The 72,089-nt window shown below is 37.1% G+C and overlaps 1 protein-coding gene across 1 annotated transcript; it reads right to left on the reverse strand.

The window, feature by feature from the left end:
- Nucleotides 1-34,301: 34,301 nt before the first annotated feature.
- On the reverse strand, nt 34,302-44,126 carry LOC112056568 (octopamine receptor beta-1R-like). The gene is made up of 4 exons (XM_052888939.1): nt 43,244-44,126; nt 38,106-38,303; nt 36,634-36,801; nt 34,302-34,900 (listed from the first exon to the last, which is right to left on the reverse strand). Exons 1-4 carry the CDS (start codon nt 44,035-44,037, stop codon nt 34,720-34,722), a joined length of 1,341 nt encoding a protein of 446 aa, XP_052744899.1. The 5' UTR covers nt 44,038-44,126; the 3' UTR covers nt 34,302-34,719.
- Nucleotides 44,127-72,089: the final 27,963 nt, after the last annotated feature.

Genomic DNA, 72,089 nt, shown 5'->3' on the forward strand with positions numbered 1-72,089 from the left:
TTTTCACTTGACGTAAAGTATTATACGGATAGATTTAGATAGATTCTAAACGATAATCGCTGCCGCTTGTGCCGTGGACCACAAACAAATCCTTATAATCGCGTTAGTGAAGCTATCCTTGGGGTGGACGGTCGTCAATTCAATTCCGTTAGGCTACAGATTTTGCCACCTCGGAATAATCCAGGGGATGTTCGATGCTTCATTGACGGTGAAGGTAAGTAGAACATAGGTATATAGGACTTTGTGTCACTTAGGCTGCCAGTCCACCGAAGTGGAGCGAGGCAACGGAGCCGAGAAACGGAGAAATATTAACCAATATACGATTGCACGAAATCTCCGCTCCTCGCAGGGAATTACGAGATAGTTTAAAAATTCATATAAAACCGGTAAGCGGAGCGGGGAGCCACGTACGGGGAAGCAGAGCGGTGAAGTTTCTTCGGGAAGTCACTTAGCTCCGCAGACTCACTCCGCTGCAGTGGACAGAAACAGTACGCAACTCCGCTCCGCATTAGTCCGTTTCTCCGCTACGCTCTCTCGCTCCACTCTGGTCGATAGGCAGCTTTAGTCCTGTCTTATTAATGACAACAACTTTTGTACCATATTATGGTGGTAACTATTATTAGGGTGGTAACTAGTCTGGCCGTGACTAGTTACCACCCTACCGGCAAAACGTACCGCCAAGTAATTTAGCGTTCCGGTACGGTGCATCATCACTTACCATCCAGGTGCGATTGTAATCAAGGGTTAACCTGTAAAGAATAAAAAAAAACATAGGTAGGTAGGACTTTATGTCACTTAGGCTGCCAGTCCACCGAAGCGGAGCGAGGCAGCGGAGCCGAGAAGAAATATTAACCAATAGGATTGCACAAAATCTCCGCTCCTGGACTGGGACTTGGTAGCTAGTTTAGAAATTCATATAAAACCGGTAAGCGGAGCGGATAATTACATGCGGGGAAGCGGATCGGTGAAGTTTCTTCGGGAAGTCACTTAGCTCTGCAGCCTCGCTCCGCTGCAGTGGTCAGAAACAGTACGCAACTCCGCTCCGCATTAGTCCGTTTCTGCTCTACGCTCTCTCGCTCCACTTTGGTGGATAGGCAGCTTTAGTCCTGTCTTATTAATGGCGACAACTTTTGTAGTATATTATTAAACGGTTGCTATGCTTCTTCTTCTTGGTCGCATTCTTCATTGCTGAAGGTAACTGCACTGCAGTCCCTTCGATGCGTTGTTTAAAATTTTTCTCCACACAGTCCGGTCTTCAGCTTTTCTAAAGGCTGTAGTTTCAGCGAAAAGGAGTTTCTCCATTCGACGCATATGTTTTTTTAATGCTTGTTACCCCATATAACTACGTCATTTTGCAAATTTTGAAATTTTTTTTTTGTTTGAAAGACACTTTCAGATTGGTCGCATTTAATTTTCATGAAAATCAGTTTAGTAATTTTGTGTTAAAATTACTTCCTTCAAAGTTATCAGAAGGTATACGATGTTATATTTCGCTTTTTAGTATATTTTTGTGATTTTGAAGTCGGTTAAATTTTACGTTAGACTATAGAATATGAAAAAATTTCTGTGTCTTATTTCTGTTTTGTCTGAACTTTAATGTATGTATAGAATGTAGTAAGGAATAGTCTGACATAACTTCTATGACTTTCCATGGATCCGTGGTCCATCTACGAGAATATCCCCTCGATAAAAATAAACATGATCGCTGCGTGTGAAAACAAAACTTGGCTTGACACGCTTCCGCGTGTCTTCATTACATTATACCTTGTAAGAGTGGAGAAAATTCCATTATATTTTCTCTGTTTGTTAACTTTTTATTATCCACGTCGGCCCGTGATATGTTAATATTGCAAACCTCGTTTTTCATAACTCCAACAAACGAGTGCCGCGGGAGCTATGAACGATGTACTCAGGGCTGTCAGGTCATCAGAAAAAACATTAATAAATAAAATAAACAAAAAATCTCAAATGTTTTACCAACTGCTGAAAGAGAGATGTTTTCCGAATATATTCGTACTAGCAAACGTCCTGCGGTTTCACCCGCGCAATTCCCATTCGGGGATAAAGCATAGACCATGATACTCGCAAATAACGTAGCTTTCTATTGGTAAAAGTTTTTTTTTTAACATCAGTTCATTAGAGCCAGATATTAAACCTTACAACCTCACAAACTTTACCTCTTTATAATATTAAGAATATAATATATACTAATTAGGTATGTTTGTTTATTAGGTTATCATTTGCCATACATAAATAAACCGATGGACGTTATAGTCCCTAGGTGCTGGAATGGCGACCTTGCACCTGAAAGTGCAGTGTTGGTCGACCCTCGACAGATGACGTCACGGAGGGCCACTGAATGCAGGCAGCTCAAAACCGTGTTGCTCTGAGGTGTCTTGAAGAGTCTTACTCGTATGTTCATCAGTGGACCATCGTCTGAGAATGATAATAACATAGTATAGAACACGCCCATAGTGCTACCTAGAACAAATTATTTTTCGAAAGGCCTCAATACTACATTATAAACTCATAGTAATGTAAATTTTTATATACTGACATAGCTCAGCGAGTCGCGAAGCTAAAGTGGCAATTGACAGGCCATATAGTTCGACGAACTGATGGACGTTGTCATTGAGTGTTTGAGTGCAACCCCACACTGGAAAGCGCAGTGTTGGTCGACCCCCACTAGGTGGACTGAAGACATCAAGCAGGTTGCAGGGAGCGTCTGGATGCTGGCGGCTCTAGACCGTTGTGTTTGCAAGTCCATGCAAGAGGCCTGTGTTCAGAGACCTAAGTCCAGCAGTGGATTTCCATCAGCTGTTAATAATGAAGTTGGATGATGATGAATGTATTAGGCAACCCTAGGAGCTATAGAGCACTGCGCGAACACTAAATATAGGTCAAATAGCCGTTGCATATTTTAATATTTTAAACATTCAATAGAATCAACAGATTCATATCATAATTTTGAGATTTTACCATTTTAGATAAACCTACTGAAAATTAATTATTCATAAACATTTTGAATTTACAATTATATTAATGCATATTCATATCACTACGAATGCCCCGTACTTTCAACCGCGTAGTTCTCGTTTCCGTGAGATACCGGGATAGCGTATATTACTGATAGTGATAGTGAGGTGAAGAATTTTGAAAATTACGATATTCGATACTTCAAACCAAATCTTTCCTCTATAATGATTTACCCTATTCCTAAGAGCAAGTTACAGTCGCTCACTGTCGTTATTCGTCATAAACCACGTCATCTCGCATCTTGCAAGAGTTTGCGAGTTGGCCTGGGTTGGTTGACCCCAGCTGACGGGCGAGCAAGTGTGTAATGTGTCGAGAATTGTATATTTCAATGTGTTCCCGTCTGCAGGCCACAGAAATCCTCTGCCAGCCACTATCACAACCACAATTTTATCATCCACTACCGCGGCAAAGGTAAGTTAGTTATCCAACAACAATTACATATTGTCTCAACACAACTAAGAAAATGGTCATCCGAAAACCAAAAAACACTAATTTTCCGACTTATCTCCACGCGTTCTTGCTACCGCGGTCAGCAAAGCAATAGACAACAGACCATTACAAAAACATGGCGGCGACACGGCAGGCGAGCTGACACAATGTTGCCCGCTCATATTTCAAAGTTCGCTGCGTCAACAGCAGTGGTGGTCTTCTCTTATAAGGAGAGCTAGCCCTGTAGTAGGCCATTGAAATATAGCCCAGGATCTGTGGAACATTTTTACAATTGATACGTTAATTTCTTTATCCAAAGGTTGTTTGGCAGATATTGCTATAAGCAATAAGACCGCCTTTCTTTGTTTTTCTATGTTTTCTTTGTTACTTTTGTTATTGTTTTTGTTTTGTGCAATGAAGTATAAATAAATAAATACTATCAAATTAATTTTCCGTGAGTAGCTTCATCTTGATGAGACGCTCAACTTTTTCATTTACGCAAATTCTTGATTCTGGTAGCTAACTGGGTTACCAGGTAATGAATATTTCTGAACGTCGGAACGAGATAATGTACCACGCAATTTGTAAGACATTGTGGCTGTTAAGTTGTATAACTATTAATTACGCAACAGTAAAGCATCTGGTTAGTATCAGTTTTTGTCACCTGCCAACCTGTAATGTGGTTATTAATTGTTATATAATGATTTATTTATTTTGCTATCATCCACGAAAAGTCGACGAACCCATGCGACAACGTCACCCAGGTCCGACAAAATACTCTCTATGTATTACGTACGTAAATATAACATCGTATGTGCTATCTTCTAATCACTTTGAAGGAAGTAATTTTATATAATCATCACGTGCAATTGCAATTGCACGTTGTAGAGTCAACATCTCCTGAGGATGCTCCGGTTTCGGGATGAAACGTACGTAGAGAGTATTTTGTCGGACCTGCGTGACGTTGTCGCATGGGTTCGTCGACTTTTCGCGGATGATAGCAAAATAAATAGATCATTATATAATCATGATGAACTTCCGCAAAGTAACGCCTGCTTCTATCCAATTAATTGTTACAAACCAGCTGCTTTTTTTCTGAACCGATTTTGAAAACTCTTTCACCAGTAGAAAGCCACGTTATTTGTGAGTAATAGGCTATATTTTATCCCCATATTCCAACGCAAACGGGAACTACGCTGGTAAAATCTGGCTGTGTTAGTTTGTTTACAAAATTTCCCTCAACGATATTTTTGGTAACCGATGCGAAAGGACGGAAGGCACGGTGTTATCGTCGGCCGTAGCGTCCGGGCTTTTTGCCAGTGTTTTCATTTTTCATGTTATCGTACGTAAAGGTTTTTTGCCTTTTCTTTTGCGAGCAAAATAAACTAGACGAACTGTTTTTGAAAATAGGGAAGATGTTTTAATGTTTTTAAAATGAATTTCCAATACTTTACAAGTACAACAACTTATTATTATTATACTTTTTTTTTTGTTGCACTATCAAATGCGGGATAGTGCAACAAAAAAAAAAATAATAAAGTGTAATAATAATTACATTAATTCCTTTATCCAAAGGTTGTCTGGTAGATATTGCTATAGGCAATAAGACCGCCTTTGCACATACATACTTTCTTTCTATGTTTTCTTTTGTTTTCTTTGTTATTGTTTTTGTTTTGTGCAATAAAGTATAAATAAATAAAATAAACTACAGTTCGTTTCATGTAGGATGGTGCGGGTGACAGTTCGTTTCACTCATGAAAGTTTGTCGCGATTCACGATTGCACGAATAGTACGTATTATGAACGTCATACAAGCGACTGTCACCGTACCCATGCTATCTGAAAAACACTAGCGATCGTTCGCATGTTATTATTTTTTTCACAAATCCCGCAGGAATCATGGATTTTGATGTGATAAGAAGTAGCCTATTGCTTAATAACTTTCTCTATCTTACAGTAAAAGTTCCATCCTAATCGATTCAGCTGTTCCAGAGATTAGCCCGGACAACCAAACAGACATTGTTTTTAAAAAGCATGTTTGGTGTATCTATACTGTAAATAATATACTCAGAGGCACAATTATCGGCCCTCTTTTAATATGACGCGAGTGTAATAAAGTGGACGGATGATTGTGCCTCTGAGTAAACAATTCATCTATAGGTAAACACTTTAGAAAACATAGCTTTTTGAAATCACAGACAGACAACTTCAATTTTTTATATGTATAAGTAGGTATTGATTTATTCATAAATGTCAAAGAAACAAGATCTTTTTATCCTGTACAAGTTAGCCCTTGACTTCAATCTCACCTGATGGTAAATGATGATGCAATCTAAGATGGAAGCAGGCTAACTTGTTAGGAGGAGGATGAAAAACCACACCCCTTTCAGTTTCTACATGGCATCGTACCGGAACGCTAAATAGCTTGGCGGTACGTCTTTGCCGGTAGGGTGGTAACTAGCCACGGCCGAAGCCTTCCACCAGCCAGACCTGGTCCAATTAAAAAAACCTCAATCAGCTCAGCCGGGGATCGAACTCAGGACCTCTTGTAAATCCACCGCGCATACCACTGCGCCATTGCGTGTGTTGCCTACCATACTTTACCTGCAACAGGAGCTTATATGCTAATGAAATGAACTGAATTTCGGCTTTACCAATCTTTACTAATATTATAAAGCTGAAGAGTTTGTTTGTTTGTTTGTTTGTTTCATTGAACGCGCTAATCTCAGGAACTACTGGTCCGATTTAAAAAAATCTTTCAGTGGTAGGTAGCCCATTTATCGAGGAAGGCTATAGGCTATATATTATCCCCGTATTCCTACGGGAACAGGAACCACGCGGGTGAAGCCGCGCGGCGTCAGCTAGTTTCTCATATAATAATTATTCCACATCACGAATTTTGTAACAATACGAATCCAGTCCCGAAAAGACATCACCTGTCTACAAAGCTAACATTTCATTTCTCAAAAGCGTAGAGTCACAGCGAAATTAATTTATCATTTGTCGGCAGCCGGGACACGTCGGGACGTCCCGCTTGTCCCGCCGGGACACGCACCTGGCCCGTATTTCTTTTCTCCGCGATATTGCAAGTTTAATCTGGTAAAAACAAACGCAAAAAATATTCTTTTTTTACGACTCGCTGGAGCAGTGTAATGTAGCTACAGCCTCAGACCAATTATTGTATAGGACCTGCCTCGCTAGACGTTACTTTTCTGTCAAAGTATATGATCAACGATCTAATGCGATTATAAAAACTGCCTCTATAGAATCGATGTTAAATAGTTGTAATCGTGTTCGTCGGTTAAAGAGCTCCGTGAAAATATCTTTATGTGTAATTGAATTGTGTAAAAAACGGGCAAAAACTTCTAGTTTAGTATAAGATATATACAAAATCTAAGCTCGTTTTCTTCAGAAAATGACAGACAATTTTGTTCGTGACTATGAGTTTGATACAGGTCCTTCTATAATTAGTCTGAGGCTACAGCCAACCAAAGTGCGTTGCAAGGGGATGATGACTAGGTTTGAATATATTGATTTTTATGAGACATTCAGGTAAATAAGGTCAATATTAACTAAATAATATGTAAACACTAAAGATTGACTAGATGTTTGTTAAATAAATAAGATTATAAAATTTTAAAATCTAATAAAACTCTTTTATTATAATCAAATAAAAACTCATACCTATTTAACTTCCTTACATTAAACATAATATTTTTCAATACACGAACTATAAACATACACGCACAAATAACAAAGATATTTGTAATTTTGTTTGATCGCCCATCAAATCTAACGATCAGCGAATCAACGACGTCATTAATTCGTGCCATTGTGTATAGAGCGTTTTTCAGGGATTCGTGGCAGTGCCGCAAATCTTACCCTTTAAATCCCCGTAGCTCCGAAAGTAATGATCGCAGATATCCTGTTACTTTTAGAAAATTGCTTTACTATTTATATACAATTTAAAAAACTTTCATCATCCCTATACTCGTTTTCGTACCTGCAATATGGTATATCTTACTGTTATTTGCTTGTTAAGTAATCATTATCATCACAAAAGCTGATAGATTTCAACAACAAGACAAAGACCTTTTGTAGGGAATTTAATCTGGTATAAACAAACAAAATATTCTCTTTTTACGACTCGCTGGAGCAGTGTAATGTAGCTACAGCCAACCAAAGCACGTTGAATTTTCGAGTGAGAACTTACTTGTTTTCTTACCTGCAACATTGCTATTATTTGCTTGTTATATAATCACTAGACGACGCAGCGTGGTTTCGCACGCGTGGTTCCCGTTCCCGTAGGAATATGGGGATAATATATTACCTATAGCCTTGCTAGATAAATGGGCTATCTAATACTGACAGAATTTTTGAAATCGGACTAGTAGTTCCTGAGATTAGCGCGTTCAAGCAAACAAACTCTTCAACTTTATAATATTAGTATAGATTATCATCACAACAGCTGATAGAGGTTCACAGTATAACAAAAGCCTTTTGTAAGGACTTTTTTGATTTGTAGGTATAGGTTTGAAGATGAAGCACTTTGCCTTGAAGATGCCTATTCACACTTGCCTTGAAGGTGCTCAAATTATATGTCTTCCAAATACCACGATCCTGGGCCTGTACCCATGTAGCACGTCGATTCTCTTTCTACAAACTCTATCGCTACGATAATTAAAATACGAATGGGAATGACATTTGTTATCGACAAGTCATGACATCAATAAGTTGATCGGATCTGTAATTTCTATACATTTTGTTAGTATTCAATTCCCATAGTTATTATGTTAATAATTATGTTGTTTATTTTACTACCCGCTAATGATTGTTCTTTTTTTCTTTTCTTTTTTTGTTTCTTATTTAATTTTGTTAATATTGTATATGTAATATTAACCAGTGCACAGTAAAACCAACTGTGGTTTGTGTTGCATAATGGTTAGGTTTAATTTTAATATGTATTTTGTAGAGTAATAAATAAATAAATAAAATAAATGAAATAAATCAAAACAAATGAAATAAATGAATATTATCGCCGCGTTAGCCCCTTTTAAATTTTCATGTTTTTAATAAATAGTGTAGGAAATAGTAGTCTGTGACGGATATGACGTCGCTCGATCTCGTGTTGGCTTAAGTGTGCTCGTGACGATCGAGTCGTCCACATCTCTTGTTGTGTAATTCTTTATGGGTTACTTGGGATAGGCGGGGAGAGTGACTTGAGTGGAAAAGGGGAGTGTTTGTATACAGTCAAAGGTACCTTTAACCCTACACACATCGTTCACAAGTACGTGACTACACTCAAGATCATTCTCTGCCATTCTAGGGTCTTATTGTGGTTACAGTTTTATTTGTTAATTAAGTTGTCCTGACAAGTGTTGTGAATCATAACCTTTGTACGACGTTAGTTTTCTAATATTTGTAATCACTTTTGAGAGCCTAATAAATAAATACCTACAGACCCTGAGCCGTTTGCATCTTACTCCCTGCGACTCGCTTGATATCAATAGCCTACCTGGTGGGAAGTTGACCAACACGCTTTCAGGTGCGGGGTAGCCATTCCAGCATCTTGGGATCCCAACGTCCATATTATCGAACTATGTGCTCTGCCCAATGCCACTTGAACTTCGAGACTCGTTGAGCTACGTCGGTCACTGTAGTTCTTCTGCACATTTCCTTATTTCTGATTAAATCACGCAAATACACTCTAACCGTAGCTCATTTCATTACCCGCTGTGTGACTCTGAGCCTTCTTATGAAACCCATAGATCTAATCATCGACCAAGTCCAAGTACAGCGACTCAGTCTCGCACCTATAGATCTTCATTGTCATGACACTGAATCGATTATCAAGTGAATTTAAATTCAATGATTTGAAACACGCGTACCTACGAGTATACAGAATACAGAAAACTCCAGAAGGTATATAGGCACATAGGAATTAAGCCATTGAAATTTCTCTTTTTGGGGTAATTTCACGAACAAGCTGTTTGTCACTCTGTATATAGCGTGTTGTATGACGTGCTATACAGCTACGATTTTTGGACATCATAGATTTAAGAGTTGGCACAAGCATCGATCGTAGATCGTTAGATGGACTTCAAAGTGTCGCGGAATTGTCATTGTTTTCGTACATTAAGTACGTCAACACTCGTAACACATTTCTCTTTATTCATGTTGTGGCTTGTGTTTTTACACTTCCAAAATGAACACGAAGGCATAAAAAAAACCGTAAATATTTTTTCAAGTCCACGTCCGCTCACAGCAAGCGCTTGTTACGTACTAAGTAAGATGTGCGTGCACGTCTTTGGGTATTGACATAAAATTTTGCGTTCTTTGGTATCGAGGGGCCCATCTAACGATTTATATCGATGGGTATAAGATATAATTCGTGCTTTATAATGCCGGCGCTGAACGTGGCTTCTGGTGTTTTTTGTATTCTTAGTTATTAACAAAATAAGTTACTTATGCTTGAAACAAATTGTTAAATCAAACAATTGCTTAAAAATACCCGATTTATTATACATAAAAGATTTACGGTTGAATGTAATTTTTGATTGGGCGTGGCTGACCCTTTCTCTCAATACTCCTGAATATTTCAGATCCGATACGATCTGAATAAAATATTTCCCTACCCACCAATTTTGTGAGGGCATTGTTATCCATTTTCATCTCCGTTACTTTTCGTGATATTTTTCTTTCGTGATTTCTTTTATAACTTTATGCTCTGTGTTAATTGTTTTAAGTTGACAATATTGTTAATGTCATAGTTTTTTTAGTTTGAAAACTATAGGTTTTTTCGTTATTAACCTATTTTAACGGCCCACAACTTGGTTTTTTTTCATTATTCTTTACAAGTTAGACCTTGACTACAATCACCTGATGGTAAGTGATGATCCAATCTAAGATGGAAGCGGGATAACTTGTTGGTATTAGGAGGAGGATGAAAATTCACACTTACCATCAGGTGAGATTGTAGTCAAGGGCTTACTTGTAAAGAATAAAAAAAGTCGAAATATTTAATGTACATACTCATACTAAATTACAGCTTTATAATATTAATAGTCTTTAAGCTATCGAGTCTACCTCCGATTCCGGAGGTTGTGGGTTCGAATCCGGTCCGGGGCATGCACCTCCAACTTTTCAGTTGTGTGCATTTAAGAAATGAAATATCACGTGTCTCAAACGGTGAAGGAAAACATCGTGAGGAAACCTGCATACCAGAGAATTTTCTTAATTATCTGCGTGTGTGAAGTCTGCCAATCCGCATTGGGCTATTTGCGTGCGTGCACCAGCGTGGTGGACTATTTGCCTAACCCCGCTCATTGTGAGAGGAGACTCGAGCTCAGCAGTGAGCCGAATATGAGTTGATGGTGATGATTGAGCTAAACCGCGGACAGAGAGACAGCCGCAGATAAATGGACGACGTGGTAAAAGTGCGTGAAAAACAAACATAAACACCTCAACAAGACTAAGCAAGTAACGATGAAATTATTTAGGTAAATACAAGTAGGCACTTAACCAGGCTATATTCAAGGTGAGCTGGCAACCTCGGCATAATGGCGGGAAATACACAAGAGCCCTTTCTGAGCATACAGCCTTAAGAGCGTTCCCAGTAATGGTCGCTACCATTACGCTCACAGTTCACCCCCTAATTGCTGTTATGGATCACTCTGTATACTTACACCTAACTAAGGCAAATTAAAAGGAATGTTATTATAGACTACTAGCGGACGCGACTTCGTCCGCGTGGAATTCAGTTTTTCACGCGGGAACCATGGATTTTTCCGGGATAAAAAGTAGCCTATGTGTTAATCCAGTGTAAACTCTATTTACATTCCAAATTTTAGCCAAATCGCTTCAGTAGCCGCAGCGTAAAAGAGGAATAAACATACTTACACACTTTCACACTTACACACTTACTTTATAATATTAGTGTGACAAGCCCATGGACAAAATTAACCTGTGAAATGAACCAACGTGAATAACGCTTAGAAGGCTGTTACTATATCAGAAAATAACTCTGAGCAGTGCTCTGAGCAGTGCTCAGAGTTATTTTACTACGGCATAGTGCTCAGTGAGCACTATGCCGTAATTTCTGAGCAGTACATTTTGATAATCATTCATTTAAACAAATATTAACTATAATTTTTGGGTGTCATTATTATTAAACATTATAGTCCGTGTTAAATAGTATTTTGAACACGATGCCGTACATTTTACAATGACCTTATACGGTAGAGATACTGTGGCGACCCTTGGCTTTCGACCCATGCGCTAAAAATATGTACTGCCTTTACGGGTAAAGTATCTGTATATGTGTACTAAACGAAATACACAAATACCGTACAGTAATAAATGACCTATAATGCTTCTGCAAGATTTTTCAACATTTATTTTTAATCATCTATACATTATAAGAAAGCCTTACATTTATGATTAGTCGTAATTCCTTATTTGTACCTGAGATATTACATTCACTCACCTGCACCGCTCAGAAATGACGTCATAGTGCTCAGAGGTTTTTTGATAAAGTAACAGTCTTCTAATTCGTCGTTATTCACGTTGGTACATTTCACAGGTTAATTTTTTCCAAGGGCTTGTAGTTTATTAGTGTAGTTGTTCTATTTTCGGCAGACGGTGTAATATTGATTTAGTAGTTACGTAGTCAGACACAAATATATAGCTATGTTTTATTCTTTACAAGTTAGCCCTTGACTACAATCACGAAGCGGAACGAAGCGGGCTATAAAAAACCACAAATTTAGCCCGCTTCCATCTTAGATTTCATCATCACTTACCATCAGATGAGATTGTACTCAAGGCATAGGTCAAGGGCTAACTTGTAGAGAAAAAAAGATTATGTTATGTTCTGTAGTTTTAGCATCCCCTGCGACGTTTATACCAAAGATTTTATTCTATAGATATGTCACTAGCATGCGAAGCTTACAAAGGTGGCTAATTGTCTTAGTTTCATTTAGGTTACCTATCTGCTTGCTTTTTATTTTTATTGCCATAAATACAAGACTTAGTAAATACAGGCACATATATGATACAGAAAAAAAAACTGACACTGCTTTGTGATACTTTATTCTCCATTTATATACGTACATACAAAACAAAGTGAAAATATTGCACGTTTATATAATAATACGTCTATCAAACTATTCTAACACTTTATTTACATCAATATTGTTATTTACCACACGATCTATTTACATTTATATAACCAAATTTTCCTTAATTTATATAACGAGAAACTATAACTAAAATTATAAAATTAACAAATATTTAATACTGAATTATAAAAATCATTCTACTATTGCTAATTTCAAAACGTACTCGTAAGTTAAATAAGTTTTTAGGGTAGGATTTGAGAAGAGGTAGGGTAGGGGTAGAGTAGGGTAGGGTAGGGACCATGGACGTACTTGAGACCTCTGATAAATAGCCGTTTATTTAATTAAATAATAATATTTAATACCTTTTCATAATTCTATTTCACTAAACATATAATTTTATGTACATTTACTTGACATTTATTTTTTATCAATAGACATTTATAATCTTCTCTAAATTAATACATTACTTAATATATTTTTAATCCTTTAAATTTATTTTGTACAATTCAAACAACATCATTTTTTATGGCACATCTTGATAAATAATTAATTTAAATTAATATTAAGCCACGTATTCACTTGTAACTTTGACTTTTAATTTACATTACAAATGAATACGTGGCTTTATATAAACATTTTCTTATTATTTCATAAAATGTTATATTACACATTCAGATATGCAAACGTTTGAATAATTAACATTTTCCTTACATCTAAATACATACAAATAAAATCTTAATTTCACTAAATAAGCGCATTCGCTTTTATTAACTATAATATTAGTCTAAGATCCGGAATTAGAAATATATACCCTCATCTGTTATTTATTACTGACTAGCTGACATCGCGCGGTTTCACCCGTGTTGATCCCGTAGAAATAAGGGGATAATATATAGCCTATAAGCCTTCCTCGATAAATGGGCTATCTAACACTGAAAGAATTTTTCTAATCGGACCAGTAGTTCCTGAGATTAGCGCGTTCAATCAAACAAACTCTTCAGCTTTATTATATTAGTATAGCTATGAAATAAATGATAGGTAATAAAATTCACAGTGACACATTGCATATGGTTGCCAATAGGTTGCCTAGTTAGATTGCGACCAGACACGCTCTTTATACAAAATCTAGGAAACCATGAACTAGATCAAAGGCAACTTAATACGTCTTAATTTGTGCCTAAAGTGTTTTTCAGATATCATGAGTACGGTGACAGTCGCCTGTATGACGTTCATAATACGTACTATTATAGTAAATCGCGGCAAACTTCCAAGAGTGAAACGAACTGTCACCCGCACCATCCTACATGAAACGAACTGTAGTAACCACACAAGGGTATATATTTCTTGTGCCGGATCTGATACCGTAACATTTACAATATGTACTTAACTAATTTTACTTAGCAACTCAATACATTTACAAATTATGCTTGTGTAGTGTCTAGGGTTGCCAAACGTACTATAATATATAATATTGTACTATATTTCGGGTCTTTGTACTGGTTTCGGGTCTATATACTGTTGAAAAAATAATATATAACATGTAAAAATACTATATTTTCAACAACAACAAATTATTGAGTTCCAAACTTTAAAGGAGCGAAAGAAAAAAAATAGCTTTTAATTATATATTAAATGTGAAAAGGCATTCTTATTTTAGACAAAAAAAAATTGAATTGAAAGAAATTGAAAAATGCAACACGAGTAAATCAACATATTTTTATAGATTTTTTTTACTTATTCAATAAAATACTTTATTTTATTTAAGTGTACTATATTTTTATAGCTAAATCTGAAGAGTACTATATTTTTGTAGAAAAATGTTGGCAGCCCTGATAGTTTTTGTGACGAAAGAATTGAAATCGTTCTAAACAATGTACACATGATATCGTATAGCACTAAGCCATGCTCAAATCAGATCGTTGATCTTATTTGTCCCCTCTGTCAAATAAGATCAATGATCTAAGGCGTTTTTAAAAACTTATTTTAAAATTATCAAAACCGAAAAAAAAACATTAATAAAAAAGGTTTGTGTTTGTTCCAATGTACTTCGAAAGAGGCTATTGTGTGATCTATTTATAGGTTGAAGCGGCTCGTTATTTATGAATAATAAATAAACACAATTCGTTTTGCAATTGATATCACAACGGCTTCTATTTTATTGATCGATCTATGGCGCTGGCACTGAAATAGCATTGTAAGCTTAGTGTTAATATTTGTTTTTTTTTTATTGTCTACAAGTTAGCCCTTGACTACAATCTCACCTAATGGTAAGTGATGATGCAATCTAAGATGGAAGCGGGCTAACTTGTTGGATGAAATCCACACTCCTTTCGGTTTTTACACGACATCGTACCGGAATGCTAAATCGCTTGGCGGTAATTCTTTGTCGGTAGGGTGGTAACTAGCCACGGCCGATGCCTACCACCAGCCAGACCTGAACTAATTAAGAAAACCTCAATCGGACCAGCCGGGGATCGACCCCAGGACCTCCGTCTTGTAAATCCACCGCGCACACCAGTGCGCCACGGAGGCCGTCAAAAATATAATAAAAGAAAAGATTACTATTACCTATTTTGTTTGTTTTTTGCAAATATTATTAGGATGAGATATTACTAGCATGAGAAGTGATAGCCTAGTAGATATGACCTCTGCCTTCGATTCGAATGGCGTATTCTCGAATCCGGCCCGGGCCATGCACCTCTAACTTTTCAGTTGTGTGCATTTTAAGAATTTAAATATCACGTGTCTCAAACGGCGAAGGAAAAACATCGTGAGGAAACATGCATACCAGAGAATTTTCTTTTGCGTGTGTGAAGTCTGCCAATCCGCATTGGGCCATCGTGGTGGACTAAGGCCTAACCCTTCTCATTCTGAGAGGAGCATTTAGCAGTGAGCCGAAAATGGGTTGATCACAACAACATATCTGCATCGTACGCGTCGGTTGCATCGCATCAAACGGATTTTTGATTAAAATCCGCACGATGCGGATCAGTGGACGCCTAGCATAAATGGTAAATTCTAATAGATCAGTAAGCCGCGCCTCTAAGGAATGGAATGCCCGCCATATTATCTGCGGTATCATGACATCCGAACATTGCCCGTATTATGAGGCATTCCGAGCATTCCGAGCGACGGGTCCTTAGGGATTTAATGAGGGCTTAGTTTATTACCCGCAAACTTTGTACATAACTAGATAATATCATTTAGAGAACTTTGGTTATTACTTTAGATATATCATATTACTGTAATTCTTTAACTGTGAGACGGGCTGCTTGAGTTAAAAAAAAACAAGTTACACTCCATTGATTATACATTTTTAATCAATATTTTGGAATGGTTAAGGAATAATTTCGTACGAATTGCGTTATATACCACCCTATCCTGTCATGCTATTTTTTGTATATTATAAACACGAAAGTTTGTATGGATGTTTGTTAATCTTTAACGTCGCAACTACTAAACCGATTTGGCTGAAATTTAAAATGAAAATAGATAATACCCTGGAATATAACACATGGGCTATTCTTGGTAGCGAAAAATGCATGGCTTCTCGAGATTTGCGAAATCTCTTTGGTATGAATGTTTGCTCTTTCACGCCGCGATTATAGAACCGAATTATAACCTGTATTAACACATATGCGCTCTTAATCTTAGTAAAATTCCTATATTACAAATTGTTTTTTTTTTCGCGGTTTACAGTAAACTAGCTGACGTTCCCGTAAGAGTGCGGGGATATCATATAGCCTATAACCTTCCTCGAAAAATAGGCTATCTTACGTTGAAAGAATTTTTCAAATAGAACCAGTAGATCCTGAGATTAGCGTGTTCAAACAAAGAAACAAACTCTTCAGCTCTATAATACTAGTATTGATTTTGCATAGTAGACACTCGTAGTAGAGATCGTCTAGGGAAGAGACGTATAGATACATAATGGTATATCTATAACACAGCATTGCTGTGTCGTCACAGCTAAAACCGATATCTTGAGAGTATGTAGAAATTATTATTACCCTAGCCTCTGAACAAACACAGCCACTATTTACACTTTTTATTTCGTAACTTTCCAAATTCAATGTTTTCCGTGGCCACAAAGATAAGGCAGCTATATAAATACACCATTAACTTGTTTTTTGACCCAAATCCCAGTAATAACGAGCTCGAGATAATAGGGCAATAACGACAAACACACATAAAATAATACACAAAATACTACAGAAAATTATTCAAAATACACACTTCACTACTTAGTAAGTGCCTGCTATGAGAACTAAGATAGCTTGTTTTATAATATACTAGCGGACGCCCGCGACTTCGTCCGCTTGGAATTCAGTTTTTTACAAATACCACGGGAACCATGGATTTTTCCGGTATGAAAGTAGCCTATGTGTTAATCCAGAGTAAAATCTATTTACATTCCAAATTTCAGCCAAATCGCTTCTTTAGCCGCAGCGTAAAAGAGGAACAAACATACTTACACAATTTCACACTTATAATAATAATGTGATGTGTTACGTGTGATATTGTGATAAGTGTGATGTGATTTGTTACGAGGGCCTACGAGTTCCATCTAACAAACTATAAATATACTAAACTATCTATATGTTATTATAAACATTATGTCTGTTATTTGCTGATAATAATTCTTCAATGTCATGATTACAGTTTTTCGTTTATAAGATACTAATTTGACTGAACCTAAAGATTCTATCTTTAGCTTTATTATTTAAACTCAGATTAAAGTAAACTATTTACATTTTATAATTAATTTAAATATTATAATGATATTAATTTCATAATGTTAGACTAAGCCGTAAAACTGTATAATTAAAAAGTAGTTGTAAGATACAGAAACGATTTTGAATTGTAAAACTGTTTGAGTCATAGTCGGTAATTATTTTGTCGTCTGGTAGTCAGTCGAGCGCGATCTTTGTTGGTGATAATACACTTTGTTGGAACGATACGAAGATTTTCATTGCTGAATACACATTCCTGACGTCACGCTGCCCGTCTCAGTAATAGATTATAATATTAGTGTGATATACTTATTTAATATATAAAACAAAATCAGAAATGGGTGAAGTAGGAGTAGAAAGTTTGTACGGAAAGTCCTTAATTTTTCTAGGTACATTTGTAAATGTAAAATGATAAGTGGACTATTTATTAAATATAAGTTATAAAACTTGCAAAATAGAATGTGAAATAGGGGTTGAAAGTTAACATCGATTTTTACGCGGAATGAAGTCGCGGGCGTTCGCTAGTTTAATATATAAATACACCCAGACATTGGGAAAATACCCATTCACACAAATATTTTCCAGTTGTGGGAATGGAACCTACGGCCATGGATCCAGAAAGAAAAGATTCTATACTGTTAAATATGTCACTGGCTCGTCGAAACTGGGGCAAACAATAGTAGCTAATTAACTTAATTTCATTTAACAACGAGAGTTTAACAACGAAAGAAACAAATAATACCCAAATATTGTTTACAATGTCTAGTTGTGTTCAGGAAGTGTAAAAACTATATATACATACATAAATATATAATGCAAGTAAACACAAAATTGTGCTCTCAGTGGAGTAGCTAAATTCGGATCACTTTCTGCGGTAATTTTGAAGGCGCGTAACATATCTACAGTAGAAAATCTATGGTCACTACCCACTGCGATACGCGGCCGTCAATATAGTACAATAATCAAATTAAAAACCAATAAAAAATCGTAAATTATTACCCATAATACCATCGATTAGTTCATAAATCGAGGTAAACCTATAACCTGCTACACTCTAGTTAATTGAAATATTAGTTGATTAGTCGATAAGCTACCTATTCATACCGCGGTATTCTGAACTACCTTTCTACGATCATTCAACGTTGAAAGACATTACAAGAAAAAAAAATTTTAATAAAAAAAATTCAACCGACTTCCAACTCAAAAAATAACTTTAACTAAAAAGCAATAAATAACATCCTACCTATGTGCTACCTTCTGATCAGTTTGAAGGCGGTGCCGGTGTAAATCCTTGACGAGTTCCATCGTCTGTGTTTCGGCTCCATCATTAGACCAACTTCAAACCTTCATAAAGTTGTAGTGGTTTAAAATACCTTAAGGAAACACTAACAAACGCACTAGCCGTCTCTACAACTTTCGAAAGTTCCCCTCAATTTCTCCAGGATGCCATCATCAGATCCTGACATGAAAAAAATGGGACTACCCTGGAAGTAAACCCTTCAAAACAAAAAAAGAATTTTCAAAATCGGTCCATAATTGACGGAATTATCGCTGGACATACATAAAAAAAAAACATACATACAGCCGAACGTAGAACCTCCTCCTTTTTGGAAGTCGGTTAATAAAATCATAATGGTAAATAGTGATACAATTTAATATTAGTTACATGTAATCTTAGCAAGACTTTAGCAATAACAAAAACAAGGAAGCAATATAGCAATAAAAACTTAACTGCGAAACATAAATCTGATTTAACCATAGATTTACGAGTCGGTACAGCTATCTATGGATTTAACTTTTTATTTAAAGCATTCATGTTAACCAGAGTAATCTTCTTCTTTTGTTTTAATTTTTTACAAGTTAGCCCTTGACTACAATCTCACCTGATGGTAAGTGATGATGCAGTCTAAGATGGAAGCGGGCTAACTTGTCCGCCACTTAGTGTCTTACCATACTCATAGTGATCGTAGTACTAGTATGATCGTTAAAAGAATACCTAAGCCCGCCAATCATCATTGGTGTAGCATGGTGAGTCTAATCTCTATAATGTGACGTGACGGGTAGCAGCGACAGTGATTGTACCAATATTGTGGTAGAGGAAACATCTCGAGCAGGTTCCAGGACGTGTGACCCTGAGAGTAGCTTTAAGGGATCCCTTGAAGAATGCATCAACACTCACCTTTCCTGCCCGATATGTTCTCCATGCCCACACTAAACAATAATAAATCAATAATTTCAACACAAAACATGCATGCACCAAATTACTAACGGGAATGGCAGCGTGACGGTGTCTACGCTGACTAACAAACAACTGAGCTCAAGTCATCAAATACCCTCTTATTTATACCAACACTGATACCTTTCCTCTATAATAACATAAATAATGAATATTAATACCACCTTTAATCAAATAACTTATAACAATATGATCTCGTATATAAGAAGAAAGGCCTCGCCCTGTAATGAATCATTTACGAGTAAATAGGATAATAAAATTATAAACTTTATTTGGGTTAAAGAATAATCCCAGCCTATTTTGGGGCCTTTTCAATATTTGAAAGCAGTGTTTATTAGGAGTTCATAACCTTTTATCGATTTACCATCAGGCCTTGAATGAAAGCAAAAGTAAGTACAAAAGAACGTAAACCTTGCTAAAAAGGCAACTTTTGTAATACAATTTTTCAGATAGAATTTTTTCTTTATCAAAACAGTAGGTGTTTTCGACGGCATCCTTGGCGCAGTGGTATGCGTGGTGGATTTACAAGACGGAGGTCTTGGTCCAGGTCTGGCTGATAGGAGGCCTCGGCCGTAGCTAGTTAGCACCCTAACGGCAAAAACGTAACCGCCAAGCGAGTTAACATTCCGGTACGTTGTCGTGTAGAAACTGAAAGGGGTGTGGATTTTCATCCTACTCATTATTATTAGTATACTACCCAGCATTGCGTAACTACGTGTGTCTACAAGGCAGTGGCGTAGCGTGACTTATCAAGATTAGGTGGGGACCTCCAAAGAGTTCTCCCAAAAAATAAATGCTCATGACAGTGACTTAACCCATTATGCTGATGTTTCCAACTTTTGGGTGCACGTTGAACCCGGGGAAAAATAGGTTTTTTTTTACTTTGTCGTTTCTGAAGTGAAAACTTTTTTTATGATTTTTTCCGGAAAGCACTAGGTTAAGTGAGATTGTGGATATTTACAAATTTTTTCTAACGTACTGAACGTTGCTGAACAGTGCGTGTTGCCAGTGATGACCTATGGTTCCGAGACTTGGTCGGTAACTATGGGCCTCATAAGAAGGCTCAGAGTCACACAGCGGGCGATGGATCGAGCTATGTTAGGAGTGTCTCTGCGTGATCGAATCAGAAATGAGGAGATCCGCAGAACAACCAAAGTCACCGACATAGCTCAACGAGTTGCGAAGCTGAAGTGGCAATGGGCGGGACACATAGTTCGAAGAGCCGATGGACGTTAGAGTCGCAAAATGCTGGAATGGTGACCCCGCACTAATAAGCGCAGTGTTAGCCGACCCCCCACCAGGTGGACTGACGACATTAAGCGAGTCGCAGGGATTCGCTGGATGCAGGTGGCTCAGTATCGTGATGTTTGGAAGTCCTTACAAAAGGCCTATGTCCTGCAGTGAACGTCCATCGGCTGATATGATGATGATGATGATGATGATAATGATGAAGGGGCCCTTGTATTTCGGGGCCCCTATATCATTGATACGGATGAACTGCTACAAGGTCATCACTGACTGATGCTTAATCTGTTGTGTATGTCGCCTTGCCCAGTTGTCCCATATACGAGATTAATTGGATGGTCTACAGACGGTGTACGTACAAAGGGCGCTCGGGTATTGTCTTGTCAAATCAGATATATACGGCCGACCGGCAAGCTGTTGATTCACTGAATTGAGACGCTGGATGCTTTGGAAGATTACGTATAATTAAAAATAAATAAAAAATAAAAAATAAATTATATAAAAAAAAATATATAACCGACTTTAAAACATTAACGTACCCACGAAACTAAAAATATAATATTTTCTACCCATTGATCACTTTGAAGGAGGAATCAAGCCATCTATTAATTCAATACCTATCATAAAGATTTTTGTTTCTCAGACATGCTTTTTCCTTTCTTGTGGCTTTTTCAGTAACGACTAAAATGTTTCTGAGTTTCTTTTTTTTCTAATTTAAAAACAAATAGAAATCGGACTCCTCAGTAAAAAGTTACCTACACGTGTTCATACAAAAAAATATACACGTTGAATTGTTAACCTTCTCTTTGTTTTTCGTCGGTTAAAAGTTATCTTGTCACAAAGTGGTGTTTAGTCTTGTTAAGTTTTCGAAAATAACACTCCGCTTTAGTGGGCAGGCAGCCTAAAGCATAATAGCTGGTCGTACGATGCTTGTGCGTCAACTGCTTTCTAAATTTGAATTGTTGCCTTTTTTTTATTCTTCACAAGTTAGCCCTTGACTACAATTTCACCTAATGGTAAGTGATGATGCAATCTAAGATGTAAGCGGGCTAACTTGTTAGGAGTAGGATGAAATCCACACTCCTTTCGGTTTCTACACGACATCGTACCGGAACGCTAAATCGCTTGGCGGTAAGTCTTTGTCGGTTGGGTGGTAACTAGCCACGGCCGACGCCTCCCACCAGCCAAGTTGTTTAAAGTGCCATCCACATGTATCCTTTCTTATCATGCCGCGCTCGAATAAACCCCAATATCCCCTCTTGGGCTCCCATACTATAAAGAAATATCGTCACACGCATCAATACATAAAGTTTACAACCTACGCATGTCTGAAAGGCGAATAGCAATAACCTTTACGACAGTGCTATCAAATATCAATCCAGTTAACCTTTGGTGTGGGATTTAAATGCCCAATCGAAGTTACAAGCATCTACAGTAACATCAAAGTGAAATGAATCTTATATTACTCAATTTAAAGTTGTATATTCTTTGCATATTCAGCTTACTAGTGTCACAGTACTGAACCTATTCTCTACATTAGAGAGATATTATGGAGCTTAGACCCACCAGTTACGCCCGTTTAGGCAACGTATTGTAAATAAATAAAAATAAAAAAAATAAAAATAAAAATATAAATTAAATAGCATTGACTTTTGCGAAATTGATTATTGAGAAAAATATTGTTCCCAAGGGACAGAAAAATAGGTTTTTATGTTAGAGTTGTAGCGAGCGAAGCCATAGAAAAAAGGTAGTTAGATATAATATCACGTGCATTGAAAGAGGTAATTGTTACGGTCAGAAATTGAGATTTGCGTGTTTAATATAGTTTGCGTGTAACCTATTTTAGTTGAAGAAAATATTTTCATTTCACCTGAAAAACATTTTTAAAATTGTTACCGCTTGTAATTACACTTACACTTGGAACTTTCACACGTGGAAATATTATAAAGGTCGGATATTAAAGGAGTATTTATATCTAATGACGCTACATGGACTCACGACTGCTTTTCAGTCCTCGTGTAGAAATAAATTTGTCGTTAATACACTCACACTTGGAAACATAAAGCAAAGTTTAATTTAACGACAGCTATCTCGACTGTAATGACTAATTTTCAGTTCTAGTATAAAACGAAATTGCTCAAAACATTGGAAACGTGGAAATATTTTATATGTTAAAGGAGTGCTTTCATCTAACGCGCTACCTCGACTATAAAGGCTCATTTTCAGCTCTAGTGTAAAAATAAAATGATTGCTATTCTCGCACTTAGAAACATTTTAAAGGTTGGATAGTAATTGAGTTAAACGTCAGCTAAATAATTTTCAGCCCTGAACACTTGCAAATATTATAAAGGTCGAATTATGTAATTAAAATTTGGCATGTAAATAAAAGCTCTAAAAAGTTCTATCTTACAGTTGCCGCACAAAATAGACGTAAAATCTGTACTTTTTATATGTATGTAGTTAGATAGGAAAGCTGTAATTTTAAAAAAAATATGGTCATGTCATTAATCTAACTTTATTACGGATCGGGTAATTGGGTGAATAATGACACCATTATAAACATAAAGCCCGAAATTAATGACCACCTTTAAATCAAACACGTATAATAGTACTTAGGTACATTAAAATTGGCTTCAAAAATCTATTATTACACAGCCTTTTTAATGAAAAAAGAATTGACTTTACCCAATATCGACTTTATAGTCAACGTCTTTAGATCTATTTTCGATTGCATCGATCACAAAGATTGGAAAGTCGAGATAGGTACTCCTTTTAGATTCAATGCTCTACCTCCGAACTGTTTTTGTCAGCTATCGGCACAATAGATTCAATAGATAGAGATTAAAGGGACAGAATCCTCAATCCATCTCTTTGCAAAGTACGCCGTTTTAAGATCATTAAGAGTACTGCGGGTCTAATGGACTGTGGTGCTACCCTAATATATTGTTTATATATTTCATGTATCATGACTTATATACATACTAATATTATTCAATATATTGGCCTTAACTTCATACTCTATTTGATCGCATTTTTAAAGACCGTTAAAAAAACTCGCATATGAATCAGGACTTAGCGTGTGCGGCAGATAGTATAAACTTGAATGAATATCTATTTCCAACGCCCAAAATAAAAAATGCAACACTGCTCGATAAGCGTCGTTTTTTAAAAACACTGTTGTGTGAACATATACTTGGTGTAATGTTCGCGCACACTCTGGTGATTTACTTAATCACCAATTTAATCACTCGGTTAATCATTTCCACTTGATTGAACACTGTAACTATTTAGTACTCGTACTACTGTAACACAAGACGGAGACTGAGCCCCACTCCCCTGAGAGGCTTGTATTTATAGACTGCAATAGTTGGTATATTGACGTGTTCGTCGTAGCATAACCACGAGTCATAGAGTGTATCTGGCTGACATAATATTGATAACATCCGGTAACAACACTGAATTATTTCATGTCAACAGTCTGTAGGCTGTTGACATGCAGTTCTGTATACACTTGAAAAGGAGATCATTCACGCTCCATACATTTCTGGGCTCCTTTTTGAAAGTGCCGGTCAACAAAAAAAATGGCACGACTCGTTAGAATAAGCCATTTGGGGCAATAGCTAGTATGACATAAAAGTTGTAGGAGGGCTCTGAACCAAGCTATACAGGTTCGACGATTCGTTATTTCTTTACATTTTGTCGATTTTCAAAAGTGCCCGCCAAGAAAAATAACTGATACGTATCGTTAGAACTGCCCATTTGGAGCAATAGTTAGTATGGCACAAAGATCGTATTTCTAATTTTTTTTTCTTAGCGGGCACTTTTAATAGTTGACAAAATGTATGGAAATAACAAATCATCGAACTTGTATAATTTGGTTCAGAGCCATCTGACAACTTTTATGCTATATTAGCTATTACTTCAAATGATTAGTTCTAACGATTCGTGCCATTTTTTTCGTTGGCCGGCACTTTCAAAAAGGCCCAAAATAAATGATCTCCTTTGTTGTATTTGAACGCTTTTTTAACGTCCGTTAAAAAACTCTCGTGCGAATGAGGGCTTACAGTTTTATAAGTATAGAATATAGATGGATTTCAAAGAGAAGCGAACGAACAAAGTCTGACTTTGTATACAGAGGCCATTTAGCTCGCTTGCCTTATTGACGGGCGATTCATCGTGTTCCGTTACGACGTTACGAGCCAATATTCGAGACATCGATTCATGGTATTCCAATACGATACCTTCACAACAACCTGGGCCACGAGACTGTACGCTTAAAGCTTTGTACCTACGGATTATTTCCAATATGTGCCTGCACGTACCTAATCTATATCTATTATTCTGTATACTAATATTATAAAGCAGAAGCGTTTATTTGTTTGTTTGCTTGAACGCGCTAATCTCAGGAACTACTGATCCGAAAATTCTTTCAGTGTTAGATAGCCCATTTATCGAGAAAGGTTATAGATTATAATATCCTCCGGGATAAAAGTATCCTATGTGTTAATCCAGGCTTTAATACTATATCTCAATACTAAATTTAAGCTAATTCGGAATGAAATGAAAGATCATCAGTTTTCGCAAATCTCGGGAAACCATGGATTTTTTCCGGATAAAAAGTAGCCTATGTGTTAATCCAGAGTAAAATCTATTTCCATTCCTAGTTTCAGCTAAATCGTTTCAATATAGCGGCGTTAAAGAGTAACAAACATCCAAACATACATCCAAATATCCATACAAACTTTCGCGTTTATAATATTAGTAGGATTGTTTTAGATTTTGCGAATTGTCTCGCGCGTATCGTGTCGTGGCCGTGCGGCTACCATGAGAATAAAAACCATAGAAATCCCAGTCTCCATACAACTGGCTCAGTATTTTACATAAACATTGTCCCTGCAACATGTAGCCAGAGCTTTTATTTTTCATTACAATAATATAATGACCCTGACCGCGATCTCATTTAAATCCAACGGGGTTAGAAAAAAACAGCGCCATTTTCTTTTGTTTTGCTATTAATATTTTTACTTGGATATTGAGAATTTACATGGAATATTCTATTATTACAAGGTTTTAATTAGCTTTCCCTTTACTATTTGTTGGTCAAACCTTGGAAGCTTAATATAAACCACAATTTATTATGTATACTATTATTAAACTGAAGAGTTTGTTTGATTGAACGCGCTAATCTCAGGAACTACTGGTCCGATTTGAAAAATTCTTTCAGTGTTGGATAGTCCACTTAACGAGGAAGGCAATAGGATATATATTATCCCCGTATTCCTACAAGAACGGGAACCACGCAGAAAAACCCGTAGAATTCTGCTACTCTATACTATATAATACTCGCGCGACTTCGTACGCCTTTTTTTAATTATTTACGAGTTAGTCACCTTGACTACAATCTCACCTAGGGTAAATGATGATGCAATCTAAGATGGAAGCGCGCTAACTTGTTAGGAAAAGGATGAAAAATGAAAAAAAAAACTCTTCAGCTTTATAATATTAGTATAGATGAAAAAGGTCTGGGGTTCACAGGTTCTTAGTCTATTAAGTAAACATCTAATCAATATATTTAACCTATTAAACTGGGTATTCGAAGTTTAAACGAGTTTACTGACATTTAGGACTGAAGTGATTACAAGTTGATTGTATTTCGTCTATATAAATGGCCTCCAGGCGAAATAATATCAGTTCATAGACTTTGACTGATTAATGTTGACGAGGTAAACTTAAATTGGCTCATACAACTTAACTTTGTTTTGGTTGTGATTTCGTAAAATATGAAGGGACGTTTCGCACTGGCATTCTGTAGCGAAAGCGTTAGGATGTTCGCACTTATCTCTGGAACTTAGTCAACGCGTTTTTATGCATATTTTAAATACATAATTATAGGCTGTTAGTTGAAGATTAATGTAAGGGAAAATCACACTAAAAAAAACAGAAGCTGACACTTAATATCTCGCTAAACGGTTTTTCAACGTCTGAGAAAATTGTTCAAAAATACATGACCCCAAAGGTCTCAAAAATACATCGTGACTGAGACGTAAGCAATGCATTTTTTACCAATGAAGTGCGACACATGACAGTTTTACTAATTACGAGTATATTCTGAAGGTAAGATCGAAATATAGAGATGATGCTTTTATGTTAGATGGCATGGCGAAGCATTGCATTACGCAATTTCTGGAAGAGTTTTTATAAAATATTTTTTGGTAGACCGATTTGACGCCAAATTAATTATTTAAACCATATTCTAAATCCTTTATTAATACAATTATGTTCATATTATGTACATATACAATTAGAACCGTAATTTTGACATTGCGACTAAATTTTATGTAAGTTCCACAATGCCTAATTAAGTCGTAATTTTTAGGGTTGTACTCCTAAGTATGATTCATAATTATTATCTACAAACCCAACGAAAAATGCTCAGTACAATAAGAAAACAACCATAAACCAATGTTAGGTCCAAATCATACAAAAAAAAATAAAAAAAAATTCTATCTACTAAACTAAGCAAAATCGTAGAATATATATATAGGGCTGATTCGGATACTCCTCGTTACAAGGCATCTAAATTTTAACTTTGAACGTCAACTCCCCGGCCACCCTGTATATACTATTACTTTATTAACCCCACAATTAGGCACTAGCTGCTAATAATTTACTTTTTAAAACTGACTTTTAAATGATTTCTATAGAAAAATAATCCAATTTATCCAAATACCAACGACGCCTACACACACGAAAATAAAACGTTTACCTCATAATAGATTTTCGTTACATTTCTCTAAACATACAGGTGGGCGCAATTCATCCGAAAGTAATCCAATCATACATATGATACGCCGCACAAATAAATACAAATAAAAACATTTTCGTGTGACATAGAAGCTAAATGAATTTGTGTGTGAAAAATCCAATGCTAAAAATAAATAATGAAAATTCGTGAATGGGAAAATGCTGTTATATGGTTCTTTTCAATTCCAATGAAATTATACGTGGAAATTTTGTTGCCATCAATACAAGGGCATCCACCTAATTCAGGTCAAAGCCTCAATAGCTCAACGGTAAGAGCGGCTAGACACATTACCGAGGGGTGGCGGTTCGATCCCCGCCCCGTTGGTCTATTGTCGTACCCACTCCTGATACAGTCTTTCTCGACTAGTTGGAGGCAAATGGGTATATTGGTCATATTATAAAGAACATGGCAAATATTCTGTTTAAAATAAATAAATAAATATAGCATTAGTATCATCCCCTCAATTATTTTTATTAGCACTCGTTTCATGGGAGTGTCATCAATGAATCTACCAAGCTATAGTTCAAGTTGAAGTAGTAATGGACTTGGCATGTAGTTCGACGTTGGGGTCCCATGGTGATGAAATAGCGACCCCACACCGGAAAACGCGGTGTTTGTTGACCTCCCATTATGTAATATAACCTTCAAGTGGATAGCAGGAATATATTCTTGCAACTCTACTAATACGAGTTGTGTCAGAGTGTATTGAGGGGCCTTTCCCTCCGTCGCCCGCATATCATGGGAGTGTCATCAACGATTTTTCCAAGCTATAGTTCAAGCGAGTCACGAAGCTGAAGTAGTAATGGACTTGGCATGTAGTTTGACTTTGGGGTCCCATGGCGATGGAATAGCGACCCCACACCGGAAAGCGCGGTGTTTGTTGACCTCCCATTATGTAATATAATACCTTCAAGTGGATAGCAGAAATATATCCTTCCGACTCTACTAGTCTGGCAAGTTCGTTGATGACACTCCCATGATATGCGGGCAACGGGGGGATAGACTGTGCAGGGAATCATCAGTCAGCATCAGTCGTGCGTTTTTCATTCATCGCTACACGCCCCCCCGGCCCGCGCGGATCATCAGGAGTGTTACGAACGAAGTGGCCAAGCTTTATTACGAGTTGTGTCAGAATGTATTGAGGAGCCATGTAAAAATATTTACATAATATAACGGTTTTACATAACAATAAAACCGATATTATGTGCCGAGAGGAAAACCATACAGCATTGTCTTGAAGATCGCATTTGTGTACCTTACCTTTCTATGGTCAGAACATCGATACATACCTAGTTCCTTCAATCTACTAATAGAGGTGTAGTTGTTTCATCGTGCTAGCCAGTGTGTAAGCACTGACATTTTAGCTCATAGTCTTCACCAGGAAGATCTTCCTGCAATGCTGTATGGTTTTCCTCTCGGCACATAATATCGGTTTTATTGTTATGTAAAACCGTTATATTGATGTGCCTATTGAAAACCATACAGCATTGTCTTGAAGACGTGTTTGTTATCTGCTGGTGAAACATATTATAGACACAATGCTATGATGATGATGATGATGTCGATAATAAGATCTGACATCAAATTAATTGTTAATTTAACTAGATATTTGACTTTTGCTTATAATTTTTATCATAGTTTTGCTACTTTATATATAAGCAAATATGTGTTTAAATAAAAGAAATAAATTTTTATGTACTTTGATTACAAATGTAACATAAAAATTGTACCAGCGTTTGTATTATTACAGTTGAATTAAATTTTTGAAGAAAAATCGTACGATAATAAAAAGAACCAAAATATTAAGCAATCTTAATTGTATGAAAATAAACTAAGATCAAAAGCGTAACACTTATTTGGCAAAAATCACACCGCGCTGAACGTTTTAAAAATATTTATCATGTTTATTTTTAGGAAAATCAATTTCACGTCAATAATGATTAAAAAATGTGACTGATGATTTCCAGTTTTCGCACAATAATATATCGTCAATCGGCTGGTTATCGGATTAAGTATATATATTCCCCAGTATAACAAAAACTATCTTTTGCAATTTTTAGCAAAGTAAAGTCGTGAACTCTACGACCCGATGCTAGCAACAAAACCGTAGCTGAAATTGAAATTGAAATTTTATTTATCCTCTCCACACCATAATATGTACAACAATATAACTGTGTTAGGTTACAATTTCATTATGTGATAATGTGGGGACCGGTGCTCGCACCGGGTACAAAACCTGTGTTGCAAGACACCACGCTGATGTAGCCGTTCTCCTAGACATTTCAAAAAGGGTATCTTTAGGTGGATTTGTGATGAAAGTCATCTGAGCACAACCTCGGGATCCCATATGGAAATTGACTTAGCGACTTTAGGTTTAGCTTTACTAATAGCCTTAAGGGCATGTTTTATTATGAAAATTAAGACAGCGGATTTATTTACTAAGATTCTGCTATAAGATAGTTTCTCATTTAAAAAATTAATATATCAAACATTTTGTTAACTCTGCAGGTTGGGGAGATTTAGGATTTACTTGGGAGGTTTCGCACCAGTTTAACCATTTTCTGATGGCTGGTAAGTAGGTTGACAAGGTTGATTGTCTTTAACTTTTTTCTTTCCTGAGTAGACCATTCTTTTATTTGGGCACCCCACCCCTAATTGTCCAGACTTTCGGGGTCAATGTGTGCACCTGAGGTGGACACTGTGACGTGGCATCTATCAAGGTCTTTGGTAGGCTTTGTAGTTCGTGTGGGTGATCCAATGCTCTAGCTTTCAGATTTTGCAGTCAAAAAGCACGCGGCCACTCGGGTGCCACTATTAGCGACGTTCCTGTCACATTGTTTAGATGTGTCAGTACTTTTGGCAATAAAATTGAAGGAGGAAACACTCGTGCTAGTTGATGTCTCCACGGTCTGCTGAAGGCATCTATGTAGTATGTCTATGATCTCTGCAGTCTATCGAGACGTAATTCGATACCACAGCAATGTTGTGTAGCAAACAATTCTATCTCGGGTCGTCCCCATTTTATGAAGATTTCCTTTGTTGCTTGAGGAAGTAGATGGCACTCGGCGGGTGGTTTTTCGCGAGACAGTCTGTCTGCGATAATGTTGTAGCGGAATGGAAGGTAATGAGCTGATAACGTGATCTGAAACTTGTTTGTCATGTGTAAGAGATCGAACTTTAGATTCAACAGTCCAGTGACTTTGATCCACCCTCCTTCCGAACGTACGCTTCAAATGTTCGATTGTCTGATTGAACATGGGGATTTTGTAGAACCTTTGTGTTCCTTCTGATCGCCGTTATAACTGCATACAGCTCCTTTTTGTGGAGCTCATCAACATCGTTTTTAGCTGAGCTGACCAAATTCCTGACAGTAGTTTTGATTGAGCACCCCAACCTGAATCTGAGGCATCCGTTGCCAGGAAGTGGGATGCAGGTTGTAGATGTACTGGCCACTTGAGTCATGTGGCTCCGAGCCACTATTTTATCTCCTGTTCCACTACTTGTGAAATCAGTTGTTATAGACGGGGGCATTTCCTGTCGAAACTTCTGAGGAATCTTTGAATATTGCGACCGTCTAGTCTGCGTCTGAGAATCACAAAATCGGCAAAGTTTAATTGGCCCACCAACCGTTGTAATTCGCGAAGGGTGATGCGACCTTTCAACGTCGAATTTCTCAGGGCTTTGTTGAGAATGTTTATACTGTGGGCAACGATATTGAATTTTTTGGAGGTCTGTCAATGAATACCAAGGTAATCCAGATCTTGGGTAGGTATTAAGATTTATTTTTGGTAATTGAAGAGCCAGCCCAGATGTTCCAAGTGCCTCACGGCTTCCGCAGCCTGAAGACATAACTTGGATTGGTCATAATTGACCAGAAGGGAGTCGTCTAGGTATGCCAGAACCCGACAGCCCTTCGCACGTAGGGTTTCCGCAACCCAACATGTTACAGATGAGAAAAGATGAGGTGCTGGCGCCAGACCGAAAGGTAGACATGTCAACTGGTACAATTGCCTTTTGTAGCTGATTCTCAGGAATGGTCGATGTGATTATGCAGCCGGTATGTAGAAATAGACCTGAGAAATGTTCTGCTTTATCATCCAGTCTCCAGGTTGTATAAAGCTGGGAACTGAAGCATGAGGGATCAGACGGAAATGTTTCGTTTTTACAAATTTGTTTAGTTCTCGGACGCCACCTTTTTTGTTCCGGAGAAAAAGCTTTGAGAAAGAGCTGAGTATCTTCCTGTGAACTACTTCCAGTATATGTTTCCGGTCTAATAATTTTTGTATCACTTTCGTCATGGCCGGTGACGCCTTGGTTGCATATTGACGCATTATTGTTTCTGTAGACATTAAAAGAAGAGGTTTCTTGTATAAGGGTATTCGAAAGCCCGTTATTATTGAAGTTAAAAACTGTTCGCGCCCAGAACTTGCCACCGGTTTTTGAAAGTAACTCTGAAGTTTATCGGATATTATTATTATTATTTTTGCTTCCTTAGTTGTATTATGTTTTGCTTGTTAGCACTCTCTTTTACCCTTGTATATTTGCTTTGTCTTTTGTTGCTTATAGGTGTCGTGTAAGTTATTTTTACTTTGTGACTGTACCCATAAATGTATGTTCTTTGTATTTTCTCTTCAGCTGTTTTCTGTTGTTAGAAGATTGCGGAGGTGATAGCCAGAAATGTGGGCCACCAAGAGAATAAGCGCATACCAATTGTTTTATCAAATGAGAACACTCCACTAGGGGTATATTGCAAAGGGCCGCTTGGATAATTTTATCCAGAATTTATTATCATAACTATTGCACCTTGATTCTATACATTCGGCTCTTTTATCGCAAACAATTATATGTAAACTTTGTTCGGATAACTTGTAAGACAAAGACGATTTTCCATAAGTTTTAGTAAATTTATTAAAGAGGGTTATATTTAGGGTATATTTAGGTAGGTTGGATTTATGTTAGCCCAACCGATGATTTCTTGTAAACCCGATTGCAAGTAGTGGTGTAGCTAACATATCTGTTAACGTTTTCGTATATCCTATATGTTGCCATGTAGGTGAATAAAAATGTTGCAATTCGATTAAACGACGTAAGCGTTTTACCTGTCTGTAGAATATTTTTATCGTCCAGGTCAGTCTTACAAAAAACCTAAATATAAGGATTTTCATGCTATCGACGGGTTTGTTAAGAAATCGTTATTGTTTTCATTTGGTTTTTCAACCAGTAGGTATATCATTCTGATTCAAAGTCATATTAGACACACAGGATTGATGCATAATAAAATTAGTGAGCAAACTCACCTGTTCGCATAACGCGTCGATCCGAGGATCGACCGTTACCTGTGAGGTCAGTTTTCGTTTTTCCTGTTGAGGTTTCTCTCGTTCCTGCTCACTGTTAGAACCGCTGTTGAAACTCGAAGTATCCTCGTGTATGGAGTTCCTCTCAGGCGCCATTGAGTACGAACCAACAGAAGGATTGGCTTCCGTTGTCTCCATGCTCCGTGCGCCATTTTTCGTGCACGTGGTTTACATTAAGAAACTCAATTGATCGAACCACAATAATAAAATATGCACTATTACCGCTGTATTATTGTATTTGTAAATCGTATAAAATAATATTTTTTAGAAAAATAAGATATTATTTCAAATTTTTTTGTGTACGCGGTGACAGTACACAATGCTATGAGCTAAAATGTCAGTGCTTACACACTGGCTAGCACGATGAAACAACTACACCTCTTTTAGTAGATTGAAGGAACTAGGTATGTATCGATGTTCTGACCATAGAAAGGTAAGGTACACAAATGCGATCTTCAAGACAATGCTGTATGGTTTTCAATAGGCACATCAATATATAAGTTAAGTTAGCTTAAGTTCTAAAGAAAATATTATATTATATAATTTGTATTTATATGTTACATGTGACTATTACACATAATAGTCACAGGTAACATCGAACCTTTAGTAGACGATTAGTTCTGAAAGGTTTTACTCACACGTACATATATTGTAAAACAAGAGACTGTAGAAGATAAGTGCTCGAAGGACACAATTTAGCAACGATTTTATACAGTTGCTTCATTTGTCAATATCAATAGGGTAGTTGACTCAATATCAAATTTAATATAAACAATATTAATTTCGCATAGTACATGGAATAAGGGTCCGAAATATATCGATAATTAATTAATAAAAGGATTTCTTATAAATTAAATTTAAAAATAATGTCTTTTTTTAATCTTTCCTAACGTCAAAAACGCTGTCGTCCATTTTGTGACGTTATAAGGTTACTCGAAGTACTAAACGTCAAACTGATTGTTAACTAATGTTTTTGCCAAACGCTCCGTTTGTAAGGGATTTGTTATAGTGACGTCATGAAACAGTTGAAATATAGACCATCATGACCAACAGGCGTTTTGGCTCGTATTGTCAAAAAAAAAGAATTATCTGAATTCGTCCATAAACGGCGAAGTTATGCCCAAACACACATAAAAAAATATACGGTTGAATTGAGAAACCTCCTCCTTTTCTTGAAGTCGGTTAAACATATTTAAAACTATTTAAAGAGAAATTACAAAATAATTCAATGTAGTAGAATGATGATGAACCATTTAAGAGCATTTGAAAAAAGTGTCAACTAGCCTATTGATCGTGAAAAACATAGCTGTAAACATTCTTAGAAAAACCTTGTTTACAACCTTGTCACATTCAAAGTATGTTATTGTATTATATTTTACTAAATACGATGACGTCACGACTTACATTTAGTGATATCTAAAATATATGTACAATGCTACCTCTGAGGCCAAATGAGCGTAATTTTCGCGTAAATCGCGTAATTTCTATTGCATTCGGTTTCATACAAAAATCCAGTTCATGCCACAAGGCGTCGCAAAATGAGTTGTGTTACAACAACTTACACGCGAATTTCTGATACCAAAATTACGCGACTGACAACTCACAAAATTACGCTCTTTTGGCCTCACCCTAAATGTAGCTTAGCATTCGGTTCTTAGCAACCGCGACCTACGAACGAGACCGGGTCGTACGACCTGCTTGTGTCGCCAAGAAACAAATGCTACCTTTAATCTTGAGAAAAATTCTATTTACAACCTTGTCATTTAAGTGCGTATAGCGATGTCTTCAGGCCTGGAGCATGAAGGTTGGTGCGCTCGCAGAACATCTGCGGACGTTGACTTCAGACAGTTGTTTAGATGCATGTCAGATGATACGTTGGAGTGATGCTGCTCCCGACGGGGAAACTGTTGGCAGTAGCGGCGGCCGAAGTTGCCGCATATCGACCTGAGACAAACAAAAATTTTATTGTATAATTTTTAACCCCCGATATATAAAGAGCGGTGTTATAAGTTTAACGTGCCTGTCTGTTTGGTTCACCATAGCTCCCGAACGGTTAAAGTGATTTCAATTTAGTTTATTTTGTATGAAAGGTGACTTATGTGCAAGTGTTTTAGACATGTTTGATAAAAATCGGTCGAGCCGTTTAAAAGTTGTGGGGGTGGTGATAGAGGGGAAGAATACTTGAATGTCTGCAAATATACTAGAGTGGGGTCTCAAATTAAAGCGCATTGAAAGGGAATATTCATGACTTGATCGAGAGTGTAATTAACAATTTCATGACCTTCAGGGGTTTTTCAAAATTTTCAATTTTATTTTAGGTATAGATGTTTCCCTAATTTCCCATAGTTTTAAGTACAGGTTCCTTTTCGAAGTCGAGGTTTCTAATTTCTTACAACTTGGAGACGACTATCTTAGCATTCTATGGACTCACCGTGCGGATGCCGGGTCAATCGTGTGGCAGAGAGACAAACTTCTAGCAAAGACTGGGACTTGTGACCAATGGGTGTCATCATCATCATTATCTAGAGTTAGGCCAATAGTCCACCACGCTGGCCCAATGCGGATTGGTAGACTTCACATATGTAGAAAATTATGATAATTCTCTGGTAAGCAGGTTTCCTGATAAAATATGAAATAAAATGCTATCTAAAGTATGATAGAAAATAGATTTTGCTGTACTATAGGAAAATATTAAAAAATATTGTCAAAAAACTACCTAAACAAAATAATCATCTAAGTAAAAAAATACACTTGGTTGTTTTCATAGCAACAAGAAGGAGAAAAAAAGCAATTTAATATTTTTAATTACGACAAAATCTTTGACCTTTGACGTGTGATAACCCCTTTGATTTTCCGTCGGAAGACTTTCTAAAGATTAATTGGAGGCCCAGTGAGTTTGCGAGCTTTTCTGCAAAATTTTGATCTCTAGTTTATTTACTCACAATTTTTAAATATTTTAACGATGTTCGCAAAATTTATAAAAGCAGCCTCACTGATCCCTTGATGAGTTAGTACCGCTACTAGTAATGAATGCAGAGAGCCAAAAATAAATTATTTTGATTTCTTTAATAAAAAATCTTACACACAACCGTGGTCTGACTGACTGTCTCAGCCAAGAGACGACGTATTACGAATGCGGGTAGTTCGAAATACACTGAGGGTCAAAGTTAACGTCACCTTAAATACCTGCAGCATAAGTCCAAGGTCTTCCTGATCATTTCGCGAAGGCCCAGTATTGCGGCTTGTCTATAGACACGTCCGTACACAACCGTGGTTGATACACAACTAACTGGCTTACCCAAGAGACGCCGCCGATATTTGTGGTGTGGGTAGTTTCACAAACACCGGTTTCAAGTATGTATGGACCTAGTATGGGAGAGTAGCTTAACAGACACCTAGGGTCAAAGTTGACGTCACCTCAAATACCTGCAGCATAAGTCCAGGGTCTGCCTGAAGGCGGCTTTGAAGTCAGTTGAACTAAATATAAATGTACTCGGTATAGAGGCCTCCGCTCACGTCCATGGTTGATACACGACTGACTGGCTTACCCAAAAGACGCCGTATATATTTCTAGTGTAGGTAGTTTCACAAACACCGAGGTTCGAGTATGTATGGACTTAGTATAGGGGAGTAGTTTAACAGACACCCAGGGTCAAAATTAACGTCACCTCAAATACCTGCAGCATGAGTCCAGGGTCTTCCTGAAGGCGGCTCTGAAGTCTCTGTTGAAGTAGGCATAGATGAGCGGGTTCAGCGCAGAGTTGAAGTATCCCACCCAGAACACGGCGGCTACCACCGGTGGGGGGGAGGGGCACGCCTCGCCACATAGCGCCGTTATTATGTACCTGACATAGACAATATTAATTAATTATTAATATGCAAACTAATAATAGGTCTTTACCTATGAAATTGTCGTTTGTTCATTGGTTCATCATCATCATCATCATATCAGCCGATGGACGTCCACTGCAGGACATAAGCCTTTTGTAGGGACTTCCAAACATCACGATACTGAGCCGCCTGCATCCAGCGAATCCCTGCGACTCGCTTGATGTCGTCAGTCCACCTGGTGGGTCGGCCAACACTGCACTTACTGCGGGGTCGCCATTCTAGCACTTTCATTGATTAGTCTTTCATTTTCATCGCATTTCAGTTTTTTTCGTCATCATGGATACGTTAAGAATTCTAGTAATTATGGAATACTAGCTGACGCCGCGCGGTTTCACCCGCATGGTTCTCCTCCCCGTAAGAGTACGGGGATAACTATAGCCTTAAAGTCTTCCTCAATAAATGGGCTATCTAACATTGAAAGAATTTTTTAAATCGGACCAGTAGTTCCTCAGATTAGCGCGTTCAATCAAACAAACAAACTCTTCAGCTCACGCTTCAGCAACGGGGCACAAGCGGCACGCAACAATCAACACACCACTAGTTATTGGTTTGCTCGCTTCCGTTCTGGCAATTTCGATCTGAAAAATAAACCTCGCGGTCATCCGAAGACTTTGGTCGATGAATGACGAATTAAAGGCAATTGTGGAAGCTGATGATACACAATCTACGGCTGAATTAGCAGCAGCTTTCGACGTCATTAACTTAAATAAATGCGAAAGTTTGTCTGAAAACGGCGCCAGTGACAGAAAGTAAAAGGTTTAGCTTGCTGTGAATATATATTGCGGAGGGATGAATTCATATGACTAGAAAAATGTTGAATTGCAAGTAGAAGGACACAAGAGGAGAGGTTGGAGTGTGTGAAAGAGGACATGTGTGTAAAGCTAGTGAATGATGAGTACGAGTAATAGAGACGAATGGAGACGAATGTAGAAGATTGACATATTTTGCCGACCCCACTTTAGTGAGATAAGGGGAAGGTGATGATGATTTTCACGGCTAAACCAATAAACCGATTTGAATGAAATTTGGTAGAGAGATAAATTGGATCTTGAATCAGAACAGAGGCTACTTTCCATTATGATGATGATTCAGATGAGATTTTTATAAAACGGTAGTCGCGGGCTGGTGACCACTGGTCTAGATCTATATACTTTCTGGGAATTTCTATCTCAGAAATTCTATCTCAAAAATCCATGAATCATGTGGGATTTTATATTTTCCCATAGTTTTAAGGAAGCGTCTGCTAATATAAAATTACCATAAAAAGAAGGGCAGCCAGCACGCGAGGAAGGCGCTCATGATGATGCCCAGCGTCCGCGCCGCCTTCCGCTCCCTCTTCATCTTGCTGCTGGCCATCGGCTGCATCTGGATGCTCTGCCTCTCGCGCATCACCTCGCCCACCGAGATGCCGTTGATCTGCAGGTGCTTATCCAGCAGAAGCGCTGCTACTTTGCTCCTAGATACAAACAGTGTGTTTTAACTAGTTACCATAGATAAGAGCCTTGATAGCCCAATGGATATGACCTCTGACTCCGATTTCGGAGGGTGTGGGTTCGAATCCGATCCGATCACCTCCAAATGGGATATTATTTTATGAGATAAATAAAAACCCAAACCCTTTTTTTATTTTTTGGGGAGTATTTACCACAACTTCAAGGTGTTGAGAAGTCCACTTATTGGAACCGAACTGCAGAAATATTTCTTTTTAGGGGTAGGGTTGGGGTAGGTTAGGGGAAGCCAGGGGTAGGGCAGGGGTAGGACAGGGGTAGAGCAGCGGTAAGGGCAGGGTAGGGCAGGGGTAGGGCAGGAGTTGGGCAGGAAAAAAGTACCTACGAAGTAAGTCATAGAGAAGCTTGACCGGGTCCGCTAGTTGTTTATAACTTTGCAATTTTTGCGAGCGGCCCTTCAATTTTTTTAAAAACTATCTACATCCAATTCCGAATCGAATAACACCTCAACCAAAGTTTTAGGAGAAAGTGAAAAAAATAATGACTTAAAAGGCACTTGTTTACAACTATTAGCATTCCCTTAACTGGCTTGTTATATAATATAAATATATATTTTGTGCTGGAATTAGCAATACAGAGGAAATCAAATTTAATCTAAGAGAAGACGACAAAATATTTATTGATTAAACATCTCATAAAATTCGCTTATTAAATATTATCTGAGTTCCTCAAATATTAGGTAAGTTTAAGACGTGGGTAGATTCTACGTAGGAGGTTACAAATAAACTCTTGTTTTATATTATTTTGTATTGAGCTTTTTTGGAGTAAGTTTGTCAAAGGTATTAATACAACGTCTAATAAAAATCTCGGCAGAACTTTGTCGTTTTTTTCTTTTATCCCCTGAAATATACGCATGGATTTACAAATATTCTTACGGACTTGTGTCTTTATTTGGCTTCTTTGTCCTTGTTTTTGATAACTTGTTTATTTACTTTTATTCTCGGTATTAGTAGTATTATTATAGGACTCAAAAGGTGATTATAAAAATATGAAAAGTAATGTCAAACAAAGGTTATGATTCACAACACTTGTCAGGACAACTTAATTAATAAATCAAACTGTAACCAAAATAAGATCCTAGAATGGCAGAGAATGACCTTGAGTGAAGTCACGTACTTGTGAACGATGTGTGTAGGGTTAAAGGTACCTTTGACTGTATACAAACACTCCCCTTTTCCACTCAAGTCACTCTCCCCACCTATCTTAAGTAACCCATAAAGAATTACACAACAAGAGATGTGGACGGCTCGAACGCCACGAGCACACTGAAGCCAACACGAGATCGAGCGACGTCATATCCGTCACAGACTACTATTTCCAACACTAAACAGCGATAACAGTATATAACTTGAATTGTATATACTCTGTAGGTAAATGGTAGAACATCCCGAAACGTACTCATATATTTCGATATTATGAACACAATCATCATCATCATTATCAACCCATATTCGGCTCACTGCCGAGCTCGAGTCTCCTCTCAGAATGAGAGGGGTTAAACCACCACGCTGGCCCAATGCGGATTAGCAGACTTCACACACGCAGTGAATTAAGAAAATTCTCTGGTATGCAGTTTTTCTTCACCATTTGAGACACGTGATATTTAATTTCTTAAAATGCACACAACTGAAAAGTTGGAGGTGCATGCATAAACACAATTCTGTGTATAAAAAAAATAATTTAATAAAATGAAATTTCTTACTAAATTTATTCAAATTTCTAAGCAAATTCTTAAAGTCATCATATCTCCCTCAGAATTTTGACTAAGAAGCTCGTATTTTTTATAGACATGTATTTTACCTCCCTAACTCCTGGTTGGCGGCTTGATAGGGTATTTACCCAACACCTTGTATAACTAGATATATACTAGCTTATGTAACTGGAAATTACCTGGTACTATAATAAATCATATCATATAATAGTCATCCTTTTCAATGACTTTTCTCCATTAAATTCTAGTTCTATTTTTCTCTTTGTTCCATACAGGTAATTTTTCCAATTGCTTGTAAGTTTCTTCCTCACAAACAACCAAAATTTCAATAGCAAACCGGAAGTTAGAAGTGATACATTACTTATGTAACTCGCAGAGAAACTATAAAAAATATAAGATGAAAATTATCTATACTAATATTATAAAGAAGAAAGATTTGATTGTTCGTTTGCCTTGAATTGGCTCTGAAACTACTGAACAGATTTGAAAAATTCTTTCACTGTTGGACAGCTACAATATCCCCAAGTGCCACAGGCTATATTTTATTCGTACTGGAACGGGAACCACGCAAGTGAGACCTTCCGGCATCAGCTAGTAATATTATAAAGAGGAAACAATTGACAGCATTGTTCTCCGAAACTACTGGACCAACTTGATTTTTTTTTTCACTAATGGAAATCTACATTAACAGGGAGTAATATAGGCTATATTTTATCCTCCCACGAAAATGGGAACTACGCGGGTTGTAGTTAAAAATAATATACAAAAACTCGTAAACCGTACCAAGCCATTAGAGCTCACAACAATAAAAAAGTCAAAACCAACCTCATTACTAAACCAACGGGTTACACTAAGCCCATGCTTCTCATTATTTATTCAAGGATTTGATTTACTGGGAGCCATATTGTCAGTGTAAACACGAATTTGTTTGTACATAAATATATTTCCTTTCAACCCTCTTAAGGCTTACATGGGATACACCTCGACCTTTGAGAGTGCGGTTTCCGACCATTTCATAAACTTCAGCTTGATCACTCCCCGTCTTTCCCTTCTTAACCCTCCAAACCTTAAGTTAAGACGTTACAATCTATGTACGAGCCGTGATAGCCCAGTGGATATGACCTCTGCCTCCAATTCCGGAATTCGGTCCGGGGCATGCACCTTCAACTTTTCAGTTGTGTGCATTTTAAGAAATTAAATATCACGTGTAACAAACGGTGAAGGAAAACATCGTGAGGAAACCTGCACACCAGAGAATTTCTTAATTCTCTGCGTGTGTGAAGTCTGCCAATCCGCATTGGGCCAGCGTGGTGGACTATTGGCCTAACCCCTTTCATTCTGAGAGGAGACTCGAGCTCAGCAGTGAGCCGTATATGGGTTAATAACGACGACGACGACGAATCTATGTACTGCATTTGGTTACATTTTTTTATTTAATGACAAGTTAGTCCTTGACTGCGATCTCACCTACCTGTCAATTCACTAACTTTGACGTAAATTAGCTACACAATAAAATTAACAACAAATCAATGACAACCGCATCTTTGTATTCAGTAATTGTTTATTGTTTTGTTAATAAAAATCACCAGGTAAACTGGGAAATGTACCTACTCTATGATATCTGTGAAGGGATGTCAGTAAGCACCGGATGACATATTTTAGCTATAATCTCAATTTTACCTAAGATCTCAATTTTGAACATCTAATAAATAGTAATCACGTGACTTAAGAATGACTAACAATGGTTACTCCACTAACAAATGTCAAAGTTATTGAATTGGACGATGCAGTCTAAGATGGAAGCGGGCTTATTTGCAGTGGCAGATTTACCAGTAGGCTGAGTAAGCTGCAGCCTAGAGCGGCAGATCTCAGAGGGCGGAAAATTTGGCCCAAATGGTTTATAAAGAAATAAAGAAACTACTCTGGAAAAGATCGGAGGCAGAGGTCATATCCACTGGGCTATCAAGGTTGAAATTTATCCTACAAATATTATAAACGCAAAAGTTTGTATGGGTGTTTGGATGTTTGATACTCTTTAACGTCGCTACTACTGAAGCGATTTGGCTGAAATTTGGTTGGATTAACACAAAGGCTACTTTTCATCCCAGAAAAATCCGTGGTTCTCGAGGGATTTGTGAAAAACTAAATTTCCACGCAGACAAAGTCGCGGGCGTCCGCTAGTATGGAAATAAAAAAGAAACAGTACATTACATAATAAATTAATTTATATTTAGGGGATCGCAGACAGTTACTATATGTTTCTGAACAAAGTATATAAGACAGTCCCTTTTAATGAAATAAATTAACAATTCCAAACGCGCCTAGATCCAAAAATTTGCACGACATAAAAGTTAAATAGCCTTTGACCGGGCCCTGTCCAGTTTGCTCATTTTAAATTCTCAATAACAAAGTTGTGAGTATCTAAAACATGGCAATGGGTAGTTAGTTGAGTTTGTATTGTGGCATTGGTTATAGTAAAAGTTTTAGATTAAAAATATAAAGTTAGACCGAACTGGTCGGTCAGTTTGAAAGTTTAATACAAACAAGTGATTGATGTTTAATTTAAACATTAAAATTTAAATTAACATGAAATTTCGTAACGAACAGTAAACAATAAATAATTATTTGATAATTAAAGCCCCGCTTTTTCACCCTCCTAATTATTTTTTTTTTATTTTTTACAAGTTAGCCCTTGAATACAATCTCACCTGATGGTAAGTGATGATGCAGTCTAAGCGAAGTCTAAGAAGTCTAAGAAGATGGAAGCGGGCTAACTTGTTAGGAGGAGAATGAAAATCCACACCCCTTTCGGTTTCTACACGGCGGCTAAATCGCTTTGCGGTACGTCTTTGCCGGTAGGGTGGTAACTAGCCACGGCCGAAGCCTGACCTGGACAAATTAAGAAAATCTCAATCTGCCCAGCCGGGAATCGAACCCAGGACCTCCGTCTTGTAAATCCACCGCGCATACCACTGCGCCACGGAGGCCGTCTATTATATATCACAATAGTGCCCTAAAGTAAATTAGCTAGATAGACTAGTTAGATATAATATTATCATCAACATCATCATTACCAACCCATATTCGGCTCACTGCTGATCTTGAGTCTATCACGCATAGAAACTCCAAGCATAGATCGCTTTATTATATAGATTAGAAATAAATTTTCCAACTTACCTATACAACATCCTCTCCTGTCTATCTGCTTCCACATATATGCGATAATACATGAAAAGCATTATCACCCCCGGTATCCAAAAGCTGACACTGCTCGATATCACTGCATACACTCTGTTCACAGTAAAACTGCACACTTTCGGATGTCTTTTCCTAAAGTCCAGATGTTCGTGTGTGGTGTACCAACCCATGAAAATCGGTAGGAAGGATACCAACGCTGGACTGAACCATACGACTGCCAACATGATCCCGAGTTTACTGGTCGTCATAATCAGAGGGTAGTCCAACGGTTGTACGATGGCGTAGTACCGGTCAACGCTGATGCAGCACAAATGGAGTATCGATGCCGAGGAGAAGTAAACGTCCAAAGAGTTCCAGACGTCACACATGAAGTAGCCAAAGAGCCATATCCCGTTGGTTATTTCCACGCTAAAGTTAAAGCACATCGCCCATATAGCAACCAACATGTCAGCTAACGCAAGAGATACTACAAAATAGTTGGTAATAACCCTCAGTTTTCTATGCCTCATTACAGATACAATGACCAGTAGATTCCCGAATATAGCAGCCAGTATAATAAAGAGCATTATTACACATTTTAGGATAATAAGAAATACTACGACAGGATCGCCTTCGAATTGATTTGTATAGACCAAATCATTGGTCGTTTCGTTCAATTCGAAGCTTCTGTTGACGTAATAATCCGTTAGATACATTGAAGTTGATAGATCTCTGAAGTCGAGAGTGAGGTTCTCGGGCGTATCACTAAGGACAATATCAATATCCACTCTCATGGTTTTCACATTTTCTTCAGTGTTCACCGTTTAAGTTATGTTAATCTCTTTTGTTAGAGTGAACGGAGCTGTACGTGGGACGTTGTTAATTTCGCCGCCCATTGTGCGTTACCTGAAAAAAGGGAAACTTATTTGAAAAAGTGATTTCTTTTGTGCGTGCCCGAGTTAGTTGACGGCTCATTGGGAAAACTTTTCCCTTTTTACGGGAATTTTCTTGTGATAAGATTGTGACAGTGTTTGAGATAATCGGCAACTGTTTGACAAACTAACTTACAAATAATATTGTGCCTGACAAACTTTCATCCAAGTTTTTTGATTTGGGTCTTTTTAACCGATTTCAAATAAAGGAGGAGGTTTTCAATTCATCATAAACCGTTGCAAAAAAAAATCGGTAGAGATGAGATACATTTTACCAGTTCTAAGAGAATTGCTTTTACCTATCCGTTTCAAATCAAGGCGCTCGGAGAATTTAATACGAGGATCGTTTCCGATAAACGTTCGATTTATTTCAATGAACGCAGATATTAAGTAGTAGGTATATGATTACGGAATTAGAAAGTATAATAAATTCATCATCATTAAAGATTAAAAAAGAAATAAAAAAAAATATTTTGATCAATTTAAAAACAGGTATAGGACTTCACACACATAAAAAACTGAGAAAATTCTCAGGTATGCAAGTTTCCTCACGATTCTTCACCGTTTAGACAAGTGATATTTTATTTCAGTACACGCCCCGAACCGGATTCGAACCTACGCTCTCAAAATCGAAGGCATAGTTCATATCCACTAGGCTATCACGGCTCTATATATAAAATGTACCTGGTAAGTGTTTCTAAAACTAAATTCTTTTTGAATTATATACGAAACGAAGCCGAAGACAAAGGCTAGATAAAAATAATCCTTATACGTACAATTTTTAAAATATTTTAAATCCCTCTTTAAAGTTGAATATCAAGGAGCTATAGGACCGGCAACAAAGACAAATCCCTTATACATGTTTGTGAAGCACTTTGGCTGAGAGCCTTTGAATATTTTACCCTGGATTCTGGTCTGGAGGCATTAAAAACGCTTTTGAGGATTATATGTACGTACAGGCCAGTGCTGCGACGGTTTATGGCCCCTTCACAATAATCCAACAAGAGCCTGCTATGCCAGACTTACCTCATCTTGAGAATAGGGATGACAGTCTTTTAAATTGCATACTTATAAATTAAGTGTATGCTAATTAATGATAATTTTATACTATAGTAGATCGGTTAAATCCCTACAAAATCACCTCAAAAATTGATCCAAATAATAAGGCTACAACACTGAGCGCACAATACACAATTTTGTCTTTGTGTGTGTCTGAACACATAACTCGACATTTTAGATGATATTTAGGTATCATTTGTTTAAATAACGTTCGTTGTTGACCACAAATAACATTGAGTTGTGTATAAATTTCCTCTTTTGAGTGCTTCATTTTTCATGCGCTAGTATCACATCTACCAGTATTTAACATCATTGATGCTAATAGTAAAGTAAAGGGGTAGTTTATTCATATCAAATTTAATATAAACGATATTAATTTCGTATAGTACATGGAATAAGAGTCCGAAATATATCAATATTAATGAATAAAAGTTAAGGATTTCGTATAATAATTAATTAAAAAATCATGTATTTTTTTCAAAATTTCCAAACATTATAAACGCTGTCGTCTATTTTGTGACGTCACAATGTTACTAAATGTTAAAAATAAAACGTCAAAAATAATTGTTAACTAATATTTTTGACAAACGCTCCCGTTTGATAAAGGAATTGTTAACGTGACGTCATGAAACAGTTAAAATATAGACCATCATGGCTCATATCGTCAAAAAAAAATATTTAAAAATTTAAATTTTCCTGTAATCTTGTCTCAAAAAAATATGAAAAATTTGTTTCAATCTAGTAAAACGATAATGAACAATTTAAGACCATTTAAAAAAAGTGTTAACTAGCCTATTAGCTACTGCAGTTCCCTGTGTTAGAGGATGGGTTGACGAAAATTCCTTTCAACCTTCATAAAATGAAGTATATCTGGCAATCTCAGGCATAGAGTCCACAACTTAGGCGTTTGTTATATTCGTGAACTTGCTAACTAGTATGCGAAGCGTAGACAGGGTTTATGGCGCATACACTTTGAGAAGCAACCATGGATATATAAACCCATTCCCGTGAGAATACGGAGATAAAATATAGCCTATGACATCTACAAATAACGTAGCTTGCTACTGGTAAAAGAATTTTCAAAATCTGTTTAGAAAATCCAGAGATTACCCCCTACAACACTCTAAACTTTAGCTCTCTCTAATATTAGTATAGATTAGCTGAGGGCCGCGATTCGACTTCATTAATTTGAAATTCAGTTTTTCCACAGGCTTTATCCGGATTAAAAAGCCTATGTGTTATTCCATAATAACCCATATAGCCGAAGTTTAAGGAATAACGCTATATTATGTTCCGATATTCTTACAAAAATGAGTTGTACGCGGGTGAAACCGTGGGGCACGGCTTGTAATCAAATATATATAAATAAATGCATAGTTAAATAAATTGTGAATAAATTAATGTACTAAAATTAATCACTAGTTAGGCATTTTGAGTTATCTGGAAGTTAAAAAAAATCATTAAAAATGCATTATTGTAAAAAGCGAAAAATATCATCGTACCTATGTAGGTATTTACTATTTATCGTCTTTTATGTAGGTACAGTCGTACATTTTTTTTTAAAGAATATTTGCCATATTTCCCATTTCCCTCCAACTAGTCGGGTAAGACTGTGTGCTAGGAGTGAGAACGACAATAGACCAACAAGGTGAGGATTGAACCAACACCTCTCGGTGATGAGTCCAACCGCTCTTACCGTTGAGCTATTGAGGCTCTAACTACATGGGTATTACAGTCCGAATTGTAAAAGTTAACCAATTTGTTTGCATTAGACGAGAAACATATTGGATTCTGCGGACTGTTACGTATCGGCGCGCTGTGAAAATGTTCTGAAGTTAAATTAATAGATTTATACAGTAGCTTATTATTCGGAAGGATTGAACTTTGAATTTCTTTCTGGAGGTCAGAAGTTTGATCACAGGTATTTATGTATCATCAGGTAGTGGGATGCACAAGGCTTTTAAATAGGGCAGGTATTATACATACAAATTATAAAAAAAATCTTCTTCGTTATGCGTCTTCAGAGAAGCAGTGCATTTTGCATCTATTTAAACAGTAATGTTTACGACCTATTAAAAAACCCACCATATTGCCTTCCTCTTTAAACAAGATATATTTTTTTACAAGTTAGCCATTGACTACAATCTCATCTGATGGTATGTGATGATGCAATCTAAGATGAAGGCGGGTAATCTTTTTGGGAGTAGGGTAAAAATCCACACCCTTTTCGGTTTCTACACGACATCGTACCGGAACGCTAAATCGCTTGGTGGTACGTATTTGCCGGTTGTAACTAGCCACGGCCGAACCCTCCCCACTGGAGCATAAACACACCACACTGCGCCAATACGGGCTGGTGGACGTATAGCAATTATGTCAGAAAAACGTTTGCCAGGCTGTTCTACAGGCAACAGTGACTTACCAAGTCATATAACAGTTTTAACTTGATCCCTTATCATTTATGTCTTCAAACAGTTAAGGCAAGTAGCCAAGTAATTACATAGATCAATATAGGCGCAGGTGGTGTCAAGTTTTAACTAGGTTCACCTTAATTCGTTACGTATTTAGGACAGGTCCCGTTTCGGATGACAACAGATGTTATTCATTATGTTGGCACGGAAGCTGAGAGGCGATTTTGAATTTTCTCAAGTGCAGCAGATGAACCTAAAGCAGGATATCTTGCATGTTGTTGAGTACCCCCACCAAACATGGAGCCTCAATATCAGTGGGTACGTTTAGAAAAATCCAACAGATATACTCAGATCAACCAAGTCAGTCAGAGGGTAGGTATAATGGATTTAGTTGATAGCTAAAAAGGGTGCTTTAGCCTTACAACCCTTGTTCCAAAGTTACAAGCGTTGTTATTTTTTTTTAAGTAAATATTGCCAAAATAACAAAAAAATCCTCTCATTCTGAGAGGAGACTCGAGCTCAGCAATGAGCCGAATATGGGTTGATGACGACGATTTGCCTTTAAAGTCTGTAGTTCTTTTCCCCACCGCTGAAGCGAAAATAGTTCATAACCATTATCAAATTCAATAGGCCACGCGACGGTTGACTTAGTAAGGATAGTCAATAATAGATGTAGGTACGACAAACAAACAACATGCATCTACTCCGATTTAAAGTATCGTCATCAACCTATGTTTTGCTCACTGCTGAGCTCGAGTCTCCTCTCAGAATGAGAGGGGTTAGGCCAATAGTCCACCACGGTGACCCAATGCGGATTGGCAGACTTCACACACGCAGAGAAGATAATTCTCTGGTATGCAGGTTTCCTCACGATGTTTTCCTTCACCGTTTGAGACACGTGATATTTAATTTCTTAAAATGCACACAACTGAAAAGTTGGAGGTGCATGCCCCGGACCGGATTCGAAGCCACACCCTCCGGAATCGGAGGCAGAGGTCATATCCACTGGGCTATCACTGCTCTCTTTATTTAAAGTATGCGTTTTACAAATCAACGGACTAAGATAATCTCAAGCGAAGAGTAAACAACAACAAAATGAAATGCATACAACAAGCTTCCCGTTTCCCTTTTCTAATCTTATTTTACAAAGTTTCAAAGTTAACGCGATTTCTTCTCGAAACTAACAAGCGTTGTTCTTATTTTGTCGAGATTTTCGCCGGAAAAGTTCAAGGGGAAGACACCTTGTACTATAAACTTTTTATTAGGAAAACGAATTACTCCTACATGATTCTATCACCTCTATTATTTACTAGCTGACGCCGCGCGGTTTCACTCGCGTGGTTCCCGTTCCCGTAGGAATACGGGGATAATATATAGCCTATAGCCTTTCACGATAAATGGGCTATCTAACACTGAAAGAATTGTTCAAATCGGAACAGTAGTTCCTGAGATTAGCGCGTTCAATCAAACAAACAAACTCTTCAGCTTTATATATTAGTATAGAAGTATACATTAAGGACGGACCACGTCACAGGCGCTTGGTATTACATACATAGGTATAAAACGTAGGTATGTCCCCCAATTCCTCAAACCATGGTATCCCCACTGGGCCCCTATTTGTCTAAGTCAGCCGACATCTGCGGTTATGATTGCTGGAATACCCAAAGTTATGTAAGTCGAGGTAAATGCTACCTATTTGGGTAATGTTACCCAAACTCAACCCTTGTAATCTGACTTTATGAGTCCCAACAATAATTGGCATATCTAAGCTGTGTTCTTTTGAGGTTGTTTGTTAAACGCCATTTTTAACCGCCATTTTTTTTTATTCTTTACAAGTTAGCCCTTGACTACAATCTCACCTGATGGTAAGTGATGATGCAGTCTAAGATAGAAGCGGCCTAACCTGTTAGGAGGAGGATGAAAATCCACACCCCTTTCGGTTTCTACACGGCATTACTTCCAAAAAGGAGAAGGTTCGTTCAGCTGTATGTTTTTTTTTTATGTATGTCCAGCGATAATTACGTCATTTATAAACCGATCTTAAAAATTCTTCTTTTGTTTTGAAGGGTTTGGTTCCAGGGTGGTCTCATTTTTTTCGTGTCAGGATCTGATGATGGCATCTTGGAGAAATCGAGGGGAACTTTCGAAACTTATAGAGATAGCTAGTGTTTTTGTTAGTGTTTCCATACGTTATTTTAAACTATTATAATTTTATGAAGGTCTGGAGATGGTCTGATGATGGAGCCAAAACACAGACGATGGAACTCGTCAACGATTTACAGCAGTTACCTTGTGTTTGGGCTTGTTGTGATAATGTTTTACCGATTTAAAAAAGATTTTGCGACAAGGCTGGATTAAGGCGGGCTAAGTGCTCTCGCATGTTTGTGTTTAATTGTACTTGTACACACATTTTTGTGCTAAAAATTCGAAAGGATTAAATCTTGTAAACGTTTGCTACGAACGGATTTTGCGATAGGGCCGGATTACGGAGGTCTAATGTCTTTCGAATTTTTGGGTGAAAGTCCTTGATTTTTTTGGTATAAACTTATACCTTCAACCGTGGCTACGGCTGGGCATTTTACCCAAGCCAAAAAAACGCGCGGCCTTCGGCCGCGCACTTTATTATACACCGTCCATCGGCCATGGATTTGTAATAGGGCTTCCGGATTTTTTTGCAATCAATCAAAATGAATACTTATTAAAATTAACTTTTCTACAGCTTTCTCCTTTTAAATTGATTCGTAGTTCTTTCGTCTCCATTTTTAGATACGCCCTACTTTATCTACATCATAAAAGGTTAACATTGATGCCTGATAGAATTTTAAGAAATGAAATATCACGTGTCTCAAACGGTGAAGGTCATCGCGAGGAAACCTGCATATCAGAGAATTTCCTTAATTCTCTGCGTGTGTGAAATCTGCCAATCCGCATTGGGCCAGCGTGATGGACTGGCCTAACCCCTCTAATTCTGAGAGGAGACGCGAGCTCAGCAGTGAGCCCAATATGGGTTGATAACGACGGTGCCTGATAGATAATGCCTCAAGGAATTTGTCTAATAAAGTTTTCAATCAAACCGCCAAACAAACTCGCGGATGTCAGTCAATAAATAAATAACTAACACGATGGGATTGCCAATCGAATGTATTACGTAAACAGAAATAGGAAAACAAGTTTATTGGCTTATAAAAGTTTGAGGGCTAATAGAACTAACCTCGTTGTTGGAAGGATGGCTGCCCAATGGGGATTTCATTTCGGCCGCTCTATTTATGTTTCAATTTCATGTTGGGGAGGTATGATGTAGCGATATTTAACAGATAAGATAGTCTGCGAAAGCCAGATACTCCTCAGTTTATGAAAGGTGCGAAGTTTCGTACTCCTACTAAAGATATGAGACGAATATCTTAGCATTACATGGATTCACCGTTGGGGTGCCGGGTACATCGCGTGGTAGTGAGAAAAACTCCGAGCAGAGTCCTGAACTTGTGACTACAGGATGTAGGGTTAAGGAATTCCTTGACGATCGATCAACACTCCCCGTCCTCTGCTCGTGTTGTTCTCCCTGCCTAGCCAAATTTGGTAAGATCCTATTAGAGCAGATTTGGATACTCGTTCTAATATAGAACTAGCTGCACTTCTAGAGAGGCCAAGGTATTTAAACAAGTTATAGAGAGATTTTGCTGGTAATCCTCTCGCACCTACTTCTACGGCGTACAGACTAACTACATAGGCATTTTTAGTTAGTTCATTTGTTAGGTCATAATATTTATTAACTTTTATACTGTGGTCCTTCAAAATCTTAGTCTCCCACGGCACAGTAAGCTCTACAAGTACTATTTGCTTTGTTTGTTTGGACAAAAGGTAAATGTCTGGTCTAGATCTCGAAATAGCGACATCCGCTGGGATTTTATAATGCTTCTCATTCGTATCCATTAATAAATGTGTGATAGCTGATATCAAGATGGTCATTAGTAATCGTAAACAATATCCTTAAAAGTACACTCGTCTACATAAATCTTTTACAAATTTGTGTACAATCATCTACAAGAATGTTAAAAAAATAGTAAACATTACATATAATTACCTACCGTAATTACACATGGCGCCGTGATAGCCCAGTGCATATGACCTCTGCCTCCGATTTCAGAGGGTGTGGGTTCGAATCCGGTCCGGTGCATGCACCTCCAACTTTTCAGTTGTGTGCATTAAAAGAAATTAAATATCACGTGTCTCAAACGGTGAAGGAAAAACATCGTGAGGAAACCTGCATACCAGAGAATTTTCTCAATTATCTGCGTGTGAGAAGTCTGCCAATCCGCATTGGGCCAGCGTGGTGGACTATTGGCCTAACCCCTCTCATTGTGAGAGGAGACTCGAGCTCAGCAGTGAATAGGGTTGATAATGATGAAAGGGTAATTACGTAATATTCAGCCTTAATAAAATGAGGTACATCTAGCTATTACAGGCATTGAGACCATTCTGGAGGTATGACGTAGCGATATTTAACAGCTAAGATCGGAGAATGATATGATAGATTGAGGTATAAGTAGAGAGTTTAATAAATGTTTGTATCATATAATCTTCCTCGTTGGTCTAGTGGTTAGCCTATGTGGCTTCGGATCACTAAGTCGTGAGTTCGAATCCTGGGTCGGGCTATGAAATGCTGGTCGTTTTTTTTTCTAAAAATTTTCAGTACAAAAGGGAATGCCCATCTCCGGCCCTAGCCTACTCTAACCACCCGGCAATTTACTAAAAAAATCTTGTTGATAATCCTTAAATAATGAAAGTCCCCAACAGGGACAAGCAAAGATTGTTTATTTTATTTCTTTATTTATTAGGTTTATTTTACTAAACGGAGTTCCCGAGTTCGATCTGGACCGATTTAGGTTTTCTTAATTGATCCTGGTCTTCGGCCATGGCTAGTTGCCGCCAATGACGATAAGCGATTTAGCATTTCCGGTACGTTGTTGTGTAGAAACCAAAAGGGGGTGAAGATTTTCATCCTTCTTCTAAAAAGTTAGCTCGCTTCCATCTTAGATTGCATCATCACTTACCATCAAGTGAGGTTGTAGTCAAGGGCCAACTTAAAAAAACAATAACACAACAATAAAAAAAGTATTTTGGTGTACACCTCGTTGACTACGGAACCCTAAAAACACTCGTAATAGTTGCCCATTGAATATTTAACATTCAGCTCCTTAGTCACAGTAGATTATACATGCTCAATAGAGCATGTTGATCAATATACTCACGTCATGTAATTATGTACATTATAGCTGCCTACTTAACTATTTATAGTGTCGCTTACGACAGGGGCAAGGATGTGTGACGGAGCACCATTCCACAACGTACGATCCGATATTAATATCGTATCACTGCGATACGATCGACTTCGTCCGCGTGGAATTTAGTATTTCACAAATCCCTCGGGAACCATGGATTTTTCCGGGATAAAAAGCAGTCTATGTGTTAATCCAGGCTATAATGTATCTTAATACCAAATTTCAGCTAATTCGGTTCAGTAGTTGAGGCGTGAAAGAGTAACAAACGTTCATATCATCAAAATCATCAGTTTTCGCAAATCTCGGGAAACCATAGATTTTTTCGGGATAAAACGTAGCCTATGTGTTAATCCAGAGTAAAATCTATTTTCATTCCTCAGCTAAATCGCTTCAGTAGTAGCGGCGTTATAGAGTAACATCCAAACATACATCCAAACACCACAAACTTTCGCGTTTATAATATTAGTAGGATAATTCAACGAAGTAAAAAAATAATTCCTTGTAAGTCCTCTATCCTCAAAAGGAACTTAACCCTCCAACGGTGACGGTCTGTGAGACCGGGAGATTTTAAAAACTCTAATAACTTTTGCTACCCCATCCTATCGTCCTCCATCGTGCACTCAAGCAAGTCAAGCTGCAGGATCTGGAGTTTTGGTGCCAACCCGGTCTATGAGCTAATCTCACAGACCGTGAGACGATCAACTTATTTATTTACGAAAATTCTTGATTCTGGTAGCTAACTGAGTTAATAGGAAATAAACATTTCTGAGTGTCTGAATTAGACAATGTACCACGCAATTTGTAGGACATTGTGGTTGTTTAGTTGAATAACTATTATTTTAGAAACGGTAAAAAAACAGCTGTTAGTAACTACTTTTAATAACCTCGATATTGATAAAAGTTGGGAAGAGGGTAGTTTATCAAAAGTTGTTACTAACCAGATGTATTTTTTACTGTTGCTTAATTTATAGTTATACAACTTAACAGCTACCAGTATCAAGAATTTCCGTAAATAAAAAAGTTGAACGTCTCATCGAGATGAAGCTTACTCACGAAAAATTAACTTGATAGTACATCTGTTCTACAAAATGTTCTACGGATCCCTGACTATGCTGTATACAAGCTGTGATTTATTATATATCTTTATTTGGCAGTTCAAAACGTATAATAATAAAAATGATGCTCAATAATAAGAAAACATTCTGATATAATATTCCATTGAAAATCCGGTCTGCGAGACCGGCGTCACTGTTGGTCTAAGTCAAATTGACGTCACCGTTAGCGGGTTAACACATGATCCTTCAGTCAAACATTGATACAAAAAATCCATATTGGATTACTTCTAACAAGACATTGAAATAAAATATTCTCAATCCACACAACACGAGACGTAATACAAAAAACCTTTTTCAGTTAACGAAGTAAAGTCACGCTTCATTAGCTGGGCACAATCAGGCGACTCTCCGCCCTGTATAATTTCTGCTTTATGTGCATAAAAAAGTCATTTTGCTCACATTCTTTGCCTTTTCAGAGAGATAAAACACGACTCGACATTTTTTTTTTAATTGGAACTTGTAAGATTAATTAAAGTTTCTTGTGCATTCGTCGTGTTTGTGAGCTTCAATAGCTCCATTGAGATTCATCATTATCAACCCACATTTGGCTCACTGCTCAGCAAGAGTCAACTACCATAAGATACACTATCTATATCTTCTATATTATCTATATACTTATAATAAAACTGGTCGAATTCTATACATTTATTCGCAATTTGAGATGTTACTTATACCATTTGTAACAACAAACGTTACCGTGGCATAGAGTACTACTACTAGCGCCATCTAGAATCTATACTTATAACACGAATTCTGTACATTTTGTACATTCTGTGTAATTATTGTTGGGGGCATTATATAATAGATACTGAAGCTGAAAATATTTTTTTTCGATTTTTTGTCTGTCTGTCCGTGTTTTTTGTTATTCGGGCATCACGCTGAAACTACTGAATGAATTCAAATGAAACTTGGCACGGTTTAAGTCCATAATACAGAGAAGAAGGGGGTGAAATCGGAGTTGAAAGTTTTTATGGAAAGTCCTTCATTTTTAGAGTTACAGTTTTAAAAATTTTTTCATAAATCATAAAAAAATATTGAACAAATAAAGTGGTGAAATAGGGCTTGAAAGTTTACATTGATTTTCACGCGGACGAAGTCGCGGGCGTACGCTAGTTAATAATAAATCGTCGGTTCGTAATACATACAATCTGATAATTATTATGTCATTTACACGTGTCTGCCTTCAGTCTGCATTGATTAAATATCTGGGTCGCACTATTAGAAAATGTGTCTTTTGGGAATTTCCCGACACCGTATAATGTGAACGAATGAATGAACTTTACCCCGGTGAATATTCCCATGTGAATATACCTTTACCTCAAAGTAAATGAAATGAGTAAGTAATATTATATTCCACTACTATATATTGTAATTTTAGTAGATTTGTTTCTAGATGTTTTTATAATATTTTACTTATCTGTTTTGTTTTGTGTCATCATTATTATTATCAAACCATATTCGGCTCACTGCTGAGCTCGAGTCTTCTCTCAGAATGAGAGGGGTTAGGCCAATAGTCCACCACGCTTGCCCAATGCGGATTGGCAAACTTCACACACGCAGAGAATTAAGAAAATTTTCTGACTGGTTTCCTCACGATGTTTTTCCTTCACAGTTTGAGAAACGTTATATTCAATTTCTTAAAATGCACACAACTGAAATGGATTCGAACCTATGCCCTCCGGAATCGGAGGCAGAGGTCGTATCCACTGGGCTACCACGGCTATATTGTTTTGTGTAGTTATTTTTATTTATTGGTCTTTTATTTAGGTTTTTATCCGCCAGAATCCGAAAAGAAAAGATTTCGAACTGTTTCTATGTTTCTATCCCTTCGACAGTGACTCTTATCTATCTTTCTTTATCTACAGTACCGTGTTAGACAGAGAGAGTTATTGATTAATTCGAGTTATAAAAACAGCGTTAAAAATAGCGCTACAGACGTCTTGCTTTACCCACAAATTGCCTACCATATGTAATAATATTTTAAATTCAAATCTGCGTTTTCCTGAAAAACTGCTGATCCGAATTCTGCTGATACTGATATGGATGATTCGCTATTTAAATTAATATTATGTTATTTGAATGTTTAAAGGCAAAGGTTCTTAATTATTATAATGATGACAAAGTTAGGTTAAGCTTTAGGTATGGATAGGATGAGGATTCTAAACGAAATAAATATAATACATTCGTTTTTTACAACGAAATACTTGAAAGAAAACCCTTTATGTCATTTCTACAGGAATAGAATGAAAAAGGCTTTCCAGGAAGGAATACAGAGAGGAAAATCCAAAAAAAAACCTCACACAATTTGTTTTGTAACCTTTTAGCTTTCTTGTACGACTTTTCATTTTAAATGTCACACGAAATCTCGTGGAGCGATAGCTTGCAATAGCCTGACATACCTTTTTTTATTCTTTACAAGTTAGAGCTTGACTACAATCTCACCTGATGGTAAGTGTACAGTCTAAGATGGAAGCGGGCTAACCTGTTGGGAGGAGATTGAAAATCCACGTTTCTACACGACATCGTACCGGGACGCAAACGCTTGGCGTTACGTCTTTTTCGCGTAACTAGCCACGGCCGAAGCCTGACCTGGACTAATTAAGATAGTTTAAATCGGCCCAGCCGGGGATCGAACCCAGGACCTCCGTTTTGTAAATCACACATCACATTTTTAGGCATAATTATAGGCATACGTTGACGAACTTTCAGCCTTCATAAAATGTGGTAAGTCTGACTAACGCAGGCTTTCGTCCTATTGCTGGAGTTTCGAAAAAAGTTGAGGGTACTTTCGCTTTATTAAAACGAATGGTGCCGCCAGATGTTTCAATTTATACGAGGACCAACGTAAATAATGCGCCATTGCGGGGTAGTTTCTTATACGTTTTATTTCGTACGTTTTTACCATTTTTGCTTACATATATTATGCGTACATACTGTTTAGATGTTTCTATACTTTACAAGCCGTGATAGCCCAGTAGAAACGACCTCTTTCTCCGATTCCGGGGGGTTTTGGTTCCGACCCGGGGCATACACCTCAAACTTTTCAGTTATGTGCATTTTAAGAAATTAAATATCACGTGTCTCAAACGGTCAAGGAAAAACATCGTGAGGAAACCTGCACACCAGAGAATTTTCTCAATTCTCTGCGTGTATGAAGTCTGCCACGCATTGGGCCAGCGTGGTGGACTATTGGCCTTACCTCTCTCATTCTGAGTGGAGACTCGAGCCCAGCAGTGAGCCGAATATGGGTTGATAACGATGATGATGAATGGATACTTTACAATACAGTTTATATTTTACCGTTAACACTAGCCGACGCCTCGCGGATTAACCAGCATAGTTCCCGTTCCCGTGAGAATACGGGGATAAAATATAGCCTATGACACTCACAAATAACGTGGCTTTCTACTGGTAAAAGAATTTTCAAAATTGATTCAGTTGATCCAGATTCGAGAGACGTGATAGCCCAGTGGATATGAACTCTGCCTTTAATTCGGAGGGTGTAGGTTCGAATCCGGTCCGGGGCATGCACTTTCACTTTTCAATTGTGTGCATTTTAAGAAATTAAAAATCAATTGTCTCAAACGATAAAGGAAAAATATAGTGAGGAATTTTTTGAATTCTCTAGGTGTGTAAAGTTTGCCTATTCGCATTGGGACTAAGGCCTAACCACTCTCATTCTGAGAGGAGACTCGTGCTCAAAAGTGAGCTGAATATAGGTTGTTAATGCTGATGATGATGAGATCCAGATTGCCCTACAAGACCCTAAACTTTACCTCTTTAGAATATGTATAGATTTATTTTTTTGTTTGCTAGGAATAGGTTCCGAAAATGCTTGACTGATCAATAAAACCTCCAATAAAAAGTTACATTATCAACGAGTAATATATACTCAATATACTGAGAATATACAGCTATGTATGTAAAAGCGTGGGCGGTCTTCTAGTATTTTAACATGATTAAAAGTTCAACTGCAACCCACGCCATGTTATCAACCTACTCATTAACCTTTTGTTAACCACAAAAACTTTTCACATTAAATAAACATTTTCATCTTTATAAAAATGCAAAGTGCTTGCTAATACTCACGGAACCCCTCGAGATGTTAATGGACTAAAAGTAGAGACAACTTTCTCGAGAGGCCCATATTTTGCTATTTTGTTGCGAAATTTTAAAGTAAGCAGCTTTTTTATTGAGATGAGAAAATGTCGGATAATTTATTGCCGACCTTTTTTGGTGGAACAGTTCGATTTCCATTCCATTTTACATCCCTCTATTATCAAAGTTGAGTGCATGGTGTTATTGCTTTTTGTGCTTGGAATCTAGATTGTGTTTGAATGTGCAAGTGGATGGACAAAAGAGGAGAGGAAGGCCAAAGAAGAGATGATTGGATTGTGTGAAAAGAGGACATGTGTGTAAAAGGAGTGGATGATGAGTTGACGAGTAATAGAAACGAATGGAAGAGATTGACATATTTTTCCGACCCCACTTAAGTGGGATAAGGGTAAGGAGATGATGAATCTAGATTGCGTTTCGCCGGTGAAGATGAGGTTCCCGATATCTGACGTCACCCGGACGTGGGCTTTTCACTATTTTGGGGGCCTCCATACTGATACACTCAGGCTAAAACACCCTTCCAGGACGGCCCTCTAACAGTGGAATTCATAGACGTTGTAGGGGCACCGCCTGGGGACCATTCAGCCGCTGAATGTCGAATTTAACCTCTATTTGTTTGAGAATTTGACATTCAGCGGATAAATGATCCCCTGAACGCCCTTAGAAAGTCGTTTCGCCCATTCACTCTGCTTCTGCCTTCGGACCCTATCAGGCGAAGCTTCTGCAGTCACTCAAACCCTCCGGTGGCGCCGCTAAGGTCCCATTAAGGAGCCTACGGCACTTACACACTCAGAAAAAAAATCTACATTGCAGTTGTGAGAACAGTCTCTTTGGTTTTTTTTTTTTTATTCTTTACAAGTTAGCCCTTGACTACAATCTCACCTGATGGTAAGTGATGATGCAGTCTGAGATGGAAGCGGGCTAACTTGTTAGGAGGAGGATAAAATTCCACAACCCTTTCGGTTTCGGTTCGGTTTAAAGTACCAAGTATAATTTTTATATTGTATAATGTAAAATGTGGGGAAGGTATTGTTTTCATTTGAAATAAATAAATAAATAAATACATTACCACAGATAATATTATAATAAAATTCATTTATTTTTATAGATATTTTTTATGTGTTATTATTGTTTTCCCTTCGTGTTTTTATACATTATTTCCTATATCCAAAGATCGTCTGGCGAAAATGCTTAAAGCAATAAGACCGCCTTTGCGCCATTCCTGTATAGGGCCCTACTATAATTTCTATTATTTTCTTCGTAATTGTTATTTTTGTGCAATGAAGTATTAATAAACAAATAATCACAATGTTTTCAGAAAAGCTAATGTATATAATAGGCACTGCAGGATTTAATTATACTTACAGTACATCATTAAGAATTACGCTTAACGCGGGTCCCAGGTTGCATTAAATAGCTCGCTCCAAAGTTTATAATTTACTTTGTCAGTTTAGATATCTAGGTAAACTGAACTCAGCCAAGTTAAACTTGGTGCCAACTTGAAATCACTGCCGCAGGAGCTCTTCCTAACACTCCAAGGCGTAAACAGAATATTATGAAGCCGGAAATACAGCAATTTACAGATGGTTTTTAAAAGAATTAAAAAGCGCGTCACCTGAATCGAAACAAAGCTTTTTTTGTAATATTTGCCATAACTTTTAAAATATGATCTACCCTCCCTCTACTTACTACCCTCAAACTAGTCAGAAATAGTTATTTAAGGTACTTTCATATGTAATGAATGCTACAATGGCTAATTACGTTCCGTGGCATACAATACTTTTTCTACGACCATGATAAAAGACATGGTCTTCCCGATTTTTGTATCGAAGTGACCTCCTATAGATTCAATCTCTGAGATGCCTCCTAGTTTATTGTCTAATATGAAACTATTATAAATTAAAAAAAAATATTGTAGAACGCTTTACCCGTGTGATAATAAACATTATCAAACGACCTGTAGGAATAAATAGCTTTGTGATATGCTTTGAGGATTTATATTGAGAAGATTATAGAAATAAGAGTAGAAAAACATTGGACTATTGTCGTATTCATATACGAGAATAGTGTATTTGAACAATGACATGGCAGAGTGAGTCCGACCGCTCTACCGTGGACTTTTCGAAATCGTTCATGGATTCCCAGAGAAACTTGTACAGCAATACTGTATTGGTAGTATTCGTTAACCGCCTTGTTAGTCCCGTGGTTAGTCTAGGCTTCGAATTAGAAATACCTGGGTCGCAATTATAATACTGAGATTTTCTCCCTTCTAATTCTCAGTAAAAATTCTCAGCCTTGTGTTAGATTATGAGAAAAATTACTAACTCACGTTATTTTAAATTCAAAGAAAAGCGTATATAATATACTAGCGGACCCCTAGAAATCAATGTAAACTTTCAACCCCTATTTCATCACTTTAGGGGTGAATTTTAAAAATTCTTGAATCACATTATATTTCGTATTCTTTTTATGATTTATGAACAAATTTTTAAAACTGTAACTCTAAAAATGAAGGACTTTCCATACAAACTTTCATCCCCTATTATACACATTAGGAGTGGAATTTATCAAAATACTTTCTTAGGGGATGCTTACGTATAACGTGGCTTTTAAGTGGTAAAAGAATTTTCAAAATCGATTTAGAAGTTCTAGATTACTTCCCTTTCACTACAACACCACAAACTTTACCTCTTAGTAAATTCAATATTAGTATAGAAAATGCGCATTTCTTAAAAGACAAGGGATAAAGAGCGACTTTATACCAAAGAGGGAAAGCCGGTGCTTTTGTCAATGTGTAAAAGCTGTAAGTTTGTCAGCCCATGCTTTTACCATGCGATCTATCAGCATTTATAAAATAGCGGAGATCTAGCCACCATAGGCCATTGGCGTAGAGCATTTAGAGAAGATAAAACAGTCAAATCGGTTGACAAATATTTAATGAAGGCTGATTTGTTTTATTTAAAAAATAACATTTTTAGTAATTCGTTTCGATTTTATTTCCAATAAATATTTGATTGAGATGTATTACAATATCAAAGATATGAAAGCTACCTTTACACAGAATAATTAAGGAACCTAAAGAAAAAGATAAAGAAAGAAATATTGAAAAAGATATTCAATTTCAACATCGGGTCTTTATTCTGGCATATTTAGACGATTCAATTAGCGACACGGTAAGGAGTAACCTTCGTTATGTTCAAAATCCTTAACTTTTTGATTTGGGTTGAATAAAATTACCTTAACCTTGAAAAAAATAGTTTCAGAAAGGTTTTTAATTTTAGTTATATAAAATATCGCGTTTGTTTTTATTGCAACGTCTTTTTAACCTGATTTGCTTGAAATTTAGGCAAGTTTCAACATACACCTTATTATTTTATAGCTGTTTCTATGTTATGTGAATTTAGTTTAAAAAAAGTGTATTTGAATAAAGTCTTAAGACACGTTTTAATATTTAATTGTGGGATTACATTCATATACTTTTTGGCGAATGAAAGGCTAACGTGGCTTTAGTTACCAGCAACACTTTTATGCGTACGATTACTGTAGCGATAGTATGAATATTAAACTTATTTTGGTTTACTCAGTTTAAAAAATATGTAGGTACCTTATAAGACTTAAATGCTGAAATAATATAACCTATTTTATGTAACTATTTGCTATGAAATATTTTAAAATTTGACCCTGTGGTCCGGTACTCTTGCAGCAAGAAACGTATTTATCCTGCTCCAAAGATAAACTTGTGTAGCTTTTTGTGACGATCCTATCATAAGATTTGAATAAATGATCAAAGAGACGAGATTCGAAAAACAAATTTAGATAAAAAAATAATGATTTGAGATAATCTTCAATCGTCTGCATGATACCTATTGGGCTTAACGTTTTTGTTCTGATGAAGGGATGTGGGTTCGATTATCCCTTTTTAATTAAGTTATGTAGCAAACCAACTTTACCATTGATACTGTCAAGCTATTTAACATTCCCAGGAAGTCGTGTAGTATGTAGGGTTGAATAAATCACCTTTCAAATTATAACGTTAACCATTATGTTAACGTAATAACTTGAAAGGATCAGTCAGCGCTAAGTTCTCGTTAAATAAAAAAAAAACGTAATTAATGATTATTTTTACAAATACAAACTTTGTTTATATTAATAATATCTTATCCATGCTTCAGGTGACCCAAGAGCTGGCGCTTATTTGGCCCAAAGGTTAAGCCTTGCTATCCAGAGGGCTAATAGCGCTAGTGTATTGGGTACCTTGCCTCTGGGTGAACAATTAGATGGCGTGTATTTGTTATAATTATTTTATTTATTATAAATTTAAATTTAATATACTGTGTAATTTTTAGTTTTAATTTATATATTTTATTCGTCATTCTATTGTATTGAGTGTTAATGTATATTAATTAGTCCAAAAAAATGCGGAAGAATATCTAAAATATAAATTAGCCATTTTTAAGTTATATTTTTTGAAAAATGATGGACGATCAATTAAAGACTTCTATAAAACAAAGTTTCGAAAATGCTAAGGAATAGAAGTTTTTATGAAAGATATCTTGAAGTTATTTACGATAGGTGGTAAATTATAAACTGACTATCGGTTAAATATATAATGTTTTTTTTTTACTCTTTACAAGTTAGCCCTTGACTACAATCTCACCTGATGGTAAGTGATGATGCAATCTAAGATGGAAGCGGGCTAACTTGTTAAGAGTAGAATGAAATCCACACTCCTTTCGGTTTCTACACGACATTGTACCGGAACGCTAAATCTTTGTATGTAGAGTGGTAACTAGCCACGGCCGAAGCCTCCCACCACCCAGACCAGACCAATTAAGAAAACCTCAATCAGCCCAGCCGGGGATCAAACCCAGGACCTCCGTCTTGTAAATCCACCGCGCATACCACTGCGCCACGGAGGACGTCAAAACGTGATGGCTATAGATTTAGATTAGATTTTTAAAGGCAAAGGGTGATTTTAAAATTTTAGGAGCAGAGTAAGAAATTAAAGGTTTTAAAACAATCACATTATTTCGTAACAATCAAAATGGTTATGAAACCGCAAAACACGATGCTTTGCGGTGTCATCCGCCATACAATAAATAAATAATCTTTAATGTCAAAATGTGTAAAGCCGCAGATAAAACCCCGCTTCATCGTGAATTTATTTAAAAGCGGGTTAATAAATGAGTAAGGTAAATCACAAAATCCAGCTTTTCATTACGCCCATACTGTTGCGCGACCATAGACCACGGGCCACTGAACAAAGGGTCCATACCTTCAGGTTAATTCACTAACTTCGATGCTAGTTGACATATACGAAATTGAGATTCTATGTAAAAATGTCATCCGGTGCTTACTGGTCAATGTCATTCAGTAGAAGACATTTCTCAATTGATTTGGTGTTGATAATAAATACCAAAATAGTGAACAGGCCAGCTGCTAGCCTATTCACTATTTTAGTCCTTATTATCAAACCATTAAAATAAAAAAAAACAAACAAAACAACATAACAACACCTTTTTTATTCTTTACAAGTTAGCCCTTGACTACAATATCACTTGATGGAAAGTGATGATGCAATCTAACTTATTAGGAAAGAGGATGAAAATCCGTACCCCTTTTGATTTCTACACGAAATCGTACTCGTCAGTTAATTGGCAACTAGCCACGGCCGAAGCCTCGCACCAGATAGACCTGGACCAACAAAGAAACCTCAATCGGCCCAGCTAGGGGTTAATCCAGGACCTCCGTCTTGTAAATCCAGCGCCACGGCCTGTAAACCCAGGCCACTGCGCCACGGAGGCCGTCAAAACCTTTTTGCTGTGTTGTTATTACTTTAACTTAAACACACAAAGATGTTTGTGTTCCAACCATAATCAAACCTTTAAAAAATCTTATCTTCTATCTTATAACATTTCTACGAACAAGTCATATGTGTGTGTTCTCAGATAATATGCCAAAATATTAAAGAGGCGAATCCAAAGGCAAGATGAATAATAATGGATATCCACTATCCAAATTTTCGCTCCGATGGCTGACCGCCGGAAATAGACCATTGCTACTGATAAAGGTCCGGAAGGGATGGAACAAGGTTTTCGTCTAGTCAAAGTAAACCTCCTTTCTTAATCTTGCATTATAACTTTGCAGTCTCTGCCTTTTCTTTAACCAACATTCAAAAATGAGAATCTGTATTAATTAGCACCCCATATTTAGCACACAATTGAGCACAAGTCTCCTCTCAGAATGAGAGGGGTTAGGCTAATAGTCCACAACGCTGGCTCAATGCGAATCGGCAGACTTCAAGCACGTAGAGAATTAAGAAAATTCTCAGGTTTGAAGGTTCCCTCACGATGTTTTTCCTTCGCCGTTTGGGAGAGTTTTCAATTACATAAAACTGAGTGTTTTCAATTACATAAAATGCATATAATTGAAGAGTTACGTGCATGCCCCGGAGCGAATTCGAACTTGCGCACTTCGAATCGAAAGTAGAAACTGCAACGGCTATAAGTTACCTGTACTTACCTGATATTATGTGACAATGCAATCTAAGAGAGAAACAGACTTACGGATGAATAAACAAATAGATTCAAATCCTGATAATGAAATGAATACGAGAGTATATTTATAATATCACCTCGCACAAAACAAATGTATTTATTAAGACCATACTTCTATTTCATTTCATACCATATTTCTTAGAGGAACATTGTATCAAAAACAAAAGACGACCTCGCCAGATAAACCTATCTCTCCCAGGCTACCTAAAGAAACGAGCGTATATTTATGACGTGATAAAATCCCTATATAAATAATCGTTGCACCGACCATTTGTCAGTAATTTCATATTAAACGAATAATATGTAATGCAATAATTGTACAACACCCATACGCGACTTGTTTTCGTAAAGAGTAGGGACTTAGAGAGGGGTAGAAAACGGTTGGCGGTAACGATTTGTGATACAAGGCGCTCGTCGTACGGTCGGCTTCGGTATACTCTTGGTGTTCGGGCCGTCTACATTTCTTGTTGTGTAATTCTTTATGTGTTACTTGGAAAAGGCGGGGAGAGTAGAAAAGGGAGTGTTGTTAACTTTACCCTACAGTCAACGTTCACAAGTGCGTGACTCCACTCAAGATCATTCTCTTCCATTCTAGGGTCGTATTTTGGTTACAGTTTAATTTGTTAATTAAGTTGTTCTGACAAATATTGTAAATCATCACCTTTGCTCGACATCTATAAAAATATGTCTTTAAAATTCATTCATTTATTTCAAAAAAGCAGAATTTCCCCGAATGCCCCGAAGTGGTCGTCAAAGCTGACGTTTACGATCATTCTTAAGCATCAGAAAAATGCTACCAACGCTGGCGTATGTTTTTTATTACCTACACGTAGCGTCTGAATAGAACTGCACTTTATGTTATCACAAACCATTAAAAACAAAACTCTGAAGTTTCCACTTATTGGTCGTTAAGACGAGGACATCTTGTACTAGAGATCTTTATTATTGTAAAGTTGTATATCCATTTACGCCAGGCGAGCAATGTGCGAGCCGAGCCGCTCTGTTTGTCGTAGTCCGCGACGTCAAGTGGTAACCTACAATGAGCCTTAAGATTTGGTTCATACTATCTGAGTAAGAGGTAGCGTAGTCGCTAGTAGATCGACCCCGCACTAGGTGGGCCGATGACATCAAGCGGGCAACGGAGAAATGCTGAAGGCTGGGGCTCAAGACCGTGTGATTAAATCCCTACAATAGGCCTATGTCCAGCAGTGGACGTCCATCTGATAATAAATGAAAAATAAATTATTAAAATCAAGTAAGATATTTTGTTGTTTTCCAAAACACGCTTCATTTCGATTTATCAACTCATCGCGGAAATTACGGGACCTCATAAATCCAGTTTTATGTTCAAAAAAATTAAATTACAAAACCTCATAAAGCCTCAACGCTGGCCGGCCAATAAATCTCATTAAGCCAGAGTGCTTCAGATGCCGAGGCAATTATATTATCGACAGGTGTTTATAACCCGCTCGTTGTCCGCCATTACCATTGCAATATCGGCTCGCACCCACGTTAATGGTTGTCAGGTAAAATTCAACATTAATTATTATTACCTTACATACTCCTAGCTCGTAGCAACAAGTTTGCTTTTTTATAGCTACTGTAATGAAAAAAAAATTAGCAATGTAAAACCTATAATATATATATTCATAAAGCTCAAGGTCAACGGTAAGAGCGGTCGGACTCATCATAGAGGTGTGGTGATTCGATCCCCGCCCTGTTGGTCTATTGTCGTACCCACTCCTAGCACAGTCTTTCCCGACTAGTTGGAGGGGAATGGGAATATTGGTCGTATTAAAAAATATGGCAAATAATCTTTTTAAAAAAAATGTAATTCAAACTTATTTTATGCACTTTTAATATTATTAATATTATTTTATCAAATTATTATCTTAATCTATTAATTGTACTCTTCGACATCGGTATCAGAATTATCAGTTTGCCTTTTGGCATAGGCCTCCCTTAGGCTTTTCCATGTATCTCTGTTTGCAGCTTTTCCTTGCCATGTTGTTCCAGCTAACTTTCTGATATCGTCCTCCCATCTCAGTTTTGTTGTCCTTTCTTCCTTTACATTGCAAATGGCAAAATGTAAAAAAGTAATAATAACTAATAATTATGAAATGCATGTTATTATCAGTAATAAAGGCTATTGGTATATTTGTATTTGTATAATGATAGAAAAACGTTCTTTAATCTTTGTTACCTGTTACCTTCCAACGTGCTGTTATACAATCTTCATAGGTACCTTCTTAACTATAGTAGGAGTATGGGTCGACAAACGTTTTAACTAGAATGGAAATTGTTACTAACTGGTACGCACGTGTACTAACTGGTGGCACGTTAAAACTATGCTAATTAGCAAACCTAAGCTCAGTCGCCGCACTGTCATGGTGCCGTTGACAATGCCGCTAAAATAATATTTTTATGCCAGTTGTTACATTGAATCTCGGTTATGTAACCTATCTACCTCTTTTTTCTTCTAACATAAGATTTATAGACGAATTGAAAATTTTCACCTTTTTTGGAAACAGTTAAGAATATACGTGGTAGGTATTTAAAAACTCATTACGAGTTGTACGTGGTTTATCTTAGCCCCATAATGTTTCATTCTCCTCCCCCTGTTATCTGATCGTAACTGGCTGAGATAATGAATTACTTTGTAGGACGAGAGCTTGCAACAGCCAGCAATATACTACGATATTTTATACTGAAGATATGTTACATGTTGGCACATCACTGTGTTGGCACCGCCTTCAAAGTGATCAGAAGGTAGCACATACCATGTTATTTTTCGCTTTTTACTTTATTTTTGCAATTTTGAAGTCGGTTGATTTTTTTTTGTTAAAAAGATTTTATTAATTCATGAGGTATATTCACTGATAGACAGTAGTAGTTACAAGGAGCGCGCGAGCCCAGAATTTTTGAATAAATAAAGAAAATGACATATCGACGATTAAGAACTAAATGCTGATCTATAATCTAAATCTTTAATGATATATTCATAACACACCATCATCTGTCGAAACACTTTAAGACCTATTTCGCAGAGCAGAGAGGAATCATGAATTTCGATGTTCGTTCTGTCGTCCCTCTTGATTTCTTCACAGTAATAACGTCATATTTCATTCGAGCATTAGCGTAAGTACAAGGGTCCTGATCTACTAAAGGGTTTGATGATACAATGTCATCGTAATTGCAAGAACAACTAGATAAAATTTATAGTATTTTGATGGCCATTTATGGCCGGTACAGGGGCGCCGATAAAGTGATTGTCTAGGGCGTTCTGGACCTTTAATCCGCCACTGCTGATAGAGGAGTAAATAAATTAAGATTACGAAGTAACATGCTTTTCATCGTCTAGAGGTCAAATTCCGCACCACATTGGGAAATAGGTACCCATCAACCCTTTTACTGCCCCCGGGAGATTTATTTTAGGTAAAAAGCAATTCCCAGGGAAAAATTACCCGGTTCGCACGCTTTTTTAGGCGTTGCGCAAAAAAATTCTTTGAGAGTGTGTTTTATCTCTTTATTTAGGAGTGGTCTGGTGTTTGTGAAGTTTACTTGCTTTAAGGTATAGAGATTTTGGCAAAGGGAGGTTTTCAATCGACTTCAAAAAGGAGAAAGTTCTCAATTCAACGCGTATGTTTTTATTCTAATGTTTATTACCTCGTAACTTCGTTATTTATTAACCAATTTTGAAAATTCTTTTTTTGTTTGAAAGAGTATACTTCCAAATTGGTTCCATTTCATTTTCATGATAATTGGTTTCGTGATTTTGTGTTAAATTCAAAATAACTTTAGTTATTTTGATTTCAAAGAATTAGGAAAATATCTCAATCGGTCCAGCCGGGTTCGAACCCAGGACCTCCGGTTTGTAAATCCACCGCGCATACCACTGCGCCACAGAGGCCATCAAAGAGAATATCACACAGTAGGTACACATAAATGACATTTCTCAATTGATTTGATATTTATTTTAATAGGTTGATAATAATAGACTACAAGCCCTTGAACAAAAATTACCTGTGAAATGAACCAATGGGAATAACGCTTAGAAGGCTGTTACTATATCAGAAAATAACTGTAAGCACTATGCCGTCATTTCTGAGCGGTACAGTGGTGAGTACGCGAGTGAATGGAATTTCTCAGGTACAAATGATGAATTACGAATAACTATAATTGCACGGCTTTTTTATAGTGTTAAAGACGATTAAAAATAAATTTCGAAAATCCTAGTGCCGTACTAAAATGGTGGTGCCGGAAGTCAGAACAAACGTTTAACTGTCGACAATTGCAGAAGCAAAATAGGTCATTTTACTGTACGGTATTTGTGCAATTCGTTTTGTACACATATACAGATACTTTACCCGAAAACGCCGTACATATTTCCAGCGTAGAAGTCGAAATATAAGGGTGGCAAGCCTTACTCTTCACTCGCGTGCTCACCTGTACCGCTCAGAAGTGACGGCATAGTGCTCAGAGTTTTTTTCTGATATAGTAACAGCCTTCATTATTCACGTTAGTTCATTTCACATGTAATTTTTGTTCAAGGGCTTGTCTTTATAGACTACTATCGGACCCGGTCAAGCTTCGTTTTGACTTTTGTGCACTTCTTCCCTACACTTACCTACCCTACCCTTACCTACCCTACCCCTACCTTTCCCATACCCTACCCCTACCCTTCTTCTACCCTACCCCTACCCTATACATATTAAAATTAAAATTATTACGAATCGTTTGTATGGGAGTATAATTTTTTTTTTAGTCTTCTTAAATTTTTCTCGCCGTAAAAACCATTCTAGAACTTCAAAGAACATTTAAAAAAAATAATTGGCCAAATTGGTTCAGGCGTTGCTGAGTTAATAGGTCAGTTGATCTAAATATAAATAATTCATATTTTGTTAATCATTTACATTTGAAACATGTCCACATCACAGGCAAAGCAATCATTTCAAATACCTAAGTGGGTCAAATACTGCTAATCATTATAACCGCTGGGAATGGATTTTCAGCTAACGGACAGTTTACCAACTACATACATAATGATATTACCTTTATGACAGGCATGGTAATCAAACAAGCTTATCTGATAGCGTACGTATTGTTAGTATCTGGTTTGTTGAGCAGATTTTCATTAAAGTCACATTCACAGATACTAATGGAATTTAGGCTTTCTGTGGCTCATTGGTACATCGTTATCAACTTTTCGGCTCACTGCTGAGCTCGAGTCTCCTCTCAAAATGAGAGAGGTTAGCCCAATTGTCTACCACACTGGCTCAATGTGGATTGGCAGACTTCATACATGTAGAGAACTAAGAAAACTCTCTACTACGAGTATGGAGGATGCCCTTCATATTTTCTGTTAATTAAAAAAAAATTAAAAAATGAAAAAGCTCGTTAAACTTCGCAATAATGTATTTTTCAATAGAAACCAATAACATTTATATAATAAAGGCAAAAGTTTGTGTCTGTATTCTCAATCACGAGTACTTGAACGATTTCGCTGAAATTTTAAACAGAGATAAAATACCCTATATACTTTCATCCTGAAAAAAATCATGATTCCCGCGGGAATTGTGAAAAACAAAATTTTACGCGGAGTCACGGCCATCCACTAGTTTAAAACTCCACTCTGGCATAACAAATCAATAGGTCCCATGAAAAGTAAACATTTCCAATCAAATCCGATGATCAAATTAAACTTGCCTTATTGATTGAGTCCAACTGAAACACTGATCCCAATTATTTCATTAATTAGCTTTTGACTTCGAGTTTCATCAACATCACCCTATTTGAACGGCCCACAGGATTCCTTCCTTATAATCATCATTATCAACTCATACTCGGCTCACTGCTTAGCTCGAGTCTCTCTCAGAATGAGAGGTGTAAGGTGGTCCACCACGCTGGCCCAATGCGGATTGGCAGACTTTACACACGCAGAGAATTAAGAAAGAAGAAAGAAGAAGAAAGAAAGAAAAAATCTTTATTACAGCATTAAGATAATTCTCTGCGTGTGTGAAGGTTTCCTCACGATGTTTTTCCTTCAAGGTTTGAGACACGAGATATATAATTTCTTAAAATGCACACATGAAAATTTGGGGGTGCATGCCCCGGACCGGATTCGAACCCACGCCCTCCGGAATCGGAGGTAGAAGCCACTAGGCTATCACGGCACCAATAATATTCCTTATAATATATTCGGCTTTCTTTAATAGGAGAGGCTATATGGAGCTTAAACCCACCACTCTACTGTGTACTGTGGAATTTAGTTTTTAACAAATCCCTCGGGAAGCTTTGGTTTTTTTCGGGATAAAAGGTAGCCTATGTGTTAATCCAGAGTAAAATCTATTTGCATTCCAAATTTCAGCCAAATCGCTTCAGTAGTTGAGACGTTAAAGAGTAACAAACATCCAGACAAACATCCAAACAAACATCCATACAAACTTTCGTGTTTATATTATTAGTAGTATACTAACCATAAGAGGCGATGCGGTGCTAATCGCGTGCGCGGTAGCTCTTGTAAACTATGACCCTTAGATACTTGTAGAACCTTCCTTGTTATAAGCGAAGACATGGCAAAAATTCAAACACGGCAGTGTGGCAGCCAAGTTCGAAACATAAAATTTAAAATTTTGAAAAACCCTCGGATGTCATGTAATTATTAATCAAGTTATCAATATTCTCTTTCAGTGCGCTTTCATTTGAAACCCCACTCGAGTAATTTGTAGACATTCGGCTATTATTCCCCACTTTCACCCCACCCCCACACGGCTCAACTGATTTTCATCAAACATGTCTAAAAACACTTTATGTCACCTTTAATAATACAAAAAGAACATTTCATAAACAAAAATTACAATGTAAACTGGAAAATGTTATTTACGTTCCTACTCTTGAGATCCACGAACGGTTGTCAGTAGGCATATGATGATATTTTTTAACATAAATCTCAACGTTTGATCAGTTAACATTTAATAAATAGTGAATATCATGTGACTTGAAAATTACTAACAATAGTCTAGTTTGTAAATTTCGAATATGTTAACTAACATACGTCAAATTTTGTGAATTGTCCTGCAGGACAATGAACTTGTACAGGACAAACAGGACGTTGAACTTGTACAGTTTAGTCCTTGACTACAATCTCACCTGATGGTAAGCGATGATGCAATCTAAGATGGAAGCGGGCTAACTTGTTAGGAGGAGGATGAAAATCCACACCCCTTTCGGTTTCTACACGACATCATATCGCAACGCTAAATCGCTTGGCGGTACGTCTTTGTCTAGGCGACAGGGTAGTAACTAGCCACGGCCAAAGCCTTCCACCAGCCAGTCCTGGACCAATTAAGAAAACATCAATCGACCCAACCGGGGATC

The sequence above is a fragment of the Bicyclus anynana genome, chromosome 24 (genome assembly GCF_947172395.1).
Source record: "Bicyclus anynana chromosome 24, ilBicAnyn1.1, whole genome shotgun sequence".
Taxonomy (NCBI): Eukaryota; Metazoa; Arthropoda; class Insecta; order Lepidoptera; family Nymphalidae; genus Bicyclus; species Bicyclus anynana.

What these genes read in the sequence shown, in the direction of transcription:
- LOC112056568 (XM_052888939.1), bottom strand. Translation starts at nt 44,037, where the DNA reads ATGAGAGTGGATATTGATATTGTCCTTAGTGATACGCCCGAGAACCTC. An exon ending in CAGGAGAGGATGTTGTATAG is followed by an intron (nt 38,304 to 43,243) that starts GTAAGTTGGAAA and finishes GTTTGTATCTAG; the next exon opens with GAGCAAAGTAGCAGCGCTTC. An exon ending in ACCCTGGACTCATGCTGCAG is followed by an intron (nt 34,901 to 36,633) that starts GTATTTGAGGTG and finishes TGTTTGTCTCAG; the next exon opens with GTCGATATGCGGCAACTTCG.